Below are 72,089 nucleotides of genomic sequence, written 5' to 3'. Positions count from 1 at the left end.
TTCATATATTTCTGGGGTGGGAATTCCTTGTACATGAGCAGCATTTGGATTAGTGATTGCACTTTCTTCTTCAACTGTGTTGGTAACAGCAGAAGAGCTTGGTCCTTGATCTCTTGCCTTTGAAGCATTGTTCGATGAAGATGTGGTGCCATCATCATCTCCTTCTGCTGACTTGAAAACTTGCCGCAGGGTGAAGGAAGCACACGAATGCTCGCTCTTCGGGCCGGTTGACATCAACCGCATGAGTGGTAGTTTTGGCTTGTTAAGCTCATCAAGGTTGCCTTCCCAATGCTGGTTTAACCAATCACATATGACTGGAATCGGTATGCCAAACTGCATAGGGTGTTCTTTCTTCCAAGAGGAGGACGATGACGATGAAGTTGAAGGTGATTTGGTATTTGGTGATGTGGCTAACTTCATAGGATCACATATCATGAAAGCAAGATTTCCATGCACATCAAAACCTGCTGAACCTGGACTCCATTGAATTCCATCAGTTGATAATTTGATGAGATTGTCAGTGGCTATGACCACCTTTCCTTCACCAACAGTGAGGTCCTGTTTTTCTGTGTAGCCTAAAAGGTAAACCACACTTCCCAGATCTAGATTGGCTTTGCAACTGGTCTTCAAGTAGTGAGGGTATTGACCCTGTGCATTTGAGTCCCCATCGGCATCATCTAAACCCACAATGGTTAGATCTAATACAGAACTTGTAATGAAAAACCTGAAAGCAAGTGAAAAAATCAATGCACTACTGGTTTACAAATAATCACTCTAAGGACTACTATAGGATAAGAAAATTCATTGCCAAAGACAACAAGATATGTCTTCTAAAAGTAGAAGTCTCCTAACTCTTTTGAATATCCATCAAAGGAACTTTTTTAAGGGAGTGTCCTATTCACATCATCTTGATGTAGTGCAGTGAGGCAATCATAATTTAATATAAATCACATAAGCAATTAAAAGCATTAAAGAATAAGACAACAATGTAAGTTTCATCATAAAACACAAAGTTGAATGGAAAGCAGATAAAGATAAATGATGCTGCTCTTCAAAACAAAAAGTCATATGTATTCACTTGCTGAAAAAAAGTACTGGGAGAAGCTTCAAACATGCTACTTGAAAGTGTTGACTCAAGTTTCAGAATGCAGAGTCCGAATGGAGACGCTAAAATATTGGATATATAATGCTAGAAACAAAGTACTCAAACCAAAGCAAACTTCCATGGCAAATACCACCATAATTCTACATTCTGACACATTCTCTTTTCATGAGAGTTAATTACTGTGTAACTATGTTTTGTTTTGCATTATGAATTTAGCTAAAAGGTTAAAATTAAACAGAGAATTACTAAAACTAAAATCAGCCGAATTTTGTTTGAAGGGGGAAGAAGTAAATAGAGGTTACTCAAGCATTAGAATAAGATGTCAATAACTTCATAGAATTCTCAGATTAAGCGTGCCCGATTAAAAGTTAGAAGGCCTCTTGAAATGTATGACAGTATTGAAAAATATGAAGAGAGGAAATATAACAAATATTATTAAAATGTAATTATGAATGTGATTACAGAGTTCTCTATTAATAGAGATCACAATGAGCTAAGTAACAACTATATAGCTGACTATACAGCTGTCATTGACAACTATCAGAGCATAGAGACAAAAACTTGAGTGAAACCAAAACCAGTGAGGGTTTTAGTGAGCCTTTCGCACAATGCACAGGGGTTTTTAAGACCATAAATTCCTCTATTCAGCTTGCGTACTAGATTAAGATTGTCAGATTTGAAGCCATCTGGTTGCTGTATACAAATATCCTAAACTAAGTAGCCTTGAATGAAGGCATGGTTAACATCTAATTGTTGTATAGGCCAGTGATTTGAAAGACCAAACTCAATGATACGACTTGTGACCAGTTTAAAACCGAAGAAAAAGTTTCAGAGAAGTCACAACCTGGAGTTTGGTGGAAACTCTAAGCAAGAAGACTCTCTTTATACGTATTGATAGCATCATCATGATTTTCTTTTATTCAAAACACCCCCTTACCAGCCAATAGCTGTTCTTCCAGGTGGCAGAGGAACAAGAGACCAAGTCTTGTTAGCAATTAAAGCATAAAACTCATCTTCTATAGCTAATTTCCATTGTGAAGAAGATAAAGCTTTCTGAACAATGAGAGCTCAAAAGTAGTGAGCAATAAAGTGAGGCACGGCCTGAGTTTAACTATACCGGACTTTGAAGTCGTCTGCATGATATGGACAGATTTGACAGGAATAGGGGTTAGAAGTTTGACAAGTTCAGGTATAGGACTAGATGAAGAATGAAAAGAAGTACTTTCGGGTGAGAATAATGGATTATACACAGAAGTAGGAGGTAGATTATTGGTGGGTGTTGAGGAAAAAACTGAAGGTAATGACACCAAGAAAGAGTCATTTGGATGTAACTTCTGATGTAGGTAAGACAGGCCCAGAAGAAGTAAAGGGAAATTTGGCATCATTAAAAACAACATCCTTAGAAATAAACAGTTACCATAACAAAACTAAGCATTTGTAGTCCTTGTCATGAGGTTTTTGGGAAGTCCTACATCATCTGTCTCTCAATTCTTAGATTGCATCTTATATATCTATTAGACAACTTCACTTAATGTAAATTGACTTTAAGATGAAATATGACATGATAACACTAATTGATTACAACTGCATAACTAACTATATACAGTTGCATTCACAGCTATAACAAATATCACACTCTATACTCTATCAAACAGTTATGACAAATATCACAATTTAATAAATGTGCCAAAACACCTTCCAAGGAAAAGTGTGTATATCTCTACTTTTCTTTTGGAACATTACCAAATTCTTAAGAATTAGAATATGAATTTTAGAAAAATGCTAAAACATCAAAACTGTTTTTTTTTTTACTTTGAATTTGTTTAGGTTGTTTTGATTTTATGCCATGTATCACGGATTTTTCATTTCTTAAACATTATCCATAAAATTAGATTATTGACACCAATACACACCACACAAGCCACTATTTACAGTAATTTTTAATAACAAGTCTGGCTTGCTATGCCTAGAAATAGCTACTTCTGACCATAAATTAAATCACTTCAAAGTTTCAAAATAAATATATAGGGCATACAGTACAGAAAACTAAATAGTTGAGCTTATAAATATGTGAATATGCAAAAACAATATAAATACATAACCTAATGGAAATTGAATCACATGATACTGGTACACAGGTGTAAAGTTTATCTCTCAAAAGTACTAAACTAAATCAACATCCACTATTAATATTCTACATGAATGTCCTTGATAAAGTGAAGTAATGTTAGCTACAACTGCTAACAAACAACCATAAAAGATTTTCAAACTTCACTGAATTGCAGGTACACACAAAGTCAACAAAGGAAGACCAAATAAATCACCAATGAACATAAAATAGAGACAAGAAGAATCTGCTGTGTTGTACAGTAATTAAAACTAGCGAGAAGTATATTGTGAACAAGCAAATAGTTCAAAAACAAAGATGTGCTAATAGAAGCTTTTGCTACCAGTGAATCTACCCGATCCAACTTGAATGAGTAAAGCCAGAAGTAGCTTTCCAACCCCAAGATCTCTTACCAAAAACACAGAACTCTTTCAAATTCTAACAAAAAACGTGTTTCCAACCTTTAGAACTGAAATCCAATCCAACTTTACCACATTAACTGCATTGGTTACAAATATCAGAAACAAATCTTAACACAAAAGCCAACCACCTTACACCTCAACACTGTTTAACCCTCCACTGGCCTACTTATCTCCCTCTCTTACCTAACAACTACACAAAAACTTAACCACTCCCCAAAAAAACTTTTCGAAAAATAAAAGATAATGACACGTTGGCTACATTTTCTTCCAAGTTTGACATCAACTTGAGCAAGAAAAATGAAATCACAGCACTATCGTCAAATAGGGGTACCTCTGAGGCACAAGAGTTGCAGCCACGCCATTGTGCAGCCGGATCTCGGCACTGTCGGCGGCCACCACCGAGGGAAGATTGGTGTGAGTAGTCAAAAGAAGATTCCGGTGGATTAAAAATCCGGTACCGGAAACCCCATTTGGAGAAATGCCGGTGATAGTAGCCATACCTTGACCCTTCCCTGTAAAGATTGCAGCTTTCATTTTCTCAGACTTACTCACCCCTTTGCAGAAACACCACGATTCCCTCAAACTCACACCCCCCATGACTCTGTGAGTAATGGGTATCTTCAAAGACTTCAACTTGAGATCTAATATCACTCAATGAAGCATCTCAGTTCCAAGATCATGGGTAGGGCAGTAACAAATGCAAGAAGAAGAAGAAGAAAAGAAGAAGAAAATAATGTCATGAAAACAAAAATAACAACAGATTGGTTCCCTCTCTCCCTCCCCACTTCTTATCCCAGGACTTTGTCTTTGGATGTTGTAAAAATGGTGTGTTGTGGATTAATGTCATGACCCAAAGTACATTGTTGCAGCTCAAATGGAACAACACATTAGCTTTATTAAAGCTTCATAATAAAGAGGGGAAAAAATCAGAAGGGATGACAAATCCAAAAGCTGCACAAAAAATTATTATTAAAAAAAATGAAAAATACATCAGCAATTTCATAAAACATATGTTCATCAGAAAATATGTTTTTTTCTATTTAATTGACAGCCTATAAACGTTTTCAGTGACAAAACACGGTTATCAAACTCTAAACTTTTCACTACATGACGTTGGTTTGCATTTTAATAGAAAAATTTGAATATTTAAAAAAGTTAAGTTACATTCTTTTTCATGATGATACCTAGGTTCAGTCAATTCACTCAGGTTGAAGTGAACTGTTCATGATTGATAATAATTGGGTTATTGATAAAGCTTTTAACTTGAAGATTTAATTATGAAATTTAAAATATTTTTTTTACTTTTTTTATAACATTCACATTGATAATTTAGTTATATTTTATTCAAATCAAATAATTTTAGAAAAGTTTTTCAACATACTTCATGATTCACCTCACGCTTTATTAGAAGATTATTTGGGAGATACTTTTTTTAGGATGTGATTACAAAATTCAAAGGACCCATTAAAGGTAAAAAAAAAAGATGGAGTTATTATTCCCTTATTCATTGCCGACAAAAATTATTATGCAACAACCTTCTGAACTTGCAGATCAAAGAGCAAGTCCCGTGGATGAGTTGTTGAGTATATGATTTTTTGGGAAGAAAATGAAAACAAAAAAAAAAAGTGAAAATAAAGTTAATCTCTTTATAATAAGGCTTAACTACCTTTTTGTCCTCATTTTCGTAGTGTTTGTTGTGAATGGTTTTCATTTTCACAGAATGTTTAAAATGGTCTTCATTTTTACCGAATGTTTAGAATGGTCCTCATTTTCGTAATTCGTGTTTTATTTGGTCCTTTTCTGTAACGCCGTTTAAATCATTAACGAAGCATTGTACATGTGGCACGATTTGTATTAGAGTGTATTACGTGTACTGTACAGGTGGCTTAATTAGATATTTGGGGATAAATAAGTGAGCTAGGGTTTTGGTAGGGAATGTTTGGGCAGTTAGTGAGTTTTGACAATCTTGTTCCTCCATTCCCAATTGGTATTGCTGCAATCTTCTTCTTCCTGCAATTCCATTATATAGGTATGTTACAGTCCCAATCTTCTTCCTTTACCTCTGGTTGTAATCGTTGGAAGCAACTGTGTTGTATCACTTCGTGCACTATTGGTGGTTCAACGAGAAACGAATTAACCCCGATTTGTAGTTGCGGAGATATGGCTGCTTTGAGGATGGCAAGAACTCCAAAGAATATTGGTAGAAAATTTTGGGTACAATCTATTTTTATTTTTGTGTTAATAATAAATTGGTTTTAATTTTTGGTTTATTGATTTACAGAGTGGTGGTTCCAATAATGTGGGCTGCAACTTTTTCAAATGGTGGTGTTGATGAAAAGGATGTCATCATCATGACACAAATGAGGCAGATTAATGATTTGGAGGAGTCATTGAAGGTTGCTGAGAAGAGGCTGCAATTAGTAATAGGGTTCACTTGAGTTGTTATTGTATTATTCGTACTATTATTGTGTGTAATCTTTTAAAGTCCAATCTGTTTTCTACTATTGTTAAATGAAGAAATGAATTAGTTCGATTATCTTGATATTAGTCCCAACATGTTCAAAATGACATCTTAATCTGAGCATTGAAGTAAGTGAAATTGATTTAAGTTTGGGAAAAATTAAATTGATATAAGTCTGGAAGAAGTTAAATTCATAACATTAATTCATCCTCATCAAAATGCATTACATCAATGTTTGGCAAAAGTGGAACTGAACGAAGTTTAAGGAAAGTTAAAATGCAGTACATCAATAGTGAATTCTACATCAGAAATTCTAAAAAATAACTAAGACGTTTGTAGCTGCTATCATGGCCTCCTCCTAATCTGTAATTTCATCCTAAACTGCTGAGATGGTTCTTCTGGTGTTGGTAGTGGTGTTGCTTGACTCTCCGCTTCATTCATTAGTGGTTGAGTTGTTTGAGTTTCAGCAGTTGGTGCATTCTCAGCAGTTTGGGCATCTGGTGCAGTCTCAGCAGGTGTTACAGTCTGCTCATCCACAGGCTTACCTGGACAATTGTTCCTGTTATGTCCAATCTGATGGCATATGCTACATTTTTTTCTATGACCTCCTTTGCTGATTTGTGTGTTATCCTTTCTCAACTCCCACTCTTCCAACCTTCTTTTTTTCTTGGGTCTTCCTGGTAAGATCCTCTTATGTGGTGGATGGACGTCAGGGTAGGGAGTTCTTTCCCATAAGACTTCACCATTGATTGGAAAGATGATGGATTGATATATTTCTTCATAGGTGGATCTCCTGAAACAGATTGGTATGAAGTCCTCAGCATTGACATTGATGAAATTCATTGCTACAATAGCATGGCAGCAAGGGATAGCAGTCAGAAGCCATTTCCTACAGCTGTAATGTTGAGCATCCACATTCACTGTGTACTTATCTCCAACCATGGATATGTGCCTCACTTCAAATATCTTTTCTCCTGACCAACTGCAAATATCATTACACATATTAGTACACGAATAAGTTGATTGTGTTAAAAAAGACAAAAACCTAACCTTGGGATCCAATATTTGGTTAACTCCTTTTCCTTATGTAGTCTGTCAAGGACCTTTGGGTAAATGTTTCCTTCAAAAGTTGTAACCTTTTTTCTCTTGGTGACCCACCTTTCCATTAAATAAACTCTGATTTCCTCGAGCATGGTGATTATGGGTTTGCCTCTTGCATCCACTATGACACTATTAAAAGCTTCACTCATATTGTTGACAATTGTGTCGCATATGGCTCGACCACTAAATCTAGACTTGGACCAGAACCTGCATAAATAATAGCGTCAGTATTGATATCAGGTATTTGTATAGAAATCAGGTATTTGTACAGAAATCAAGTATTTGTATAGAAATCAGGTATTTGTACAGTAGAGATACCTTGGAGGTATAACAATAAGGTATCTGTAAGCATCAATATTTAACTCTTTAATTGTTAACATCATTCTTTCCCAAGATGCTGGGTGTGTGCTCCTAGCAGCCTTCTACATGAGTATCTTTAATTTTTGGCCAGAGAATCTTTTTCTGAAATTTGCATACAGATGCCTCATGCAAAACCTGTGTTCCGCAGTGGGTAATAGGTCCTGAATGGCATGCACTAATCCATGTGCAATGATAAGATTATTAGTACTTACAACATTAAACAAAAATTAATAAATTGAACATATATTAAACATACCTTTTGTTGGTCAGACATAAAGGTCATTGTTCTACACACGTCAATACCTCCAAGATCACCAATAAGCAATTCCAAGAACCATGTCCAAGTTTCTTTATTTTCAACTTCCACAACAGCATACGCTAAATTTCTTACCTTGTTGATGATGATTAACTGGAAAATTGAAATGAAGAGTGCAACTGCAATCCAATGATGAAATGGAAAGTATTAGCTGCTTCCTCTGCAAATCTGAACTCAAAAAAGACGAAGATAAAGGAATTTCCCTAATTGCAAAATTTTCCCTAAATTAAAAAATTAACGTTAATTAGCCACCTGTACAGTACACGTAACACACCCTAATACAAACCGTGCCACCTGTACAATGTTTCGTTAATGATTTAAACGGCGTTACAAAAAAGGACCAAATAAAACACGAATTGCGAAAATGAGGACCATTCTAAACATTCGGTAAAAATGAGGACCATTTTAAACATTCTGTGAAAATGATGACCATCGGCAACAAACACTACGAAAATGAGGACCAAAAAGGTATTTAAGCCTTATAATAATAATCTTGTTATTTCTTCTTGCAATCAAAAGAGTTTGATTCCTCAAATAGACTGTAATTATCGGCACGAAAGGTTAAGATTTTTGAAAATTTTCACAAATTCATAAATGTACGATGAATCAAATGTAGGTAGATAAAAAATTATACTTAACAACAATATAGTTTTCTTTAGTAGAGTAACATTATAAGGATCATTAAATATAATTTCAACAGATACTCATGCTTAAAAGACGTTTTTGGAAATTCCTTTTGTAAATTTTGTTTCTTGTATATCAATAATAATGTGAAAATTTGAGAGTTGATAGACATTTACATCTGTTTTCATATTAGTTTGTCAAAAAAACTCATATTACAACCAATTTTTAATTAACTTTCATTAACAAGCTAAGGTGGTGAGATATAAGCCAAACATTCTTTAACTTAATCACTTCTGAATGTTATTTGGATCCAATCACTTTTGGTTAAATACAAAGTATTATTTGGAATATAGTCACTCTTAGCTAAAACAGATGTTCCTACATGGTCGAACAGTCTCTTTGAACTCAAAGATCTTCGGGATTGTCCTTTTCGTCCAAGCTGGAGAATTCTCGATCTGATGGGGTTGTACCTGCTATGCTCAAGTGAGTTTCAATTTTTAGTGAGTTGTAATAATTGTTAGTATATCAAAACAATAAATGTCTTACCTGGGTCACCTATTTATACTTTTTCTAATGGGCTTTTACCTTTTTGCAGACTTTCAGGATCCAATTGTTTAACACTCATCATTACCCGAGTTAACTAGATTTAATGGCGTATTTAGGGAGTTATATGAGTTGTCAGTCATAGTGTTTGGCCTTGGACATTCTACTAGTTTGGACGAGCATATGCTTGACCGAATAAAAGAGTTAGTGTTGTTTGTCTTGAGTATTGATATTTGTCCATATCTGAAAACATCATTATGTACATTGGTAGCCTGAGCCATAACGTTGGACAAAAATGAACATTCAGGACCAACAACACTAACATATATTTTTTTAATTACAATCACTCTTAGTTAAACAACTGATTAATATTTGGATCTAGTCACTTCTACCTAAGTACAAAAAACACATAATCACTCACGACTAAGACTTGGATATGCTTTGGACCCAATCACTCTTAATTAACCAATTTTGTTTGAGTGAAAGTGTGATTAAACGATTGCATATTTCACTCACTAAAATAGGATAACATCCTAAGATAGATAAAATATGATAAACACTCTTTTCTGTTACCAACAAACACAACAATGTTCTTACTCACATATTGAGGTTTGAGGGTTACTAGGGGTTATAGGAGCTTTAACGTTTTCATTATGATTGTTATTGCTGACAACCTTTATTCTTTCTAAGATTTTCTTTATAAAAATATTGAGAAGAAAAGGATTATTGTAAAGTCTTTCACGAAGCTTCATTATCTTGTGTCTATTTGTGTTCAAGCATGCAAATTCACTAAATGATCTTCATGTAGCATTAAGCATATGTAGCTTATTTACACAACATTTTTTACACACACATAACTTATCAAGCCTAAGTTAAGTAGCTTCTCACAAACTTAAGTAAAGCAAAGAGTTTGATGTAGATGATTATCTTTACAAGACTAGCATTCTAACTTTTATAAAATTTATTCGCATGGAATAACTTTAAGCACATTATTCAAGATATCTTAACCTAAACACTTAAATGTGAGATTCTCTCATAAAAAATAAAGAGCTAAACATTCTTTGTAAGTACTAAATAAACATTTATAAATATTCGTTATATATCATGAAATGCTTCAAATTATATGTATTTATTGTCTATTCAAGAAAAAGATTATCAAATGAAGAATAAATACAAATTATATAAAGTAAAAGGGTATCAGACGAAGTATAAATGCTTGCATTTGCTTAAACAAAAGCTTATCAAACGAAGTATAAACAAATGTGTTTGTCCAAGTAAAAACTTATTAGACAATTTTTTTTTAGACTATAGATATATTGAAAATATTTTATTTTTTATCTACCATACAATTTTATATTTTAAAACTATATTTATTTTATATTTATTTTAATTTTTTGAACTAATAATTTATCATTTTCATAATTAGATTACACTAGAAACAAAGTGAGATAAATTTATCGTAATCTTTATGTGTTGTATTTATATAATTTTATTATATAAAATTATTATTCTCTATTTTGTTAATATTATGGATTAACATTAATTAATAAATTATATTATTTGTTAGTATCAATTATATTACATATTATTATTAATTTTATGGATAATACATAATTTTAGGTTTCTAATGAATGGTTTGTGATGGGTTGGACTATTCAATGAATGGTATGTGATGAATTTGACTGTTCAATTACTTGTTGAGAGGTCATTGGTCTCTGCACTTAAAGATATAAAACGGATATCCCATTAATTAGATTTAAATAGAGAAATAAGACAAATGGTCAGATACGTTCTTTGTTTGAGCATTCAGTCTTTCAGTACACAATTCTTTCTAAGCACATACTTGAATATACTGTATTTTTTATCCAACAATTGGTATCAGAGCCTAATTAAGGTACAAATTATAGTTGTTCAAATTTTATCTAGAATGTGTATCCTAAAATTCATAATTGTTCACTGCCTATGCATGTAGAAATGGGGATATTAAATTTCTCGTTTGGATTCAAAGATTGATAGATGAGTATTTGATTCTAAATGTAATAGAATTGTACTGTCCATTTTTTAATACAAATTGTTCTACATTTCAAACAAATTTCGATATGTTTTCCTCCCCATTTGGATCCATCGTTGTCGAAATTGGTTTATGGCTTTTGACCATCACATCACAACAGGGATTTTGTGGCCGAAAAACTAAGCTATTCCAATATGTATAGCACCAAAATCGAATCGAGGTGAAAACGGGTCTGGGTCGCGGTTTTCCTGACTTGTCTTCATAAAGGAGATGATGAACAGTGCGTGTTGTACATGCCCACTAGTAGGACTAGGTGTGTGGGACGTGTGAGGCAGCATTTCTTAGGAATCTTTTTTTAAAGTAATGAAATTTCTAGTAATTTGGTATATTTTTTATAATTTTTGGATATCTATAGGTATTTAAATTTAATTATTTCATGCATAATATAATTTTATTATATTTTGTTAAGCATAAGTAATATAATTTTATATGATTGTGATCTCTCCATTGCGAGTACGGTTGTATGAAATTTTGTGTGAATGAAATAATTTAATTTTAATTATTTCATGAATAAAACTTAATTTTATATATGGTAATTTAATGTGTTTTTCATGCATAATATAATTTTAGTATATTTTGTCAAGCATGATTAATATAATTTTATACGATTGTGAACTCACCTATTGTGGGTACAATTGTATGAAGTTTTATGTGAATGAGATAATTTAATTATTTCGTTAATTAATTTTATATTACATTAATGTCAATCATACCCTATCAGTATTTTGTTGTTAATGTATTTTATTTTATTTCTTTATATTATGTACTTTGAATTTCATCTTATGTCAATTATTTATCATATACCCTATCGGTATTAGATTTCTTTATGACATGAGTTGTGTATTGTATTTTATTTTTTACTTATAATAATTTGGGACCCTTAGGTGGGATCATAATGAATGGGAAATTCGGTATTATAGACATGTTTGGTTGTGTTCAAAACATTCATTTTTTATTGCACAATAATTGTACATATTAAATGTTTTTTTATTGTTTTGATATCGACTTCTTTGCCTATGCCACTTTGGTCAAAAATTTGAATGAGAAAAATTTTGAGGACGAGAAAGAATCTCTGGACCCATAGTTGGCAATTACGAATATGGACTTTTCTTTGAGAGAGGAAGAGCCCTCAACTCTTACTCCTAAGTCCACTACTGTTCAGATAGCTTCTCGTGAGAAATGGGAACACTCAAACAAAGTGTGTTTGATGGTGTTGAAATACACCACGAGGAAGTGTACATGGTTCAACCTAATGGCTTTGCTAAAAAAGGAAAAAAGCATTTGTAGGTTGAAGAAGTCTAATTATGGGCTGAGACAAGCTTCTAAACAAGGTATTTGAAATTTGGCCAGGTGGTCCCTTCTTTTGGCTTCAAGGAAAATGTCTCAGACCAATGCATTTACTTGAAGACTAGTGAGAGTCATTTCATCATTCTTGTCTTATATGTTGATGATATTTTTCTTGCTACTTTCAAAGCAGACCCATCCTTTTCTATCATACCTTTATCTTCACTATTGGTTTTCTCTTTGTACCATAATATCCCACACTTCAGACACTTTTTCAATCCTTCATATTCTTTTCTATATAATATGCAACATTAGGACATGCATGTATCATTTTATACTTCATACCCATCGGACAAAGAATTTTCTTGCCATCATAATTGTGAGTGGGTAGTGTATTTCCATCTTGAAGCATTTCATTCAACAACACCAGCAATTATGTGAAACTCTTATCAATCCACCCATTGGTCGTCTTCAAATTCATGAGTCTTAAAACCACTAACAACCTTGTGAAGTTAGTTGAACTGGCAAACAACGAAGTCTCCACATCAATAGACATTGTCTCATACACATGCACTTGGACAAAAGCTTTAGTGCCAACATCACGGATCATGTCCTCAGTTTGCCTTTTTCACGTCGATCTTCCATGTTGGAATCCATAACATTTTCTGTTCGGAGACAGTTGGTAAATGTATTAATTCATCGTACCATGTCTATATTTTATAACTTTGAAGGAAACCATTACAGATAAGGTGTTCCCTAATTTCAGTTACATTCAACTTTCTCGTGTTCAAATAGTTGACACAAGGACATATAAACTTCACATCATCATCACTTATACCCTCATTACGTTGCACAAATTGTATAAATTCTTCTACTCTTTTCTCATACTCAACATTGATGCATGGTGAATTAATCCAGTCTCGATCCATGCGTATATATATTGAAATTGTGTGAACAATTTCAGTATTCTTTAATATAATGATCACCTCGCTTTTGTATTCAAAGTGTGACCCTATCCATTCAAGAATATTCACTTTTCTTAGTTTATTTGGTACATATTAATTTTAAAACACATATCTAAAATTTCACGAAATTTTGTCAACATTTTTGCATTGGTTTTCAACTTACATGAAGTGAAAGTTATTATCAATCACAATCAAATATACACTCAAAGATCAATACAAAGTAATATTGGCAAATATTCATGAGATTTAAGACATGTATATTTAAATATATATATATATATATATATATATATATATATATATATATAATAAACTATGAAACAATGATTAATCTTCTTAAATTGTCCAATCGGACAATTCAAGATTCAATACTTATAAATTATTAATGCCTCCTCTTAAATATATTTTAAAAAATATATATAATTTATTCAAATATTTTGGAGACAATAAATAATTTTTGTATTGAATCTTAAACGGAAAACTAAGACTAACTCAATGCAATAATAATTTCAAATAGAAAAAATAAAATCAATATATTTAAGCATTAATATAAACTTTTCCGTAAACTAATAATTCAATATAATTAATCACTTATCAAACATACAAAAAATAATTATAGAATCATTCCAAATAAATTTTGAAGATAAAAATAAGAACCTGGGAGGACTTTGAAAAATTGCACAATCTCAACCAATGCAATCTTAGTCAATGCAATCTCAACCAATGCAACAATACCTGGATATCAATGCAACAACATCGATATCAATGGCAGCAAAAAGACCCAAATCAATCGCAAAAATAAATTAATTCTCACATTGACTGAAATCCTAACAACAAGGGAACATAAGCAACTCATCCAATATCAAAATATGCAAAAAACAAAAAACCACCAACCAATGGGGGTTTTGACGTGTAGTCTACAACCTCCCTCGTCCTTCAATAATAGCAGCGGCGGTAGCAACAGCGGATGCGTGATACAGCTATGGGAACGACAACGGGAGTAGATAGAGGCAACAACGGCACACATAGAGGATAGGGAGGCTGGCTCGACAAAAAAGAAGAAGAAACACAAAGAAGAAGATCTATCCCAATTTTAAGCCCTAAAATAAAGTTTTTGCCTCGGTTCAATTGAAAACTAAGGCATAAAACACCCTTATGCCTCGGGTCTGCAAACAATTGAGGCATAAAAACACCTTCTGCTTCGGTCCAATTGACCTGAGACATAAACCCCATTATGCCCCAGGTATATTTCCAACCGAGGCATAAACCTCCATAAATTTAACTAAAAATGTTTTTAGTTTTTTGAAATAAATTACCTTATATGTCTCAGGTGACTAGAAATCAAAACCATAAGTACTTTATGCCTCGGGTATTTGGAAACCGAGGCATAATCTACAACATTCAGATTTAAAACGTTAAAATAATAGAAAGTTTGAAATTTTTTACAAGCTTTATACTTGGGTTGGTATTGAACCGAGGCGTATAACATTTTTTTTATGATTATTAATCGAATCGAAACATAAATTTTGCTTAAATTTTAAAAATGTCACCGTTGATATGTTTCACAGGAATTGAAACATAATGACTGAGTTAAAAATGTCAGAAATGTAATGTGCTTCGAACTAATTGTATAAAATTATTTGATTAGCTTGATTGTACACGTTTGTGTCTTATGGAATGCTCCATTTCCTTTTTTATTGTTGTTACATAAACATGGAAACAATGAGCAAATATAATATTAATATTATATTTATATTTTTTTTGTATCACGTGACAGGCATTCTCATTTGATTAGTGTCAATTCTTTCTATATATTATGTAAGAAGTCGTTTCAAGGAATCATTCAAATTTCATTACAAAGAAAGATAATCCGATTGACATTATGAATGACAAATTAAAACAAGTAATATGTTTACCATTTTGGATTGATTAATATATATATATATATATATATATATATATATATATATATATGTATATGTATAGGTAAATCATGTTGGTCAACTAATTTCTTTATTAGCATTATAAACATTGTAAGTAGGTTATGTATTTATTAGACCATCCCGGCCTTAATAATAAAATGTTTTGAGTAATTCCATCACCAACTCAACACCAAACATAGAGTAACATCCATAAACAAATATTCAAACAGAGGCGCATAACAAAATAATTACGAATGAGCTTAAGAACAAGGTTGAACAAGCCAAAAAGTTTGAGTACAAAAAGTTCCAAATATTTAAGTAATTAAGTTAACATTTTAACTAGGCTATATTAAGTAATTAAATTAGATAAATTATCTCACCTAAGTTATTAAGTATTTAAGTCAGATAGATATTTATGACTAAGCTATATTGGGTTAAATAAACAATTCCGACTAAAATTATTAAATCAGATAAATTATTTTGACTAAATTATTAAGGCAAATAATAGAGTTGTCAAAATGGGTTGCGCGAGCTAACCCGGCTCACCACGGGTTCGGGCCGGGTTGGGTTGAAATTTTTTTACAAATTTTAATACGGGTTGATTTTTGACTCGGCTCATTTAGAACTCGGCTCATTCGGGTTGAACCCGTGGTGAGCCGGGTTGGCTCACCAACCCGCAAATAAAAGGATCACACAAGTGTTTTTATTTTTTTTATTAAGTTGGGCTTTACATTTGGGTCATGTTAGGTTGTTTTTTTATCGAACACATCAATAATTTGTAATTTTTTTTTATTTTGGTTTGTATTTGGATTGTATTAAAATTTATTTAGATTTTAATTAGAATTACAATTTAGTTTTGACTGAAAAAAATAAAAAAAAAATAATATTTTTTTTTTAATTAAGTGAACTCGTGAGTCAACCTGTTTAACCCGCCAACCCGTGGTGGGTCGGGTCAGGTTCAAATTTTTTTGGCTCGCTGAAAAGTGAGCCGGATTGGGTTGGGTCACTAAATCATCAATCCGTGGTGGGTCGAGCCGGGTCGGGCCGGGTTACCCGTTTTGACAGCTCTAGCAAATAAATCATTTTGACCAAGCTATCGAGTAATTAGGTCACATAATTATTATTTTTTTGATTAATTGAGTTATGTAAGTCAAATAAATAATATTTTAGCTAAAATTATTAAGATATTAATTAGTTGGATATGTTATTTAAATCTACTTGGAGATTTAATATGTGAAAGATACACAACTCAAAAAGATTCAAAATATGTTTTTATGTAATTGTTCATTCTTCATGTGGAGAGGTATTGGTCAACAAGTTCTCCATCTATTACATATTTACTTAAACTAAAGAGAGTCATGTTTAGCTCAAGAATCTTCTTTCTTGGAGTTAACTTTGGGGGACTTTGAGGTGTTGGTGTGTGACGGATCTAAAGAATTAGGTTAATATTAGGACTTGACATTGTGGTTAGAGCGAAGATTGACAAAAAGAAGCTTAAGAATCTTTTTGTTCTAGAAAATGGAAGGATTTCTGGAACTCTTCATTTGACTCCTTCAAGACATCTAAAATATACAATCAACTTCAACAAATGACTCATGATGAATGAAACTTTTCCTTTCGTTTCCCTTTAAGGATACTGTTTTTTTAGGGTTTATACTTAGTCTTGCTTGATTAGTACCCTCTTGATCTAAAATCTTCTTTTCACCCATTTTAAACTTGAATCGTAGGAATGAAATATTTAACCATTGTCACCCGAAAATAAGATAAAACAATTATGTTTAGAACATATACATAATAGAAACTTTGTCATAAACCCTATATGAAGCTGGTTCACCTACTTAAATACTTATCATATTTTTACTTTGTAGATTTGTTTACCTATCCAATTCCAAACTTTTCATAGCAAAAGTTCACTCTAATTGTTACAAACATCAAAACCGAATACAATACAAAAACACCTCAATCATTTAATCAAACAAAGTGATAAGTAAAACTTATTTTATTTTTTACTTCATTTACAAATGTTCAAATTTCTACCATTATACTTTAGAAAATATTGTTACTGTTACTATTATTTTTTGCTGTTGGTGTTGGAAAAGGCCTCCATTAACATGAGAACTCATATACCATAAGTTGTCAAGAAAAATTCTTTCTTTGCACAAATCTGGTCGTAGCGTTTCGGTAAGAACAATACACAATACGAGACTCGTGTTTTAAGGAGACTTTGTTTGTACGATGCAATAGGGCAGGAGGCAAAGGTGATTTGAACCATTAGATTAGATGATGAAAAGTTGAAGAAGTTGAAAAAGATAAAAAATTTGGTTAAATCGGAGAGAGAAAAGGAGCCCATCGAGAACACGTGCTGCGTTCACTAGTCCACTGTCGCTTCCCATCTCTATCTCTTTGACAACGTCGTTCATTTCAACACCACTTCTTGCGCTTTCCTTCTTCCCCTCTTCTTCGTCTTTTCAAATAATAAAAAAATGTTGAAGCTTTCGTGCAATGGTCTGGACCGGGTTCACTCCCTCGCCCAATGCGGGTTTTCCGCCCGCCCCGCCTGCGTGGGCCCTCGCCGGAGGAGGAGTGGTATCGCCGGGTTCCGGTCACCCGGCATCAGGGCATTTCCTGTGGTGGCGGTCGTGTCGGACAGGGACGGCGCGGTGGCGAGCCGGGTGGAAGCGGAGGCTGGGACGCTGGCGGACCGGTTGAGGCTGGGGAGCTTGACGGAGGATGGGTTGTCTTATAAGGAGAAGTTCATTGTGAGGAGCTATGAAGTTGGGATCAACAAGACTGCCACTGTGGAAACCATTGCTAATCTATTGCAGGTTTTTTATTTTGATCTGTTTGGTCAATTGGGTGATTTGATTTGATTGCTTCAGCTTGGTTGATTGGGATTTTGAGCATCTTGGTGTTTCTGGTTCATGTGTTTTTGTGCACGTTTTAGATTGGGAAATAGTTTTTTTTTTTTTTTCTATTTCTAAGTGAAAAAGGAATATTTTTTGCAATTGGGGTTGTTTTTTATTCTTTATTATTGATGTTCTGAAGTTCAACTTGAAGATTTGTGGCATTTTTAGGTTGTTTGGTTTATGTTTTATAGTGTTTAGTCTTGCTTTTTTGTGCCGATTTGGATGGCGCTGTATTCTATGCACGGAGTATTGGAGTATAAGATTTTGGAAAACTGTGCTTTGTTTGTTTTTGTTCTTCCTGATTCTTTTTATAGATCACTATTTTGTTTCCTTGAATAATTGTCATGAAATGAAAAGTACTCTCGTTTCTGATCTTGGTCTTGTGCATAATGTTTGCTCACTGTAACACCATCATTGCGTCTCAGGATGGAGACAAGGCAGTTCCTTTACTCATCCAAACTTAAAGACAATAATCATTTGGAAAAATTGATTGATTTTTGAAGGTATCAAATACATTTGGATGACATCTAGAGGCTGCTTAATTAAATAAAAGGAAGACAGATCTAACCTTGGGAGCTGTATTATCTGATATATAGAACATGTCCAATTGTATTCATTGCTCGAAATCTGAAACATCTGGTGATTGTGTTGCAGGAGGTTGGATGCAATCATGCTCAGAGTGTTGGATATTCTACTGATGGTTTTGCAACCACCCCTACGATGAGAAAATTGCGTCTCATATGGGTTACTGCTCGCATGCACATTGAAATATACAAATACCCTGCTTGGTGGGTTCTTGTTTTTTATAAAAGCTTAATTTATATACTCTAATTTGAAAAGTCTAACATAGATGATTTCAACAGGAGTGATGTTGTTGAGATAGAGACATGGTGTCAAGGAGAAGGAAGGGTTGGAACAAGGCGTGATTTTATAATGAAAGACTTTGCGACCGATCAAGTTATTGGAAGGGCAACAAGGTGAACATTTACCTTCCAACTGGATGTTGTGAATTGTGACGCTTTTATATATTTTGCTACTTTAGTTTAATCACTTTGATGATAAATATTACTTATGCACTGTATTCTACTGAGTTTTTATGGCATGACTGCTTTCGGTTCATGAATGGCAGGTAAATTGTTAACAAGCAGTAGGATAGGCCTTCATCCTGTAGGATGATATCTCACAATTCTTTGATTTCTGGGCAACCTTGTACAGGACCCATCACATGCTTTTCCTACTTGTCACTTTTGTTCATGTATTGTAAAATCTCTTTCCTCATTTGAATTTACAATAGTTTATTTGGTACCAACCATCAATTATTAGCCTATATAATATATCCATGCTATTGAAGCAAAAGGATGAAAAACTCAACTACCGGTTATTAAACTTCATCCCTAGTCACAGGGATGCTAGGGATTTTATAAGCGCATAAAACTCAGAAACAATACTGTCCAAAGATCTATGTGATGGAAAATTATCCATGGCCGCAAATCATGATACATTTAAATTTAATGTTTCAGCAAATGGGTAATGATGAATCAGGACACCAGACGACTCCAAAAGGTTTCTGATGATGTTCGTGAGGAGGTCTTGGTTTATTGTCCTCGAGAGCCCAGGTAGCCATTTTTCTTTCTCATATGCTGCTAATGCATTACAAGATACACAAAATTTGCCCCATGATTTCTTTTATTTAGGTGCTCTTAAGTCTTGTTCATTGAAGTAATAACTAGACTTGATAAGCAGAAGATATATAATATTGATAAAGCCCTGATGGCATGAGTTAATTTGTTACATGCGCATACAGATTCACATTTCAAGAAACATTATTTGTTGATTTGTAGTTAAACATTTTCCTGAGCAAGTTTCACCAATAGCAATGAGTTAAAATGAAGGAATACAAGTCTGAAAACTAGCCTGTTGATGTTATCTGAATTTACCTCACTAAAACACTTCGGAAAATATGGAGAAGTTCTATATCTAAGGATCATCCTGCATAAATCTATAACTGATTGGACTCTTTCTGAACTCAATGACCTTTTAGCTCTTTACCGACTTCTCTTGATGGTGGACTCATAGTGGTGAAAATAACTGTTTCATCACTTTCATAATTAAGGATCAACTATTGCTAATGTATAGATTTCTTAATTGACAAATAAAGGATATTTATCATAACAATCATCAATATTATGAATATCTGGTTCTGAATTTGATACCGTTTCTATCAACACAACAAACTTGGATTCTATTACTTTCAGCGGCTTCTGCACTTCCCATCTTTAGGAAAAGATGTGAGGAAGTTTCATAGTGGTTTCTGATAAAGTCGTGGGGAGCTTTACTTCACATGCTATCTTCCATTATTTTGAAAAAAATTAATCTTCCTATAAAAGATCCATCTTTTTTATTTCGTAATTTCTAATTAGTACAAAAATTGAATTTTGAACAATTTATTTATGACTTAGTTAGCATGTTACAAGTAGCTTGGTTTGAGTATGGCCCAATGATCATTCTTCATTGGTTGTCTTGCTAGTGTTCGTGATTGATGAGTTTCAATTTTCAATACCCTTTCTGGCTTACTGCTTAACCTGTGGTTAATTTTGTTTTCTTTCTCCAATTTCTCTTCTGTGGTTTTAGATTAGCAATTCCTGAGGAGGACAGTAATTGCCTGAAGAAAATTCCAAAATTGGAAGACCCTGCTCAGTATTCCAAAGTTGGACTTGTGGTATGATTATTTGGCTCAGAGAATCTTTTTCTGTTAGTTTCTTTTTTCTTTTTGACTGTCGCAAAAGAAGGAATTTCATTGGTGATAAAATAGTTGGCAAATCCAGCATATTTTAATAATGTTCAAGAACCTGCCTTCTCACCCTGCCTTTTCAAATTTGCAGCCAAGAAGAGCAGATCTGGACATGAATCAGCATGTTAACAATGTTGCCTATATTGGATGGGTGCTTGAGGTTGTTAGACTTTCTTTTAAATTTATGTCTCACAAAATGAACTTTTGGATAAGCAGTTTATATCTTAGTTCTGATTTATCTTTATATCTCAAGGTGGAGTGTTTTCAAAATTAAGAAAATATCAATACTTGATTGCGTACTTACTATGTTCAATTTTTCCGACATTTAGCATCTTAGATCAAAACCACAAGTATTGATTATTCAATGGTTAGACTGACAAAATTTATATTAGATATTCTCACTCGATATGTTTCATAGATACTTATATGCTTCTTATCCTTATTTTCAATGTTTTTGGATACTTGTGTGTTATTTCTTCAAAATGACTGTGACTGGGGACTTACATTTCATAATTCACTACTAATAATGACCTGTATACTGTTCTTAATTCACTACTAGAATATTTACAATTTCTTAGATATGCCAGTGTTGCTTTGAATTTGTTATTTACAACTTTTCTTCCATGTTTAAAACCCTGAAAGTAAAAAGAAGAAACATGGTTTTAACCCATTTCTAGAATCAAAATTGGCTTTTGCAAACAAGTAATAAAAGTATTTTTTTTATTCTGCTCTAGATCATGATGAAAAAGAAAATAGAGGGGCAATCTGTTTAACATATAAGTTGATAATTTAAGCAGTTTAAACACTGTTTTCGAAACAACCAAATGAAATTTTGCTTCATGAAGGGGTCTGTCTATCTTTTGACAAAATGTATGATCAAGAATATATTCGGTAGACTACTGAAAACTAACTTACCTCTCAGACACTTCATTTGATTTGGAATTCTTTTCTTTCTCTTCTGGTATGTTGCCTATTATATTCTATTGTTACCCTTGTCATAACAAATTCACGTACAATGTTATGTTAATATATACAAAAAAGGGTGTCGTATATCATTGATGTCACTAACTAACTTATGGACTTGTTATGTCAGAGCATGCCTCAGGAAATCATTGATAGCCATGAGTTGCAGAGTATCACCTTGGATTATAGACGAGAATGCGGACAACGTGACGTAGTTGATTCCCTCACTGGTGTGGAAATGATCCAGGGTGATGCTGAGGCAGTTCCAGAACTGAAAGCAACAAATGGATCTGCCATTTCAAAGGAAGCCAAGCAGCAGTTTCTGCATCTACTTCGGTTGTCTACTAATGGACTTGAGATAAACCGGGGACGAACAGAATGGAGAAAGAAAGCTCCAAGATGAAATCCATCAAGTGTGCTTTTTATCTTCCTTGTGTTGTTTCCTTATGCAGGTTGTCTTATCAATTTTCCCACAATATTTTGCTTAGAAGTTATTGCACTTGATATAGGGAGTGGAGTGCTAGAAATTTGTTACTGTTATCTTGTCATGTTCACACAAATATAAATTGTTGCCCAAATCCTGTTCTTAGGATGAATAGATTGACTTCAATCTCTGATTCATTGGCATCAATTTCCATGAATGTCATTGAACCTTGGAAGAATATAATTCCAAGGATATTTATTGTTTTTGGATCTGCTATCTACTGCATGACTCCAACTATGTGTTGTTTAAGTAATCATTTGATGATTATTCAATTATCAAATTATCCCGTTTCATCTTTAAAAGTACGATTTTAAATGTTAATGTCCTTACTCATCCTGCTCTCTGTTGTTTTCTTATGCGGCAAAATCAAGTATTACTATTCAAAACTAATCTATGCTTATCAGAACAGTTTAGTATCTGTGATAGGAGTTATGCTTGTCGATGCTGTAGAATGAAGTACAAGTTATCATTTAAATTGGGAAAGGATCTAGTGGAGTGACACTACAACTGCAGTGGATCTTAACAGTTGACTAAATTTTATTAGTCGGATAACTTTTTCATAAAATGAAAATTGAAAAATTCAGTAGTTAGAATAATTACTGTCTTGAGTCATGTATTTTTTTTTTTTCATAAGAGAGGGTCTGCTCGGATTTAAATTATTTAGGATCTTTAATTACAAGCTGTGTTGTTCTTGATCAAGTCTTGCTTTCCTGGAATAAACTTTAAAATGTGTCTTTTTTCCACTTTATTTTTTGAATGTGGTGACACTTTGTTCTATACATATCATTAATAATGCATTACCAATAGCAAAATAATATACCGATCTTTCTACTCTTGGCCGAAATCAAATAGAGTCGAATTCACTTTTGATTAAGTCAAGGTAGGTCTAGTTAATGCTAAATAAGGCGATTTCAACTCTAGTTGAGTCATGTTTGGTTAAGTCTGGTCTAGTCCACTGTTGATCAAGTTGAGTTAGGTTCACTTCATGTTAAGTCAAGTTGGGTTCACACTTGGTTAATTCATGTTGGATCCACCTTAGACTAAGTCAAGTTAAGCTTATCTTTGGTTGAGTGAGCCTGACCTATCCCAAACCGAGTTAAGTAGGGCCCACTTTCGACCTAGTTGGGCCAGGTCCATGTTAGATCGAGTATAATTGTGTCAATGCTAGGTCAGATAGAGTTGGGCTACATCAAATCAAGTTGCTTAGACCAATGTTAGGTCGAGTCTAGTTAGGTTAAAATAAAACCAACTTGATTCGGTCCACCGAGCCAAGTTGAGTGAGATCCATCTTTAGTTGAATCAAGTCAAATTGACCTTTGACTATGTCAAGTTGGGCTCACATCGAGTCAAGTCGATGTTGAGTTGAGTTGGACTAACGTCAAGGCAATGTCGAGCAAAGTTCATATTCATGCCATGCTAATTGAACTTGAGACAATGTCGACCAAGTTTGAACCCACATCAGACATTGGGATTGGCTGAACCCAAGTTGGGTTGGTTTGGCCTAGTTTGGCAAGTTGGGTTGGTTTGGCTCAGTCTGACAAGTTGGGTTGGGTCTTAACTTTCCGTTTAAGTTGCAAATGGTAAATATTAAGTAAGAACCAATTTATAATGAAATGTAAAATATTTGGAGTTCAATTTGCAATTTAAAATATTTTAGATATGAAATTTTCATAAGTCCCCAACTCATATGGGATGCGTTTATTTGAGGAGAAAATAGATTGATGAAATAAAAACTTTAAATTGAATTCAAATATTAAATCGGTTATATATATAACCTATGTAATAAGTTTGTGACATTCTACATCGATGACATCTACATCGGATCTATAATTGATATAATAACTTAAAAATAATCGATGTAAAATATGTATTTTGTAGTAGTGGATGAAAATGTTTTGAGATTCCATGTGGACTTGGTGTGGGAATTTCATGGAGAGATCCCTTTTGATGATAAAATAGTATGTGTAATGACTTAAAGATTCAAGTAAGGCTGCATCCTCACACTCTAATGAATCAGTCAGACTAACATAGAGTAGACTGGTGGTTCATGTGGTGAGAGTAACATGAGTTATAGTCTCTGGCAGGATAATGACCTTAGAATGATCATGGACTAACCTTGTGTGTGGTAGGGTGAATCCCATTGGCAATGGCTCTGTAGAGAAGTAGAGGTCACCAGAAGTGCAAACAACTAGTGAATTCAATTTCATTACATGTATCCAGATAATCGAGATAGAGAGTCATTTTATTGGTTGGCATCACCTGTTGTTTATGCTTAATAACTTGCTTGTTCATAATCTACTTATTTATCTATTAAAATTATTTTCACTAGCTTACCCTTCTTTCTTTTTGTGTTTGGTTCCTTATTGTGTTTACCTTTTTGCAATGATTAACAAATGTTGGTGTAAGCAGATGTTGAGACTCCTGGTGACCATCAAAATGGTGGAGATGCTGTTGTGTAGTTTAGGTGCATTTGTTATTGCTCTTTCAAACACCTTTTGTTTGAAACTGCTTTTTGTAATTCTTTGTTATGTGAGCAAATTTTTGCTAAACTGTTTTACATTTTTAAGACATGCTTATGACATTCTTGCCCTTCATATTTCTTGTCAAGTATATTTTAGATAACTATAATGATTAATTCTCATATAGTTTATGTGGCTTTTCAATATAACTTGTGTTGTGATGTTTAATTTATTAGAATTTTATATTAAAAGAAATGTCACACTTATCTTCCATCTTAGTCATAACATGTCAATTAACAAATTAATAACAAATATTCAAGCTATAAGATTAATTCATTTATGTGTAAGAAAAAAAGATCATAAATGCAATCCTAAAAGATATGGATGTATATACATAAAAAATATAAAAAATATGTTAAAGTAATGTTTTTTACACAGAACAATGCCGATGATTGAGAATAAAAAAGACGATTAAAGAATCTTTACATTATTTGATAAATTGTTTAAAGTAAAATTATTGGTTTTGATGTAAATTAACATCAGATATTAAAACTTTTCTCATCATTCATTTCCATTTTTATCTTTTGTAAACCTTTCCTTATATCCAGGTTAAAATAGTAAATATGAACTCTCATGCACAGATATAATAATTTAGATTAGAAAATAAATATAAGAATATCTTACAATAAAAACTGTACAAAATGAATAAAATAGTAAATCCAGTATCCTTATCTTACATCTACTTTTGATTTCGACCATACTATTGGATTGACTTTGTACTTTAATTATGAAATTACATAAATGAATGAACTAATTAATATATATATATATATATATATATATATTAATTATTCCGTGGATTTCAAGTATTTATATATGGTGAAAAGTATTTACTTGTAAGAGGTGAATTGAGGAGAAGTCATATTTACCTAACAAATGCAACTGCTGGAAAATAATAAAAAACTCATGTAGGGACACTTTTAGTGAGTGTTTTCCAAAACTTGAGAATGAGAGAATATTCTGCACAAATTCAATATTTCAATACAAAAGTGTTAATACTACCCAAATGGAAACACTAAAATTGGAATTGCTAAATAAATACATTTTCAATATGTAAGAAGTTAATAAATGAAGTCTATATTTACTTATTTATTTTATTTTATTTTAATTATGTTTTAAATTTTTGTATATTTAGTTTTTAATATTTTTTTGTGTATTAAATATTTAAAATTTGTATATTTTTTAATTAAGTTTTTGTAATTTAACTTTTTGATTAATTAGATGGTGTGATTTATTATTTTGTGTTAATATATTCTTTGTAACATGATAAATAATTTTTTTAATATCATATTTCTTAACCCATAAGATAATTAACTAATATAACAAGACAAAATTATTGAATTAACAATAAAATTGTAGGGATTTTATAAAAAAGTATAAAAATTAAGCATCCAACATAAAAAAAAAAAAACTAATAGAGGTTAAGTTGAAGATATCAAAATTATGAAAGATTTAAATTGAATTGATTTTTTATTTATTTTTAGTTATTATCTGTTAATACTACTCAAAGAAAGTCACTACATACTTACATAAAAAAATGTTTTTCACCTTTTATAGAAATTAGAAATTAAGGAAAATTTTAGACAAATTTTAACTTTTAAAGAAAAGATAAAAATAGCAATTTTTGTATAAAGAAATTACATAAAGGAATTTTTAAATCATGTATCAATTATATAACATAGTCAACTGGGTCCACTAGTCCATTTAGTGAGGTGGACCGAGAAACATTCCCACGTGTTTATATACTTCTCACACACATGCCAAAACAATTCCAATTATGAAATTCGAAGGCGCCTAATATTTCCCCGCCATTGCAAATTTTCATTTTCATTTCAAAAAGTTCAAACACAACCTGTGTTCTTTCTGAATCTTCTCCTCTTCAAAATTCCCAATTATCCTCATGATTCATCATTTTTCACACAACAAACCCCAAACCCTTTCTTCTTCAAGGTTACAATGAGAGAACAAAGCGTTGATTCCTTCTACGCCAAGCTTCGTGATTCTGCTTTATCTTCTTCCTCTTCGCCGGTTCTCATTTTCCCTTCAACCTCCGACGTTGATTCTCTCTGCGCTCTCAAGATCATCTTCCATATTCTCGAATCCGATTCCATTCAATACGCCTGCTACCCTGTCTCCTCCTTCCACGAGATCCATAAGTATGTATCTTCTTCTGCCTTAGACGACGACCCTCTCTCCATTGTTTTGGTCAATTGGGGCAACCACCGGGACCTCCGCAAAAGCCTCAGTCTTGGCCCCAATGTTCGCGTCTTTGTTGTCGACAGCCACAGGCCCATCCATCTCCGTAACCTCAGTGACCAAAACGACGCCGTTGTTGTCCTCTTCACCAAATACGACGAGCAGCAGTCTGATCTTGCCTATGACTTCGACCTCACCACACTTGCCAACGCCACTGCGGCTGATGGTGATGAATCTGAACCTGAATCTGAATCTGAATCGGAGTCTGACGACGACGAAACCGGATCTAGAAAGAGGAGAAAAAAGAACGAGGATGACGAGGAGGATCCGATTACACTGTACCGGAAGATGAAGAAGGACTACTACCGTTTGGGGACTTTCCATGGGAAGCCGTCCGGGTGTTTGATGTACGAGCTCGCGGATTCTCTCAGGAAGAACACCAATGAGTTGCTCTGGTTGGCCTGCGTTTCGCTCACGGATCAGTTTGTGCATGAGAGGTTGAGTGATGAGAGGTACCTGGATGGGGTTATGGAGCTTGAGCAGCATATAAACAGTTCTGGGAATTTGGATGTGGTTACTTCGGTTACACTGAAGGATGGGACGAAAATTCGTGCCCCGAATTCTTCGCGGATTACTTATGAGGACCAGCCAAGGCTTATGCTGTTGCAGGAGTGGAGCTTGTTTGACTCCATGATGTGCTCTTCGTACATTGCCACTAAGTTGAAGACGTGGAGTGAGAATGGGGTGAAGAAGTTGAACCTTCTGTTTGGGAGGATGGGGTTTGCTCTTACCGATTGCCATCAGAAGTTTCAGCACATGAATGTGGAGGTGAAGCGCAAGATGAAGGAGGAGTTTGAGCGGTTTTTGCCTGAGTATGGACTTACTGATTTCTACTACAGGAGTTTCCAGAGGACTCTTAAGTATAGTTCTAAGGTTTCTGCCGCGGATGTAGTGTATGGCGTGACTGCTTTGCTCGAGTCTTTCGTGAAATCGGATGGTTCTAGTGCTTCTAAGCAATTTGGTGTGGCATACGATGCGCTTTCTTTGAACAATATTGACAGCTTGAGAACCGGGATGCAACATGCTATTAAGATTCAGAGGGCCATTTTAAGGCAAGGGAGTGCTGCAATTACTAAGAATGGGTGCATTAGGAGTGGGAGGAGTTTCCGGTGGTTGAAATTGGAGGATTCAAGTGATGCTAAGTTGTTGGGGTACCCACAGGCATTGACTAAGTTTTGTTATTTTCTTATGGATGCTTTGAGGGAGAGGGGGGCGACAATGAAACCTTTGCTTTGTGCTTGTGTATCACAAGAGCCTGGGAAGGTGCTGATTGTAGGGGTTTGTGGGAGGCCACGTTTGGCTGGGGCTCGTGGGAATGCATTTGGGATTGCATTTAGGACGGCTGCAGAGGAGATTGGAACTGAGTTCTTCCATGAGTTATTTGAATCATCATGGATTGTTCTGGATGCTTCAGCTGTGAATTCTTTCATGGTTAGGTTGATTGAGAAGCTGTGATGCTGCTGGATTTCTTATTAGAATTAGTTCTTTGAGGAAGTGCCTTCTCTAACTGCTGTGCCTGGGACTGAGATTAGCAATAAGTGATGTGCAGTGGTTGATATTGCACCAAGACATGACTCTTTTTTTAGTTAATTGTATTGTGATTTATAGCATATTCATTTGACTTTTCTTACCTGTTTCCCCAAAAATGTTACCTTGACATTTTCATGTAACTACTGTTCTATTCCAAACTAGATGTACCATTGCAATATTGAATTGAAAGTACGAGATCGGACGAAGTTTACATATCTAGTGCCGCATTTTAAATTTGTGTTGAAGTATTTTCAGTGCCTTCTACCTGAAGTTGAACTTGTTTAACGAAGGCACAAACTATGTAATGTTAATTTTATACAAAAAATGGTGTTGCATGTTATTGATGCCACCAACTAACTTACAGGCTTGTTATGTCAAAGCATGCCACAGGAAATCATTGGTAGCCATGAGTTGCAGAGTATTACCTTGGATTACAGATGAGAGTGCAGACAATATGACGTAGTTGATTCCTCGCTGGTGTGAAAATGATCCAGGGTGATGCTGAGGCAGTTTCAGAACTGAAAGGAACCAATGGATCTGCCATTGCAAAGGAAGCCAATCCCCAGTTTCTGCATCTACTTAGGTTGTCTACTGCTGGACTTGAGATAAACCGGGGACAAACTGAATGGAGAAAGAAAGCTACAAGATAAGAACTATCAAGTGTGCCGTCACCTATGCCTTCATTCATTATTCTGTTTTTATCTTTCCTGTGTTGTTTCCTTATGCAGGGTTGTTTGTTTTATCAATTTTCCCTCGATATTTTGGTTAGAGTTATTGCACTTGATATACGGAATGGAGAGCTAGAAATTGGTTACTGTTTTCTTGTCATGCTCACAAATATAAATTGTTGTCCGAGTCCTGTACTTAGGCTGAATAGATTGACTTTCAATCTCTGATGCATTGGCATCAGTTTCCATGAATGCCATTGTACCTTCCTCATGGTAGAATATAAATCCCGGAAATTGTTATGGATCTGCTATCCACTGCATGAATCCAACGTGTTGTTAAAGTAATCATTTGAAAACTATTCAATTTGCCAATTATCCCGTTTCATATTTAAAAGTATGGTTTCAATATGGTTTTAATTTTAATGTTCTTACTCGTCTTGCTCTCTGCTGTTTTCTTAAGTGGTAAAAGTAAATATTACAATTCAAAAAAAGTAATCTATGCTTATCAGAAAAATTTAGTATCTGTCATACTTTCCGTTGCTATTAGATAGTTATAGAATACAAATTTACAAATTTTAATTTAAATTGGGAATGTATCTTGTGCCAGTGACATTACCACTGAAGTGGATCTAACCTTTTGATTACATTTTATCAATTTAATAGCTTTTTTTATAAAATCAAAATTGAAAAATTCAATGGTTAGATTAATTACTGTATTGAATTATGTCATTTTGTTTCATCGGAGAGGATCTGCTCCCATTAAAGTATTAGAATCTTTAATTACAAGTTGTGTTGTTCTTGAGCAAGTGTTTTTTTCATGAAATAAACTGTAAAATGTGTCCTTTTCGCACTGTATTTTTCAGAGGTGGTACTTTCTTCTATGTATATCAGGGCGTACAGTGTACAGCCTGACCAGAATAGTACAATAGATATACCCAAGTCATAACGTATTTTGTTTCGTTTGTTGTATGGTATTAGATGCATTGTGCAACCAGTTTGAAGGAAAGGAGAAGAAAATTATCAAAGAGGTGGGGAGCTTATTGAGGAAAGGAAGAAGGATGGCTTATTTTTACTTTTAGATGGGATAAAATGTTGCTTGATTTTTGGCATCTTTAATTAATTTATAACTTCACAGCAAATCACATGGAGAATAGGCAGTGGCACAGGTTAACTAGGAACGTGCATTGCCTAACGAGATGCATTACTTACATTTTAAATTTGTGTTGAAGTATTTCAGTACCTGAAGTTGAACTTGTTTAACGAAGGAAGTTAGTACGGAAGTGCAAATAGCTGGAAAATTAATGTTTCGGAATGAGCATTATGGCTACTAATGAAAACTCTAATTAAGTATCTTGAACTATAGTTTCAGGAAAGAGGACAAAAACATAGATTTCTTGTTTTGAAGGTTTGAAGACAAAAGTCCACATCCCTCCAGGCCTTTTGTGATTTTGCAGTGATATTTCTTAGGCTAGGTCTCTTGTTTCAAATGAAACTTTTGCTTTGCGGACTATTTTGTTATGATTCTTGTTCTGGCCCTGGGTAGATTTTAGGTCTCTTGCCAATAGTCGTTGATGATTTCCAACTTAAGGGTTTGATCACATGGAACTGCCTGCAAGGTTTGTCTTTTCTGGTCATTAGAGTATATTTAGCCATTGGTTGCAGTTCAATTTGCTCTAATTTTGTAAGGAACTCAAGTGCAAAGGAAGTGGATAGAAGCGAAGGACTAATCAGCAAAAGACAAGAATTAGTGTTAGTTGGAGAAAAAAAGACACTGTGTAGGATCAGAGAGTAGTGGGTACCGTAGGAGTGAGAGAGAAAAGATTCCCATTAGACAATCGAGTGACTAAAGACTAATCCTTTTCAATCATAGGTTTCTACTAAAGCGTTGGAAATGGAGTATGGGCTCTCATTATGTGAATGCCCTTATTCTATTTCGTTTAAACTGTCACAATCTAGATCTGTGAGTGAATTCTATCATTCCTTCACAATTTCATCAAATAGAGTTACTGGATTGTCAGCTGATGCACTGGTAGATTGCTTTTTTGAGTGTTTTAAAACCAGAAATTCGAAGAGATGTGATTGCTCAGGGTCTTGATTATGTCCCTAAGGCTGTCTCTAGCAAGACTGTATGAGGAAAATTATACCAACAAAAGTTCTTGCCAATAGGTTTCATTCAAATCTACTGTTCTATTGAAACCGAAATACCAACTTTCCTCCACTTCTTCCTACACCAAACACCAAACCTTTATCTCAATCGGGGGGTCCTATCAATGTTAAGAGAATGACTCCAGCATAAATGCAGATTAGAAGAAGAAAGAATTTATGTTACACTTGTGATGAGAAGTTCACCTCCAACCATAGAAGCCCCAATAAACTCATGATTATATGCAAGTACATGAATTTGAGAAAGAAACAATAGATCCTGACCCTCCTGTTATAGAACCTCTATTGGAAACCGAGCACCATCTATCTTACAATGCTCTAATTGAGCCAATGGCTTAGGGACCTTGAAATTCAAAGGACAACGTTATGGTGTAGATCCTCTTGGACAGTGGCAACAATGATAATTTTATTCAACCTCGATTGCTCATTTTTGAAGTTACCAATTGAATCTTCTCCTTAGTTCAAGGTATTGTTAGGGAATGTACAATGACTACTGAGGGGTGTTAGGAACCTACAGGTGAAAATACATTGTCATGGTTATATTTAACCACTTTAATGTTAACTATTTAGTACTGGGAGCTTCTTGATTGGCAACTTGGGGATCACATGTTGCAGGTTTCAGTGCTTTCTTATTGAAGTTCGACGTGGATGGAGATTTTGTCACCTTATAGGGTCAAAAACCTAATAATTTTGTACAAGCTAAGTTTCATCAATTGAAAAGGTTGCAAAACACTCATGTATTGTATAGTCCTTCATGCGGAAATGTCAACCTACTGACTGTGTTAGGCACGAAAATAATGAGAGGAAGTGGAGAGGGGGAAAGGGTGTGGTGTGTTGACACTCTCTTGCCTCTGGTTTCTCTCTCTATATCCCTCCTTCTCTTTTCTTAAATTCTGTTTTTGTGTTGCTGTATGTGTCATGACTCAGTCTCATACTGAGTCATGACCTGCCCTTTCATTGTAAACAAAATCTATTGAGTAAATAATAGAGTGCAGCAACTTCCTTCTTCTATTATTTTTCTGCTATTCACTATCTCCTTTCAAATTTCTATTTCATTCCTAATCACATGGACATTGATACTTTGGGACAAGCTCAAACACTATTTGAGTTGAGGATGAAAACTATGGTGATGACCAAGAACTTGAAGCAGACATCTTGGTTTGTCTTGTCAATAATCCCAAGAACCAATGCTTTATTTTTATGACAATCTCCCAAGCAAAATTCAAGTAGTCTTGCTATTTTACCATCTCATTGAATTCTCTTACATTTTGGTTGTCTTGCTTTATTTAATGAACACTTTCCATTTCTGATGGCTATATATTGTTCATTTTATGTGAATAGGCTTGGCTTGATTCTCTGAATATCCCATCAGGGAGGTCATCTGTATGACATTTGAAGAGAGTCTTTAAAATTTCTGCTTCAGGTATGAAGCTAATGTCTCATACTATTATTTGATGTCCATGTAATTTGTGTTATAGTTATACTTGTGCATTGAGATAAATTGTATTACCTTTGAACTGCTGTGTTTTTGCATCAACTTATATGGGAGGAGTATTTCACTAGATGTCATTTAGTTTCGTGAGCCCTTTCATTAAATGTCTTCTCCAGGGATCAGCATGTGAATATTTTACTACTGATATTAGATTGAAAAGCTGAAATGCTTCGGAGTTTCTGGTTAGAATTGTCTTCTCTAACTACAGTCTGTGCCCGAGACCAAGATTGCCCAGTGTGCAGTGGTGAAGTTGCACCAAAACGTGACTATTTTCTTAGTCCGTCATATTGTGATTCATAGCATCTTCATTTGGCTTTTCTTGTTTGTTCCACCGAATATGTTAGCTTATACTTTCATGTAAACAAATGCTTTATTCCAATTTGATGTAACGTTGAACTGAAATTGGCAGATTTTCATGGATATAATTCACATTTCAAGTGGTAAATTTTCTTTATTTCTTACACTAGAATATTTTTCGTTTCGAGTCTTGCTATGCTCTCTACCCCAAATTGAACCTGTTAACAAGCTTTGACTTTGGTGGTTATAATGAGAGACATAGACCTGCTGGAACTGGGGTTTGGTTTACTCATTGTCGTAATCTTTGCTGAGAGTCATGAGAGATCATTTATATAAATTTATATTTTGTTTTATGAATGTTTTCTTGTTTCGGGAAGTTTGTGCTCTGGAAGAAAAGCAGCTGTTCTTAGTTGCCTAGAGGTTCTTTAGATTACATATTGTAATTACTTGTTCGTTATGTTCTGTATTTTAATTTGCAGAATTGGAATTATTCATTTAGTATGTTTTTGAATTTATACATTTTAGATATGTATCTTACATTATCATATCTTATGTTTTCTTAAAATGAATTTTGTATTGGATATCTATCATATTTGCATGAGCTAGAACTATAACATTTTGTCGTCCTTTCTGTTACTGCTTTGCAGACGCACCTCACATTGTTATTATTTTTGATTTTGAAGATTTATTAAGTTATTTTAATTAACATATACTAATACATTAAGTGAAGTTGTCTAACTAATAAGCTGCATTTTAAAAACTGAGGCAAACAAACAATGTAATACTTCCAATACCTCCTCTATATATGCCCACCGGAACATGCGAACTTATCAGAATAGAAAATCATTAAGATGAGTTATAGGATTTGATATCATATCAAATTCATCTTAAAATCTTTTGGCATTAAGTTAAGTTGCTTAACAGATGTTAGGTTGTACTCAGAACTAAAAATTGTTCTTTGTAATTGGTGTGATACCGGGAAAGTAGATAAGCTCGAGTTTCAGACAAGCGTGGGATTGCTCTGAGAATTACCAGATAACAATATTTCTTAAATGTATCCATTAGTCTTCTATCCTTAAATTTGATGCCTCTAATGTTCTTTCTCATTTTCAGCAGATGAAACTTTCTCCATCTGCTGGCTTACTGTACAGTTGAAAGCAACGTGTGGCCTGAGTTTGAGATCATCATTGAAGATGAAAGTGAAAATAGTAGACATATGATATAAGCATTAATACCCAAGCTTATTATATGATCTCAAGCAACAGGACTGATGTCATATTGATTCACTTTTGGATAACTTTCAGGTATTATAGTTCTTTTCTTGTTGATGATGACAAAAGCAGATTTGGAGTGCTTAACTGTGGACAAATTGTTTACCATTCTGAATGGAAGAAAATGTTTGCCTAATGGATCAATCTTGCATTGGGATATCAGGAAACGAATAGAATTATTCATTGCATGATGTATAATCACGTATTTTAGAGATATCAACCTTTTTGTAATGTTTTATTGTGTTGATGTTATGCATAATCTAATGCCAATTAATGTTGATTTAGTGGTACGAAGTTGGAATTCGGATAATACATCTTAATTTCCTTCAAAGTCGCATTATACAAGGTGCATTGCTTGAGTGTGATTGTGATGAGATAAAAAAATAAATAAAACCCAGTATAACTTGGTTGATGTTATTGATTTATCAATATAATGTGTTTGGTTTAAGTTTCGTGTGAAAACAGAGATTACAGATATACTAATGCTAAGCCAATATGGCTGGTAAAATTCAGCATGGTAAGAGCACTTAGTAAAGCGGGCATCTTGATTACGGGCTTATTTTAATCAATGTTCGAAATTGGCTCGTTTAGGTTGAGAATCGTGTTAATGAGAACATCGACAATAAGCCTAGATGGCCACTGGGAAGAGTGTAAGAAATAAACTAGTTCGGTTATTAACTTGGGTCCTTATATACAAAAGCCTTAGTCTGTAAAAACATTATATTATATTTTTATCTTTCTAGTACTTACCTAAAGATTAAAAGTAGTATATATAAGAATTGAAATAGGATTTTTTTTTTTATCAAAATAGTATTAATTTGAATGGAACCTTACTCAAATTATTGGATTCAAGTTATGTAGAGAAAGACTAAGTGAGAAAGTTTCACTATAAGTGTTCTGTCGGATTTATCCATAAAAATTAATCATATAACAAGATTAGTGATTTTAATATCAATGTCAAGGTGATCTTTCTCCCAAAAAATAGAAAACTTTAATGTATAGATACTAAAAGGTAAAGTTTTTGTAACTATAAGAAAAAATAATAATTAAAAGAAAAATGTTACACTTTGTCATCGGAAATGAAGGAAATCCTGCAGAACTTACACACAAACCGAGCTTATTCATTAAATGAATTGACATATAGTCTAGCATTAACAAAGATGTAAAGAACCATGGCAGGTGAGCATAAAGGTCAACAATTGACAATTTCATACATAACACGAACTCATTTTAGAACCTACATAACTTGCAAAAAGACCAAGAAATCTATTTCTGGAAGTTTGTTATTGAATATGATCAATTTCTGTTATGCTGCAGATGATCAACACAATAGGACTAAAATCACAAGCAATTAATTCATTGTAAAAGAATTGTATAATAAATCTTGTATATCCCACCTAAATACAGAAAATTGAATTATAAAGCGTGGAAGTTACATAACATAAGATTAAAAGGGACAAGTCATAATCTTGCACTCAGTGTCTTTACTGACCAAAACAAAGACAGAAAGAAGACACAGATTTAAGACAAACATACGTCTACAATGTTTCCTGGGAAGAGAGCGCCTTGAATATTTACAAGTGCAAGACACACCTTATGTCCATTCACAGCCCATTTTCTCTTCAGATTATAATTTATACTTTCACATAAATCATTTTTTCCCCCAGCAAAAGCAGCAACTCTGAAGAAGCAAGGATAAAAACAGAGAGAAGCAATGAGATATGAGTAAGATGAAAACTCCAAAGATACAGAAACAGGTTTTACAGGCATACCTGAGCTTTCTCATCAGCAGGCTGATTCCGCACACCATATTGTCTAGCATTAGGTGTGCCTGGCACATGTCCAGCCCCCACCTGTTTCTCCTCCCGCACTCTGTTGAAAATATGAGTGTAGCCATCAGCTGATGCAGGGTTGGTCTCATCCCACTCACCAAATTTTGGAACAGCAGCACCTTTATCAGGCTGCCAGAAAAGAATGCCACAGATTATAAGTTACTTTCCAAGGAATCCTAAATCAAACCTTAGAGATTTGCAATATTCATGATTTTTACATTTCTTGCCACACATGGTCATCAAACAGGAGAATGGAAAACTTACAGTTTCATCCCCTCGGTTAGATGGTCTTAACCGGGACCTTCCAGGGGTACCGTGGCTGGAGTCATGTGAATTCTTTACTTCCCAAGAAGGACTATCTCTGCCAGGGGTTTTTGCCTGTCGGTGAAGGGGTGAACGGTCAATGTTGTGTTCAGATCCAATGGTTTGTCTTGAAGGTTTTCTACTGTTGTCAGCAGAACCTACTCCCTGGCCTCGATGGGCAGAATCAGTGCCACTCACATGGCTGCCATTGTCATGGCGAGCTGGAGACTCAGTGAAATGTTTGGCATCACCATCGTCCCTGCTCTTTTGTAACTCATATGTGGATCTCACTGACCCCTTTCCAAATGGATCCTCTGAGTGAACTCTTGGTTTTGAATGGGCTAGGTCAGCAGAAGAAACTGGATTTGAATTTTCCTCGGGCTCATTTGGATGTATCATCTTTGAACCAGGTTGACCCTTCTGGGTTTTGTCAGAATAAGCTGTATCTGAGACATTTTCTTCATTTTCCAGATTGCCAAACTTTGGTTCATGAGAATTTTGCTGTCAAATAGAAATATTAAAAAGGATGTCATTCCATTATCACAATAAGAGTTATCAATGGAGAAATAGCAGAGAAGGGAGATAATAATATGACTCCTTTTACTTTTCTTTGTAATGAGGATCATCTTTTGGAATTTCAGGATTGAACATGTTACAAGATTATTTCTATAGCAAAGTGCTGTTGCTATGATAATGGCTGCATTCTGCAGTATATATACGATATGGTATGGGATCTATTTCACTTTGAATGTAAAATGATAGAACAGATAGCAGAGGATGATACCATCAAACTCAATTTAAGTCTAAGACTTCTGATTAGAATGCGTATATACATAAAGAAAGAAACAAATGAAAGCACCTCGGTGAAGCACACAAGACTAAGTGCATGTTTGGAAATCCATTCCAAACACTATGAAAGTACCTTTTACTCAAAAGATACACTTCACTTCTGATAGGATTGGTAATTGCTGGACTTAGCTAACAACCTGTTTTATTGAATATGGGTATATCTCCCACTGTAGTGACAGGGAGAAAATCCCAAGAACTTGATTCTTACACACACTTTGCACCAAACTCTGAGAGACCCTCTCTCAGCCCTTCCCACAATTCTGTAAACAGAAAACAGACTTAAAAAAACACCTAGACCCTTAACAGACCTATATAGGTCTGTTACAGTTTACATTCCTAACTGTTTCTAACTGTTTCAACTGTCTGTTTGGCCCTCCTTTTGTACACAATACCATATCTATCATTACCCCCTCCATGGAGTTTCACCTTGTCCTCAAGGTGAAATTCGGGGAACTCCCTAGAAATGCACTCAGCTAATTCCCAACTGTTGTCTGAGGGTGAAAGATCCTTCCACTGAATTAAGACTTCGAGATCTCCCTGGGGCGTACGCCTAACGTCCAACAAGTGCTCAAGACCAACTTCCAACACATAGTCGTCAGCCAAAACTGGAGGCAAGGATTGAGGCACTGCAGGTGGTGTTCATGCAGACCAAACGGGGATTCATGCAGATCCTTAATAATAAGAGGGATGCGGGAATAAAGCTTTGGTAACACCAATTTCCCTTGATAAAACAATCTGTTTTTCGTCCATTCATATCCAGGGTGAGCCTTCGAATTTACCATAAGATCCTGGATTAAGGAGGTAAGTTTAGAATCTTGGTGAACTTCCTTTTCCCAGGCTTCCCACTCATCAATATGAAAGCTGGATAAAGCGAGGAAATGCCCCTTTCTTGATAACGCATCCGCCACTGTATTTTCCTTTCCTGGTCTGTAAGTGATTTCGAAATCAAACCCAATTCATTTCGAGGCCCATTTGAACTGTTCCTCCGTTAATAGCCGCTGGTCATTGAGAAATCGCAAGCTTTTTTGATCTGTAACTACTATGAAGTGACTTCCCATCAAATAATGCTTCCATTTATGTATGGCTTGAACCACCGCCATAAGTTCCCTTTCATATACAGATTTGTTCTGGCTTCTTTCAGACAGAGCTTGGCTCCAAAAGGCCAGGGGTTTCCCTCCTGTAACAAGACAGCGCCCAAGCCTTTACTAGAGGCGTCTGTTTCAATAGTAAAAACCTTGGAAAAATCTGGAACTGTTAAGATAGGCAGTTGAGTGACAGCCTGTTTTAGTGTCTCAAAAGCTTGTTGAGCTTCTGCTGTCCAAAGAAACCCTTCCTTGGTTAATAATTTGGTTAGAGGTTTAGCAATGCTCCCATATCCTTGCACAAAACGCCGATAGTACCCTGTGAGACCCAAGAATCCCCTCAAAGACGTAGGATTCTTAGGGACAGGCCACGTTTGCATAGCCTCAACCTTTTGAGGATCTGCTGCTACCCCTTTACTAGAAATAATATGGCCCAAATATTCCAAACTAGCTTGCCTAAAACTGCATTTTTTCTTATTCAATCGCAATTGATGACGTTGCAGCACCTGCAAAACTTCTGTCAAATGAGTTGCATGCTGCTCTAAGGTGGGGCTGTAAACCAAAATATCATCAAAGAAAACCAGCACTGATTTCCGTAGATAGGGCTTGAGAATGTCATTCATTAGGGATTGGAATGTAGCTGGTGCATTAGTCAACCCAAAGGGCATGACTAGGAATTCGTAATGGCCTTCATGAGTTCGGAAGGCAGTCTTCTCAACATCACATTTCCTCATCAAATTTTGGTGATACCCGGATTTCAAATCTAATTTCGAAAAGAGCACAGCCCCAGCCAATTCATCCAATAATTCCTCAATTACAGGGATTGGGAATTTATTAGGGATGGTAATTTTGTTCAAAGCCCGATAGTCGACACAAAAGCCCGATAGAGTCTTCAAGGAAGACTGCGATTTTGATAAAGTTGGATCTCCTGTGATAAGCCTCTCTATATCACCCTTCCTGATGGTTAATTTTAACTGACAAAAATCTGCCTTGACCTCCCCAAGGCTAGCCAGCCATTCCAGCCCCAACACAATGTCTGCCCCACTCAAATCAAAGACGAAAAATTGTTGTTGAACCTAGAACCCCTGTAAATCCAATAAAAATCCTTGGCATTTACCTTGGCACCGTACCTTGTGGCCATCACCAACTTCCACCACGAATGGAGGTGTGTCTTCCTGTTGCAGCCCACATCTAGAAATAAGGCTGGAGGAAATAAAGTTGTGGGATGCACCACAATCCAGCAACACCACTACTCGTTCAGACCCAATACTACCCCATAACTTCCAGGACTTCTTTGTAGTGATCCCAGCCATGGTGCACAAGGAGAGTTGCAAAACTTGCCCCTTTGCAGCCCCCATTTCATCATTGGCCTCAGGTTTGTCTAGAACACTCTCTAATCCCGTCATTTCTTCCTCTGTTAACAACATGTGGAGCTGTTTGTTTTTGCAAATGTGGTTAGGGCCATACTTCTCATCACACCGAAAACAAAGGCCTCTCTTGATCTTGTCTTGTAACTCAGCCTCAAACAATTTCCTAAAGGGTGCCCCTCTAAGACGTTGCCCTCCCAATGTGTTGCTGGCAATACTAGTAGTCTCCCCCGATTTCCCTTTTCCGTCATTGAAATTGACAAAACTTCCTGAGGTTGTTGGCTCCCTGGAAAAACTTCTTGTCACTATATAAGGTTTGGAGGTAGTGGTAGACCTATTCAGAGATGAATAACCTGCCTTCTAATGCACGCGAATCTTCTCCTCCACCATTTGGGCTTTAAGCATTAAATCTGCCAGCGTAGCAAGGTCATACAATTTGACTTCTGCCTTAATGTCATCTTTCAGACCATTCAAGAAGATCCCCACCAAGTATTCTTGCTCAATTCCCTTCAAGAATCCTGCATACATCTCAAACTGCTCAATATACTCATCAACTGTTCCATTCTGACTTAAGCCTATCAAGATTTCAAAAGGGTTCTGTAACATGGTTGGCTGGAACCTTCTAACCACTGCTACTTTAAACTCTTCCCAACCACTGAAACCAGTTGAGAGCTTTCCCTTCCAACGCTACCATTACCGCCTGCATTTTTTCCTCCTCCGTCACAGCCTTCAATCGAAAATATCGTTCTAAACGATTTGTCCAGCCATAGGCCTCCTCCCCCACAAAAACTGGAATATCCAGTTTCCTCCAGCGCGACGGACACAACCCCAGATCTGTTTCCTCCTTCTGACGATCATGAGGACGAAAATGCCCTGTTGAGGATGACTGCCCTATTGGCTCTCCCAAAGATATCTTCTCCACCAGCCCTGAAACCCCTAGCAGCAAGTCTTCAATGCGTCGAAAGCGATCATGATTCTCATTATCAGTTTTATCACGATCTTGCGCCATTTCTTGGAGCAACTTTTCCAATCCATCCAATCTTGCCTCCATTCTTGTATTCACCATACCCAGGTGGCGCTGCGACCACAGTGCCAAGATCCCAGCTCTAGACACCAATTGATAGGATTGGTAATTGCTGGACTTAGCTAACAACCTGTTTTATTGAATATGGGTATATCTCCCACTGCAGTGAAAGGGAGAAAATCCCAAAAACTTGATTCTTACACACACTTTGCACCAAACTCTGAGAGACCCTCTCTCAGCCCTTCCCACAATTCTGTAAACAGAAAACAGACTTAAAAAAACACCTAGACCCTTAACAGACTTATATAGGTCTGTTACAGTTTACATTCCTAACTGTTTCAACTGTCTGTTTGGCCCTCCTTTTGTACACAATACCATATCTATCAACTTCCTTTGACCAACATACTTTTGCCACCCCACCACTGGATCCCCAAACATATCTTAAACTTTCCCAAAGCAAATGTAATAGTAAACATGAACTACAAAATTGTAGCATTTCTGTAAGCACGGTAAAATACTACAAGCAGTGCACACCCAGAAACAAAATTTCTCCATCTAACTCGGTTCCCATCCATTATTGTCCATCAAAACAAATCCCCACAGAACTCTCAAATGGTAGAAGGTTTGTGCAGAGAAAAACTCCAAATAGCCTTTTACAAAGTGTCATGATGCAACTTAACAACGCAAAATATACAAGAACACATAATCAAAAGCAGAAACCTACAATTCCATATTTTAGGATAAGATGCTTTACCAATCCCCACTCTTATAAGTCGCAAAATATTATTCATAACCTAGGTTAAAAACAATAAAGCATCACCTAGGAAGTACCGTAAGAGAGGTATATTTTATGTATGTATGAGATTCTACGTTTTCTTTTATCAGAGACTAGTCAAACCCACCAACCAACAGTAGGTATTAAGAGCTGGGAAGGGACCATGTAAGCTTAGACTCGTCAAATCAGAACTTGCATGCAGGTCCCTGACCATGCTTACAGAACCAAAGCTGGAGAATTGTCCAAAACTAAATGGTATACTTATTAACAATTATACCTGCATTTTGAAGTCCAACTTGCATCTCACCTGTCATAATCTTCATTCTTCTTGTTTTGTCTTCAATCTCTCTTTCCCCCTCAGGTATGGTCTCTATCAACACTTTCTATATGACATTTTGGTAGTTTTTACCCACTTACTTATAATCATTTACCATATTAATAAAAAAAAAAAGCAATTTACTACAAGCATTTTTTTCACCATTTCTTGCAATTTACTGTAAGCATTTTTTCCACACTTTACAACAGAGTAGAATGTTCACATATCACTCTAATAAACTACAGTGACTAACAGTCAATAAAGTCCATGTTTTTCTCCACTCCCTGGGAGCCACAAAATAGAGAAAAAAAACTTTAGTGTTGAAACTAACTGGCTCATTAAAGACTTCAATTACAATTCGCTTGTGCCATCTTATAAATTCAGATATTCGGAATACTCTTGCAGACTGAATAATTTCCAGAAATTTCCTTTGATCTTGAGGAAAAGGCTACAGATTAACTAAATCTGTAAGGCTTGAGAGAAAATTTCTAACAACCAGGTTCCAAAGAAGCAAAGCTATTATCATTCTATGTTAGTACTATGAGAAATGAGGAGTTAGTTAGGAAAGTTAGAATAGTGATGTTAGTTAGTTAGAGGGGTTGTTGATCATGTATCAATAGGGAAAGAAGAATAGAGGGAGAGATTTAGATTTGTTGTCATTGTAAATTGAACCTTAGCACCATCAGTGAAAGGGAAACTCTTGGAGGGATGTTTCTCTTCTATTCAATAAAATATTTCTTTTCTTTCTCATTCCGATTCTTGGTTCCTAGCATTATTTAATTACATTATATAACCACCTAGTATCTTTCAGAAGGCATGATATGAGTCAAAATACAAGTTTTAGTGCTGTTGTTATATGAAATCAAGAATGATTTTGTAGATCTAAAATCTTTCAAAAAGTCACTTTCATCCTACAAGGCTGATTCATGACAATTTCTTTGTTGAAAAAAGTTTTAGAGCTAATGTTAGTAAAATCTTCAAATCATTCTTTAGGACTAATATTTTAGTAAGTCTCTTAACTTCAACCTACAAGGCTGAGACACGACAATTTTCTTGTTGAATGAACAGTTGAGGATAGTCCATTTACATTTTCATCAAGTTCAATTTAGATTTCTCACTTCCAGTTTCAAAAGGCTAGAGAATGTTCAAACTAACATAGCATAGTTTAGTTTACAAACCCTAGATTAATCTACAAACCTAACAATTTCATATCAACAGATACACATTTGCAAAAATCAGTACAACTTAAATCACAAAAAGCATTATTCATTTTCACTCTCATCTCTTCCATCAGACCATCCATTATGTATTAAGAAATTGTTGCATACCCTCATACCACTGAAAGTTATCCACTAATTAAAAGTCAAAGTCATATGAAGCAGTAAATTCCCCATAAAATTTACTATGTTGTCAGGTGATGTTACACAAAAGTCACCGTTATTTGGAAAAAACTGAAAAGATATTGGTAATTTCTTAGGAAAGAAAAGCACAATGGTGCCTCTTTGTTTCAAAGGCCAGATGCATTTGAGATACAGCCGACAGTAGATTTATCAGGATCTGCAAATGTGGGTACTAAACAAAAAGGGTAACTTGGTGCTACAAAGTTCCAGCCATGGTGGGGTCCAGGGAACCGCTTTGACCCATTAAGGGAACTAAAGAAATATGGTTATGTTGGATGGAGTTACTTGGGAGGTAGGATCTAATGATGCAGTTTCAATATTAAATTAGTCTATTAAAAAAAAAACATGAATAGAGGATTCAATTTCCCTTATCGCCTCAGTGTCCTTACCATGTTGTATCCATCATGTTGGACCACTCCAAAAGTAGAGATCTTTAACCTTCCTTTTCTGGCTTTTCATCTTTGCAAGCCAACTATGAGAACAAAAAAATTATCTAATTATATAAAGTTCATGTTTTCTTAGTTATGCCTCCGGATCATCAGAACCTAGCTCCAAAATAATTTTATCCAAAATATTCATCTTATAGTTGACACTTTGGTTGTCTTTTTTGTTTACCTGAACAAAGTTGTAGAAACAACAGCGTTTCAAAGTTGCTCAAACATCTCTAGCAAATATATAAAGCCCGCTAAAGTCATTAATTTTTGTAACAAATAAAAAAAAATAGTATTCTTAAGCTTCTGAATTAACCAAAATTTGCTAATTGCCTCCTTTAAAACTTGATATATAAGTATATGGATACAAAATAAACATGAAATAAAATATGTAAATTATATCACAATAGATAAAAGCAAATTTTGATGGAAAGTGAAAAAAGCAACCATTCAGGGGGACATGCCTTCCCCCTTTATATATAGAATATTATAATATCTATAGAACCAATTAAATAAAGAACTTTTTGTTATGGATGCTAATTTTTAATCTGGATCCCTAAAATATGCAGAAACTAAAATCCAAATCATCATGATATAGCTCCATCCACTCAATACATAGCACTATTCTACATTAACAACTTTAACTTTATATAATGTTGTTAAATTTTTAGTTTTTGCTATTCCAAACACTTACATGGGGTAGACTATGCTAAGGGTGTTTGTGACTCAGTTTAATTTGGTTTGGTTTTGCATTAAATAGTCACCTGAATCAAATATAAAAATTAAAGCAGTTCAATTTGGTTTGGTTTCAATTTAATGTAAAATCTGAACTAAACCAAACCAATGTTTTGCGGTTTGTTTTAGATTGGTTTTGTCACTATAAAATAGTTCAAACATTTTTCACAAGAAAATTGTTAAACATTTTATAATGAAAATTGTCAGACATTGAGACGTTGTGAATTATTTTTGTATGACGGTTGTTACATTCATAATGTCAACTTTCTTTCATATTTACAAATTACATAATTTTATAGTTAAAAATTACAATACAAATTTGTTATCTTGTTTTTATAAATATAAATATATTGCAAATAAAATACAATCAAACCATAAAACAATCATAAAGAGACATACTCATGTATGTTTGTCTGTTGCTAATTAACTCTAAACATATATAATTGTATTTAAATATAATAAGCATCCTTATTTGGTTTGGTTCTTGAATTTTGATTCGTAATTTAAACCAAACAGTTTGGTTTAGAAAAAAAAAAAAAAAAGTAGATCCAAAAAATGGAAAGAAAATTTGGTTTTGTTTTTTCAATCTACAAATAGCAGACCTAGTTGTTTTGTCTATGCTAATTCAACCAAAAACCACACTTAAGAGTAAGAATTTTTGTTTTCCCAATAACACTAGTATTAATGCACATACAAGTATGCATACCTAACATATTTAGAAAAGAATTCATTTCATATGGCTACGCTAAAATTTTAATAAACCTGATTCATGAAGCTAGTTTCCACCATAAACTAAAATCATTTGTTAACATGAACTGTCCCATGATTCCAAACAGCAGAAAACAAAGGGATGGCAAACCAGAAAAATAAAATCAAAATTTTAGCCAACTTCATCAAAGCTTCAGAACATGAAGGTATGCACTGTACAACAATAAGAAGGAACTGCACTTGAACAAGAGATTACAACATAATGCAAGAGATTGAAACTCTGATTCCCTACCCTTTTCCTCAAATTTTGTCAGGGTCAAGGAACACACACAATACAAGGAAAAGTGAAAGAGCAAAGAGAAGGTGGAGGAACTCACAGCCATCTCCTACTTTACTGAGTTTGGGAAAAACAAGCACTACCCAGAAGTGGTAGAGATGAATTGCTGAAGAAAGTTGAGATTTTTCTTTGGATCAGAGCCTGGGAAAGTGAAAGTTGATTGAACCCAACAAGTTTCTTTCTCCACAGTATGAAAAGACCAAGAAAGAGAGAGAAAGAAGGAAGCTTAGTGAGAAAGCTTTATGAACCACACTGACCGGCATCACCGGTCAAGAAAAAAAAAATGAATAAAAAAAGATGGGGGAAACTCATTATTTAAATTGAGTTAAAAAATTAAGAAAATAATGAAAAGTTGATCATTGATTTAGTTAATATGAGAGGATAAAAGAATTAAGCTGATAAGGTAGTCATAAACTAAAATAATTTTTGTGTTAATTTAATTAAAATGAATGTAAATTAAAATTAAAACATAAAATAACATTAAAAAATATTTGAAACGTGAAATTTAATTTGTTAAATTATTAGTTAGGTGTATTGCACTTCTACTTGTTTTATTAATTGTTGTGTAATCAAAATTTTGTGATCTACATTAACGTTTAATACAATCATTTATTGCATTACAACTATAATTCTGATTAAACTTATGGATTTGGACTTAACTTTTGTTGAAATAAAAAAATGTGGGTCCTTTGTATGTGGTGTTCACTGGGAGTGAAGTTAATGATGAGACGTTTAAGTATTATATAAAAAGTAATTGATTTTAATTTCAATAAATCAGTGTTAAGAATTATAAATACTATGTTGTTGTTATGTTGTTTGGTACCCTGATTTGGAATATAAACATGAAAGTTTACTAGTTAATCCAAATGCATAACTTCTTTTTATTTTGTATATTATTTAGGCTTCGGCAAGTGTTTTTTCATCCTTATGTCCTAATTAACAAAATCATTTTAGTATTTTATGTGTTGAAATCCATTCCTTGGGTTATAAATATAATTACTTGCTTGAATAGTTTTAATGGTTTTGTTAACCAATGTCCTAAGGACATTGTTTAAAGATAATTAATATACATTAGATCTTACAAAAGTGCGTAGATAAATATGGTATTAAATAAAATCTGACTTAATAATAATTAACGTACCTTTATTTTATTTAAAAGACAAAAATATCCATAAATATTGTAGAAGTGTGTTTAATATTTTTTTAATATTCACAAATAAAATTTAAAAAACAATTAAATAATAAAATAACTATATTTTAATGTTGCTAAAAATTAAATATAATTAAACATAAAAAGAATTAAATTAACAGAAAAAACCAAAAAAAAAATAGTGTTAAACATCAGAAAATTTTACAAAAAAAAAAACAACAATTTAAAGTAACATAAAAACCAACATAACAAGTAGTGTTAAATATCTAAAAATTTTACAAAAAAAAAAAAACAATTAAAAGTGTTAATTTGAGATTTCATTGATTATTTTTTTTGCTTTTTAGTAGAGATCTTAAAAATTTTAAAGTCTTTGTTTTGGATCAGAAAATTATTGTCTAAAAATCTAAAAGGATATCTTTTTTCTTTATAAAATTTGTTATGTACATTTATACTATTTTAATTACTGTACTTAATTATTTCAGCTTTCAATGTAGAAATGATGATACCAATGCACATTAATTATTCCTTAACCAGTGTCTTTAGGGCACTGGTTAGCATTCTCATAGTTTTAATTATGATTTTGCTAAACAGAATCTTAAGAGCACTAATTAAGGATAATTAATATATCTTAAATTTTATAAAAGTGCATAGTTAATTATAATATTAAGTGAAATTTAACTTAATGATGATAAATACAATTCTAATTTATTTAAAGGACAAAAAAACCCATAAACGATATAAAGCTCTAATTAATCATTTATTTAATGCACATCTATAAAAAAGTTAAAAAATAATTACATAATAAAATAATTATATTTTAATATTTCTAAAAATTAAATTATAATTAAACGTAAAAAAATAAAATTAATTTGAAAGAGTGACAAAATATATTATAAAAAAGGAGAAATTTTTTAACATGAAAGTGCAATATTTTCATTACAAATAATTTGAAAAATACTATAAATTTCAAAGAGATTTTATTTTTACAAAACTAATTGTGTCTTTCAAACGTTTCAAACTTTTACTAAATAGACTTTTAAGTATCAGGGAGATGTTTTTTCTTGCATTTTAGTAGTAGTCTTAGAAATTCTAAAGTGTTTATTTTGTGTGAGAGACATTATTTAGAAAGTCTAAAAGATATTTTTGTCTTTATAAAATATGTTATATAAATTTATATTGTTTTAATTAATGAAATTAATTATTTCAATTTTTAATATAAAAATGGTAAAATCAAAGATCATTAATTATACTTTAATTAGTACTAGGGAACTAGTTAGCTTTTTCCTTTAACTTGAGTATGAATACATGGTACAATTAGTTGGAGAACAAAATTATAATTTAGTTAGTGTATTTTACATAAATACATGGTACAATTACTAAATAGACAATTTTTTAAATATTAACCACACGTTATAGAATGTAGATATCAAATTAAAATATGTTCCACAATTTGCAATTTTTTCTAATTATAAAACAAATTGCTACTAATACATATATCTAAAATGTAAAATGATCACAATCTATAAACTACTTAAATTCAAGCATTTCCATTGATATACACATGAATTAAAAAATAATAAAATGCTACTAATGAATTATATATTTTATATAATTAATTGTGTAGGAGTAATATTAAATAAATCAATCTGACTGGTTTTTACTTTTATTGTTATGCTAAAGATGGAATAATATACTATCAAAGTCTTAACTTCTCCTATTAATTATTTTTTTATAATTCTTTTAATATATATTAAAAACAGTTTTAATCATAAAATATTTATAAATCTTATTTATAATATTTATAAGTGTTAATAATAAGTTACAATTTTATCATCTAAATAATATAATATAACAATTTAAGTGCTCTATTTGTTAGAGAATACGACATTGTGTAGTCTTTAATTTACGCATGATAAAGCATGAATACGTTCAAATGATAAGCGCATAAATTTAAGCTAATCTCGTACTACACAGCTATTGGGATGTTATGTATAAAAGAAGAAAAAAACATTCAATACTTCATGCAATTGGTCTCTTTCGTGATGAAGGTGGTCTTTAATTTGCCCCTTGAGTCATCGAAATTTGACTATACCTTGAGTAAGAGTCAAGGAAATTCAGCACATTATGGTTGGTTATTCTATCCATCAACCGATCAATGCTTGGTAAATGATAGGCATCCTTGAGGCACACCTTGTTTAGATCTGTAATTTACGTACATCAGTCACTTGTCATTGACTTTCTTTACTAGCACAACATTCGTCAACCATGTTGTGTACCACACTTTCTTAACAAAGCCTGCCTTTAACAACTTATCGGCCTCGACCTTAGTAGTCATCCTTCTTTCTTCACCTAACTTTCACTTTTTCTGTGAGACTGACTTGGCCTCACTAAAGATAGATAGTCTATGGGAGGCTATCCTTGGTTCAACACCTGGGAGGTCAACAATTGTTTAAGCAAAGTGGTTTTAATATCAACACTTCACCTATAACTTTTTCACCTTCTTCACCGATGGTAACCCTCAAATGCCTTTTTCTCACTAATGACGATGATCCTCCTTCTTCGAAGCGTTGAGATATAGCACTAACGGTCCCCCTGAGCGGGGGTCTACCATCAAGGTGACTCTCCTCCTACTAAGTAGGTTTTTCCTTCCTATCTTCCTCCTCACCTTTGTCCCTCTGACCCTCTCTTTGATAATCTGTTCTTTAGTACCCAGACCTTGTATATCCCTTGTCTTTGCGCCTTACGAACCGCCTGAGGTGTTTGACCTTTATAACCTCCTCTACCTCATCCTTGAGTGTCGATTGGTCATGATGAACCTCATTTATCCTGACTAGTCATTACAAAATTAATCAAAATCTTTATAAAATATGATAAAAACCGAGTTTCATGAATTTGAAAGAGTTTTCATTTTATTTTATTTTATTGAGATGTGCTATATTTTTATGTGATGTTTGTCTCACTTCCCTATTTTATGATTGTGTATAGAAAAAAAAAATCTTATAATCTCATTGTAGATGGTTGTCCCTAACATGCCTGACTCATTCCTTGCCAATATAGTAATAGTCTTCCTAGGAAACGCATGATAGACAAATACGGTAAATAATTCAGTAACATTTCAAGGAACGAGAAATTCTACCATTACATTTCTAAATGCTCCAAATGCACCAATTATCCTTGAAGGACATATTGGAGTCACTTTTTATTTACCCCCAATAGTCTAAGTGAATCATATCCATAACCTTTTTTCTACACATTGAAGTCTAATATACGAGGGGGAAACATTAAATCAATAATGTTTTTTCCTCTTATAGTATAGAAAATATAATATGTACCAACTTATGTAAATATAAGATGTATACGATACTATAAAATATATAAATATATGTATATATGAATATTTTAAGTATGTTATATGTTATGGTAAAATTATGTGTTAAAACTTTATAAGTATAATATAGAAAATAATAGAAAAAAAATTTGGTCGTCACATTAGTTGGTATCAAAGCATTGTTTCATGCGAGATTTGTGAAATGCTTTCATCATAAGATTTTTTTTACTAACTCATACAACTCCAGATGGCGAACTATAGGAGAAATAATGAGTTGATTGAAGCAGTACAAGCTATTAGAGACATGGCTACAACTCTATTAAGAAATCAAAGACCTAAATGGACCCCTGAATCGCAAGGTTTAACTAAATTTAGGAGAAACAAACCCCCACAATTTTCTAGAGGATATGATCCAGAAAAGGATGAATTATGGATCACAGAGATGGAGAAAATATTTTGAGTTATGAATTGTGCTGACAACCAAAAGGTGAATTATGTTGTATTCATGCTAATAGGAGAACCTAAATATTGGTGGGATAGTACTAGGAGATTACTTGAAGGAGGGAGAATAATTATTACCTGGGAAGTATTTAGAACAAGGTTTTTAGAAAAATATTTCCCAAATGTGAGAAGAACAAAAGAAATAGAGTTTATGCAATTGAAACAAGGAAGTATGACCATAGGGGAGTATGCTTCCAAGTTTGAAGAATTAGGAAAATACTCTACTTTCTTTTATCACCCAGAGGAAAGAATGAAGTGTATAAAAATTGAAAATGGACTTAGGCTTGAATTAAGGAAAGTAGTAGGAATACTGGAAATTTTTTATTTTCCTACGCTTATTCACAAGTGTAGATTTTTGGAAGATTTTGAGAACAACCAAAACAATAAACCAAAATATTTTGGACCCCAGACAAATAAAAATAAACGCAAAGAGGAAAAACCTTATAATTGCCCCCAATGGAGGTCCCAATCCAGTCAATCTGCATCAGGAAATTGTAGTGGACCTATATATAATCATATCAGATGCTTCAAATGCAGACAAGGTCATCATTCTAAAGATTGTCATCTTAAGGGACCAATCTGTTTCATGTGTAGGAAACCTGATCACCTATTCTCTGAGTGTGGACAACAGAAGCCACATTTCAATCCTACTACAACCAAGGCAAGACCTACCACAACAGGTATGTGCTTTATTAAAGGTAAAACTTTAAATGTACTGTATAACTCAGGTGCAACTCATCCATTTCCAATTATTGTGTTCAACACCTTGATCTATTATTCATTGAGAATAGAAAATTCTTTGTTTAAATTTAGTATGTCTACCTTTATCTCAATTAGATTTAATATTAGGTATGAACTGATTATCTTCCAATCAAGTCCTTTTGAATTGTGTTGAGAAATCATAATATTTCTAAACTTTGAGAATCTTTTGAAATCACCTACTAACTCAAAAAAAAAAATGAGCCTTTAATGAATGAAATTCAAGGGTACCTGTTATTATCTTCTATGGAAATAAAAGAGGAAGTTGAGTTGAAAAGTATAGTAGTTGTTCAAAATTTTCCTGAAGTCTTTCCCAATGATATTCCTGGTTTGCCACCCAACAAAGAAATTGAATTTTCAGTAAATTTGATGCCTAGAATTGGACCAATATATATAGCACCATATAGAATGTCAACCTCTAAGTTAGCATAACTGAAGAAATAATTAGAAGAGTTACTTTAAAAACAATTCATTCATCCTAGTGTGTCACCTTGGGAAGCTCTAGTTTTACTAGTTAAGAAGAAAGATGAAAGTTTTAGGTTGTATGTAGATTACCGTCAATTAAATAAATTTACCATAAAAAATAAATACCTTTTTTCTAGAATAGATCACTTGATGGACCAATTGAGAGGAGCCTCTATGTTTTCTAAAATAGATTTGAGGTCATGATATCATCAAATTAGAGTGAAAATAGAAGACATATAAAAAATAGCTTTCAGAACTAGATATGGTCATTATGAGTATCAATTGATGGCTTTTGGTGTAACCAATGCTCCTGTAATATTTATGGATTATATGAATATAATTTTCAATCCCTTTTTAGATCACTTTGTAGTTATTTTTATAGATGACATTCTTATTTATTCTAAGACTCTTGAGGAGCATGAGAAGCACCTTCAGACTGTCTTACAAACCTTGAAAGAAAAGAAATTGTATGCCAAATTATCTAAGTGTGACTTCTGGTTAAAGGAAGTGAAATTCTTAGGTAATGTGATTTCTAAAGAGGGAAGGTCAGTGGATCCAACCAAAGTAGAAGCAGTTTTACAATAGGAACCACCAAAAATAGTGACTGAGATTCACCGTTTTCTCGGTTCGGTAGGATATTATAGAAGATTCATTGAGGGATTTTCTAAAATTGTTATGCCTTTAACCCAACTCACCAAAAAGGGTGAAGCTTTTGTATGGACAGAAAAATGTGAGAATAATTTTCAAGAACTCAAGAAAAGATTAACCACTTCTCTTGTTTTAGCATTACCTGATCCTACCGGACACTTTGTAATATTTTGTGATGCTTCCAAAATGGGATTAGGTTGTGTTCTTATGCAAGATATAAGAGTAGTGGCATGTGCCTCTAGACAACTAAGAACACATGAGAAGAATCACCCAACCCATGATCTAGAACTAGTTGTCATTGTTTTTGCACTTAAGATATGGAGACATTATGTTTATGGTAGTAAGTTTGAAGTTTTTAGTGATCATAAGAGTCTCAAATACTTGTTTGACCAAAAATAATTAAATATGATACAAGGAGATGGATGAAATTTCTGAAAGATTATAATTTTGAATTACATTGCCATCCGAGAAAGGCAAATGTAGTAGCAGATGCTTAAGTAGAAAATCTTTACATATCTCCTCATTAATGATTCATGAAATGAATTTGTTAGAACAATTTAGAGATATGAATTTGCGGTCACCCTAAGCCATGATAAAATGAAATTAAACTCCATTCAAATCACTAGCAATTTACAAGAAAAAATCCATGAGGCACAAGGAAGTGATGAGTTCATTCTAAAGAAAAAGAAATTGATAGGTCAAGGGGATGGAGAGAATTTTGGCATAGACATAGGACATGAACTTTGAGATTTAAGGATAGGATGTGTGTACCTAACAATGAAGAAATAAAGAAAATGATTCTAGAGGAAGCACATCAAAGCAAATTAAGCACACATTCAAGCACAACGAAAATGTATCAAGATCTCAAGAAAATGTTTTGGTGGCCCAAAATGAAAAGGGAAGTGGCACGATATGTAGAAAAATGCCTAGTTTGTCAAAAAGCTAAGATAGAACACCAAAAGCCAGCAGGAATGCTGCAATCCTTAGATATATCTAAATGGAAATTGGATAGTATAACAATGGATTTCGTAGTTGGCCTGCCAAGAACCATTCAAAAATTTGATTCCATATGGGTTATCGTGGATAGGTTAACAAAGTCTGCTCACTTCTTACCCATTAACACTAGGTATTCATTAGAAAAATTGACTAAATTATACATAAGAGAAATTATGAGGTTGCATGGAATTCCAACAAGTATTGTATTTGATAGGGATCCTAGATTTACTTTTAAGTTCTGGGGAAATTTACATCAGGCCTTGGGGACTAAACTCCATCTCAACTCAACTTTATCATTCCCAAACTAATGGACAATCAGAGAGAACCATCAAATCTTTGGAAGATTTGCTGAGAGCTTGTGTGTTAGAAGATTTTGATAGATAGGATCGATGCTTACTTTGATTGAGTTCACCTATAACAATAGCTTCCATTGTAGCACAGGTATGGCACCATATGAGGCATTGTATGGGAGAAAATGTAGAACATCTTTACGTTGGTTTGAGACCGGTGAAAATTTAGTATTAGGTCCTAACATGATTCAACATACAACTGGGAAAATCAAAATGATTAGGGAAAAATTGAGAACGACTCAAAGTAGACAGAAAAGTTATGCTGACAAGAAACAACAACATTTTGAATTTCAAGAAGGTGGTCATGTATTCTTGAAAGCTACACCAACAACGGAAATTGGTAGAGTGGGGAAATCAAAGAAGCTCACCCCTCGATTCATTGGTCATTATCAAATTATTGGAAAAATAGACCTTGTTGCTTATCAAATATGTTTATCTCTTTTCCTTTCCAACCTTCATAATGTCTTTCATGTGTCTCAATTAAGAAAATATATTTCTGATCCATCTCATGTGATAAGGCCTAATACAGTACAATTAAAGAATAACCTTACATTTGACGCAATGCCTGTACAGATTTTGGACAAAAAGGTTAGGGAACTAAGAGGCAGACAAATCCCTCTAATAAAAGTCATTTGGAATGAATATAAGAGAAAATAGGAAACATTTACCCTTCATTTATTTTAATCAATAAAAATTTGGAGGACAAACTTTCTGTATTTAGGAGAGAAAATGTAACATCTCAAAATTTAGACCACAATATTTTTAGTACATTAACACCATTTTTATACATTACTTTTTATGTATATTATGTCTAATATAAATTAAGAACATGTAAATATATAAATATAAAAATTATGAATATTCAGGAAATCAAAATTAATCAAATGTTTACAATTAAAATGATTATAATAAAAATATTACCACAAAATAATATACTTCAGATAATAAAATAAATTATAATACTTTTATGTATAAACTACAATAAAATATTTTTTTCAGTTATATTAATATATATATATATATATATATATATATATACGAGTTTATCTATTATTATATATATATAAGTTTATCTATAACCATAAATACATATATTATCTAATTATATATACATATTTACGTAAACTTATATATATATATATATATATATATATATATATATATATATATATATATATATATATATATATATATATAATATGAAAAGAGGAGACACTCTTTATTATATAAAACGCAGAAGGAACCTACACCACAATTTTTACTTTACGTGCATGCATCAATAGGGATAGCATATGATAAGATGGACAATTAATGTCATGTTAGTTTTAATGCAATAGAAAAAAAAGATCTAGAGTCTAATCTTTAATTAACGAGACTAGTCCAGGAAACTCAAAGAAGAAAACAAATAGGCTTAAATATATATTCGGTCCCTATTTTTGTCAAAATTATTCAATTTGGTCCCTATTTTTGTTGTTTGGTCAATTTGGTCCTCATTTTTGTAAAATTGCATTCAATCGAGTCCTTTTGGTAAACAATATTAAAATTGTTAACAGAACATGACACGGTGGAACTGTATAGCTGACGTGGCTCGTTATGCATTTTTGTTGGCAAATTGTTTATTTAATTTTAACAATTCAGAAACAAAATAAGGCTATTATGTTAAGTTAAAAAGGTAAAAAAGTGGGTAAGCAACATTCAAGTAATTAAATGCAGCGAGGGTTACTTGTGTAGCGATAGAAAGGGGACAAATTAGGGTTCTTAGGCACAAAATCGAAATTAGGGTTCTTGAGAAAGGGGAAAAATATTTGCTGAAATCTTCTTCCGCTGCATCCTACTTCGATACATTCAACGAGGTTCGTGGGTCAAGTTCGTCTTGGAGCAGTTCGAAGGATTGGAGTGTCAACGAGGTTAGTTGATTGTCAATATTAGTTTAGTGTGTTGGCCACAATTTTGCTTGAAACCCTAATTTCTTCTCTAAATCAATTTCACTAACTTTTAAACCTACAACAGCCATAAAATTTCACTGTGCTAACGTCATTGCCAAAAATTTGACACGTAACCCAAACAGTTCCACCGTGTCATTGCTCTGTTAACAGTTTTAACATTGTTTGCCAAAAGGACTCGATTGAATGCAATTTTACAAAAATGAGGACCAAATTGACTAAACAACGAAAATAGGGACCAAATTGAATAATTTTGACAAAAATAGGGACCAAATGTATATTTAAGCCAAACAAATATAGTCCATTCTAACTAAATGCAATGATTAGAAATGCATTATAAATAGGGATGAATGAAAGGGAGGAGGAAAACAAACACAATAAGAAAAAAAAAAGAGTTTGTGCGAGTGTGAGAAGTGTGAGAAAAAGAAGAGGAGATTGATAGTGAGGAAAAAGAAGGAATAAGAAGGCAAAAACATTTAAGAAGTTATTTCATAGAGTAGCTACAAATTTTTGGGATATATCTTCCACAATAACTAAGGTAAGGGGAGGAGACATTTATCACCTTATTCTTTTACTTTTATTTTCTTTTCATCTATTCATTATTATGTTTATTTCTATATTTACCTTAAGTGAGGTGTTTCTAACCTGTTTTAATTTATATTTTAGTTCCCATTGTTATTTATTTATTTATATTCATCTCCAATTATGCACGGTCCTAGTTATTTAATTTATATTTACTGTCATTTATTTATTTATATTTATCTCTAATCATGTACTGATCCTTTTTATTTATTTTTAGTTATGCACTAATCCTATTTATTTATTTATACAATTATATGGTTTAATATCAAAATAAAAATTATGATAAATAAAGATTTGATTATTGTATTACTCAAGATGAGATATTCTTGGGTTACCATGCTAGCCATGATATTACTCAAAATCTTGATAAAATTTGATAAAAACCCAGTTTCATGAATTTGATAGAGTTTTTATTTTATTTTATTGAGATATACTATATTTTTATGTTATATCTGTCTCACTTCCCTATTTTATGATTGTGTATAAAAAAATCTTATAATCTCATGGTAGATGGTTTTCCCTAACGTTCCCAACCCATTCCTTGTCGATATAGTAGCAGTCTTCCCAAGAGACGCATGGCAGCCAAATGCATAAATAATTCGGTAACATTTCAAGGAACGAAAAGTTCTACCATTACATTCCTAAATGGTTCAAATGCACTAGTTATCCTTGAAAGACAGATTGGAGTCACTTTTTATTTACCCCCAATAGTCCAAGTGAATCCTATCCATAACTTTTTTCCTCCACATGTTTAAAGGCTAATATACGAGAGGAAAACTGTAAATAAATAATACTTTTTTCTCTTATAGTATAGAAAATATAATATTTACCAACTGATGTGAATATAAAATGTATCCAATACTGTAAAATATATAAATATATGTATATATGAATATTTTAAGTATATTATATGTTATGGTAAAATTATGTGTTAAAATTTTATAAATATAATATAAAAAATAATAGTAAAAAAAAAAGTGGTCGTCACAAGATATTTATATAACTCTTAAGAAGTCGGAAGTAAGTGAGTACTCTAATAAATGCAAAATCTCATAATTCTACTCAAAGATCGAGTCTAATACCTAATTTTATATAAAAAATCCATGAGGACCTTTGTGTGTGTGTGTGTTACAAATTATATTTTTGATGTTTCATTTGATAGTGATGTTTAAGTTTTTATAAGCTTTCTTTCCTTCTAAAATTTATTTATATTTAATTATTATTCGCTTACTATGAGATGATAATGCAGGATTCAGAGAAGAGCAACACTGAGACTGCAATGTAGGTGTCTAAATGAGTACAAATATTTTTGGTATTCTAGTATAGATGTGAATGATTATGTTATGTACTAGTTCTGTCTTTTCTTCTTTTCAAAATATTTTCCCTTTGAAACATTTTGTACATGGTGGACAGGAGAAGACACCTCAGAAGTAGAAGAAGACACCTCGGACCAAGGAGTATGTCTCAAACCAAAAAGTTGAATGTGCCACACACTATAAATAAAAGCCTAAGTATCCACTACCATAAAGGGGATAATAACACTCCATACAAGTACAACGACAGGTGGTTGGAAGTACATATCCTTGTTGGCAAAATTAATAGATTTAGACTAATAAATGTTAATTAGGAGGGTCCTAAAGCAAGTGGACACCACAAACCCTAGGCCCACGAAGTCAGGCCCATTCAGATAGTATATAAGACACTGCTCACGAGGTAAAACATATTGTTCATTATTACTACTATCACTACCTAGATCATATATCTAACTTGAGCGTCGGAGTGGCTTTGCAGGCTCCCCGCCCAGTTCACCCCACACATCTGGAGAGGACACTTCGGCAGTGGGCAACACAGAAGGCTCCTTGTCCAGATCCTCACACACACCTAGAGAGGACACTTCGGCAGTGGGCAACATAGAAGGCTCCCCGCCTAAATCATCCCACACACCTGGAGCGGACACTTCGGTAGTGGGCAACATAGAAGGCTCCTCGCCTAAATCATCCCACACAATTGGAGAGGACACTTCGGCAATGGACAACATAGAAGGCCTCCAGCCAGCGGAACTCTCCACCGGAAGGAGATACTCAAGCTCCTAGAAGGAGATACTCAGGCCCTTGGAAGGAGATACTCAGGCTCTTAGAAGGAGATACTTAGGCTCATGTACTTAGAAGCTGAAGCGAAGCAGGTGGACGTGTGCATTTAATAGGTTACTGGTCCCTACATAACTTGTGTTCGCGGGTACTTCGGTATTCGGTAGGAACATTTGGCGCCCACCGTGGGGCCGAGGCAAATTAGTGTACATGGTGTCCACAAGAAACATGACAAGTAACGACCCCGATGTACTAACAGCCAAGAACATCCAGGCAACAACAGGGAGCAGTCAGATGGCAGTTATTTTAGCCATACAACAAGAGATAGCTGAATTGCAAGAAGAGAATGTTAGAATTAAACGAAAGCTTGAAAATACAGAGGGTTAGGGTGATCAACAACATCCAAGCAAGACTCATGTTACTTCCCTGCCTACACATATGGAAACAACAGGAGAAAACGCACAAAACACTCATACCCCTAAGGAAGGCACAATAAATATCGTGGCACCACGGCGGGGCGCGCATAAGCACCCCTTTGTGGATGGCATAATCGAAACACCCTTGCCCTGAGGATGGAAGTCCTTGACCATGGATAGATATGATGGAACCACCGACCTAGATGAGCACATACATGTGTACTTAACCCAGATCAGACTCTACACATCTGATGATACAATTTTTTGCAAAGTCTTCCCAACATCCCTCAAGGGTGCATCCCTCAGTTGGTTCACTCGTCTTGCCCCATTCTCCGTAGATTATTTCGACACCTTATCATACCAGTTTGGAGTGCAATTCGCTACGTCAAAAACCACACGATCTCACCTCTCTAGCATTCATCAATATACGCCAAGAGGCAGGGAAATCGTTGAGAGCGTTCGTGGAGCGCCTCGGCAAGCTAGCCCTCAACATCAATAACTTAAGCCTAGAGATAGCCCTGCATCAGATGATTAACGCACTAAGAAACATACCTTTTGCCGATAGTCTGTGTAAAAGACCAGCAACTAGTATGGTTGAGTTAAGGCAAAGAGCGGCAAAATACATGCGAATGGAAGAGTTAAAGGAATCCAAGATGCAGCTGCAAAACAAAGCATGTCACGAAGATACAACTCTAAGGTCAAACCAAGGAAGTTCCACCTAGGTGACTTGGTTTGAAGAATGAATAGTGATGCAAGGCAAACAGACGGAAAGTTCTCCGCGAATTGGCAAGGCCCTTTCCGGATGCTTGCAGATGTTGGAAAAGGAGCATACAAGTTGGAATATATTTCCGGCGAGCCAGCTCCCAGGACATGGAACGTGACTCATTTAAAGTTTTATTACAGCTAAACTTTGCAACTAGAGGTACTCTTTCCTACTCCGATCTTTTAAAATACTTTGTCATCACTACATTTTTTATCTTAATATCTCCATATATACCCCTTCCCTGCAAAAGTCCCTGTTGATACAACCTATCAACCAAGGTCGGCTCAGGCTCAGGGTCTCTCCTAAGACCCCACATCTCACAAGTCCCTGTTGATACAACCTATCAACCAAGGTCGACTCAGGGTCTCTCCTAAGACCCCATATCTCACAAGTCCTTGTTGATACAACCTATCAACCAAGGTCGACTCATGGTCTCTCCTAAGACCCCATATCTCACAAGTCCTTGTTGATACAACCTATCAACCAAGGTCGGCTCAGGGTCTCTCCTAAGACCCCACATCTCACAAGTCCTTGTTGATACAACCTATCAACCAAGGTAGACTCAGGGTCTCTCCTAAGACCCCATATCTCACAAGTTCCTGTTGATACAACCTATGAACCACGGTCGACTCAGGGTCTCTCCTAAGACCCCATATCTCACAAGTTCCTGTTGATACAACCTATGAACCAAGGTCGACTCAGGGTCTCTCCTAAGACCCCATATCTCACAAGTTCCTGTTGATACAACCTATCAACCAAGGTCGACTTAGAGTCTCTCCTAAGACCCCATATCTCACAAGTTCTTGTTGATACAACCTATGAACCAAGGTCGACTCAGGGTCTCTCCTAAGACCCCATATCTCACAAGTTCTTATTGATACAACCTATCAACCAAGGTCGACTCAGGGTCTCTCCTAAGACCCCATAACTCACAAGTCCCTGTTGATACAATCTATCAACCCAGGTCGACTCAGGATCTCTCCTAAAACCCTATCTGTCACAAGTACTTGTTGATACAACCTGTCAACCAAGGTGGAATCTTTCAAAACCTTATTTCTTGATTAAGGAAAACTTATCAAGACTATTTGCCTAGAAGGACCCTAGTACAACACCTTTCCCACACAAAGTCAATTACACACACCACAACGTGTACGCGAACATAAATAATCGCTGACAATCTAAGATATTACGGTCCAACCACTATAGTACCAATACCAAAGAAATCAAGCAATATAAGTCGTACAATCAAGCGAAGTAAACAGACTCACGATAACAAAAAGGATACAAACTCTGCAAACTACAGCCATGAATAACAACCTCACTCTCTCATCAACGCATACTGCGCAAATACTAAGTAGGTGATACAAGCAATCAGCGGAGACGTCTCCGGCAATCCAATGATGTTTAACCAAGATAGGCCGGGTATACTTAACCACCCATAAGTTAAACCTAATCCTATACAAACACATTCCAAAAGCTACACACCATTCGGCCAAAAAGGGCTTACAAAGCCAGCGACAACACAAAAAACATTTGTCAAGCTAACAACCTAGTCTCTTCCCTCAGCTCCATCTGCATCAACACCCTCGTGATCTTCCCTAGAGGGAGTATCCTCGGCATGTTCAGGACAAGGGGGAATATCCTCAAGTCGAACCAAAGACTTTTGATACACGTCCTTACCAACATCAAAACGTTGATCATTTGCAGGCACGCTAAACAGAAGAGCAACTTGCCACAATGCCTTCTTGAAACCCAATTCATGTTCTTCAATCACGCTTTCTCGTAACTCCCACAACTCCTTATCCAGTTCAGCATTAGTAATCTTCAGCTCCTCCACCACACATTTGGATGCAGCAATCTCTTCGAGGGTCTTCTTCCCCTTTTCCTTGGTCTCCAGACAACGATTCTTCCAAGACTTCCTGTCATTGAGAGCTTGGCTCAGCTGGCTTCGCAAATTACTCACCTCAGACATTAGGTTTTCTTTCTCAACCTTCAGCGACGATACCTCCGTTTCAAGCTCTTCCACATGGCTTGATTTGTCTAGCTCGTGACCTATATGCCTTCCAATCACTAATGCTCGAGACTGATATTCAGCGAAGGCCTTCATCAAGATAGGCAAGGGAGATTGGGCAATAATATCAGCCTCCTGCTAGGAAATGGTAATACTCATGCCATCATAAATTTACATCTCAGTCCCCATCAAACGAGTATAAGCAACGACTTCCGATACTCGACTACGCTTAGGAGAGGAGTGTCGAGACGAGCTCTCACCTTTCTGGGAAGTCTTCTTCCTCTTCTTTTTTGCAGCAGGTGGAGGCCGAGGAGTACCCCCACCTGCATTATTCCTCCCAGCTGCACCCGAACTAGAGCCCACGAGAGCATCTTCATCCCTCTTGCGAGCATTCACTTTTTCGCGAAGTAGTTGAAAATGACTCTTTTGACATGCACCCACACCCTCATGCGAAGCCATCAAAGCTGGCAACAACAAACGCAAAGTAAGATAAGTTAACATTATAACATAAAGTAGGAAAAGTTGACACATACCCAACATATCCCGCGGGGACAAGGAGAATTCAATATAGCCATAATACACTTAGTAGGAAGCCGTCGAGGAAGGGAATCTAGCAAGTTAAGAATCTCACAATCCTCAACAGACAACATAGTCTGAGGCCACTCATCATAGTGCAGTAGATTACGTGTCCAATAGAAAGGAAATTTAGGAACATCACCGTCAAAGAAACAAGGTCGACCCGGAGGATTCACCACCACTCTAAAAAATGTATTTTTATAACTTTTAAAGGATGAAGAATAAGGGGCTAGGAGATCTATCCTAGGTTGCCCAAACAGAGATAACCATCCCACAAGCTCCTTAGGCCGAGTACTATAATAATGCAAAAATACCGGAGGAGAGGGCTTCAAGCCTAAGGCTCTACAAACTAACTTAAAGGCTTGCAAAGCGGCCCAAGCATTAGGCTGAAGTTGGGAAGGCGCCACGTTTAAGATGCGTAACACCCCGACAGTAAACTCATCGAAAGGTAGTCGAACATGCAGGCTTGTCAATAACACGAAATACATAAAAAAGAATTCATCAGAATACCCCCCTCGCCCATCACAGGCATTATTCGCACAACCAACTTGATCCAAAGACACTGCCTCATCCGGACTATCCTCATCCAAAATCGCGTATGCCGCGGCAAACTTGCGAATGGATGAGGACGATTGATACTTTGAAAAGTATTCACGCACACCCTTATCAACCCACTCGTATCCCGAATGCGATGGAGAACCTACCACTCCTTCCTCATCAGAAGAGGTTGTGCTACTACTAGTGGAGGGAAAGGCCAAAGATGCCCCAACACGATCCGAGTAGATTTTGGTAGCTGACCTATCAGACAAATAAGACGAAGACATACCTGCCTAAAATCACGATCTCAACGACTCAACTTCAAATATGACAACAAAGGGTCTCAGGAGGTCAAAGCTATTTATAGGAGAGGAAGAGTCAAAGCCAATCTCACCCCATCCACCAGATTAAGAAGATCCAATGGCTACACAGTGGCAACAGTCACACTTCCCTATGCAAGGTCACATCAAAGGGCCTAAGCCCACTTAAACTCCTCAAAGCCCTTCAACTCCCTCGTAGGATACTCGATTCAGAAGAACTATAAAAGGGTGAAACATCCCAAAAGCAGAAGCAGGGGAATTAATCGGCCTATTAATATATACCAAAACAAAGCATATCGAAACCAAAAAGCATCATTAAAAGCACATTTAGAGTCTCGACAATACAGTCTTCTATAGTACAGTCTTAACTCTAGGGGACTAGTGTACGTGGTGGACAGGAGAAGACACCTTAGAAGTAGGAGAAGACACCTCGGACCCCAGACCAAGGAGTATGTCTCAAACCAAAATGTTGAATGTGCCACACACTATAAATGAAGGCCTAAGTATCCACCACCATAAAGGGGATAATAACACTCCATACAAGTACAACGACAGGTGGTTGGAAGTACATATCCTTGTTGGCAAAATTAATAGATTTAGACTAATAAATGTTAATTAGGAGGGTCCTAAAGCAAGTGGACACCACAAACCCTAGGCCCACGAAGTCAGGCCCATTCAGGTAGTATATAAGACACTGCTCACGAGGTAAAACATATTGTTCATTATTACTACTATCACTGCCTAGATCATATATCTAACTTGAGCGTCGGAGTGGCTTTGCAGGCTCCCCGCCCAATTCACCCCACACATCTGGAGAGGACACTTCGGTAGTGGGCAACACAGAAGGCTCCTTGTCCAGATCCTCGCACACACCTGGAGAGGACACTTCGGCAGTGGGCAACATAGAAGGCTCCCCGCCTAAATCATCCCACACACCTGGAGAGGACACTTCGGTAGTGGGCAACATAGAAGGCTCCTCGCCTAAATCATCCCACACAATTGGAGAGGACACTTCGGCAGTGGACAACATAGAAGGCCTCCAGCCAGCGGAACTCTCCACCGGAAGGAGATACTCAAGCTCCTAGAAGGAGATACTCAGGCTCCTGGAAGGAGATACTCAGGCTCATGGAAGGAGATACTCAGGCCCCTGGAAGGAGATACTCAGGCTCTTAGAAGGAGATACTTAGGCTCCTGTACTTAGAAGCTGAAGCGAAGCAGGTGGACGTGTGCATTTAATAGGTTACTGGTCCCTACATAACTTGTGTTCGCGGGTACTTCGGTATTCGGTAGGAACACATTTCATATGAAAAATTGTACAAGATATAAGTTCCTATTATGAACCATATAACTTGATCTAAATATGTAGTAACCTATTTAATAACATTTACATGTTATCATTGGGTCGTTACACTTATAACTATAATTTTTAGCTCATCAATTAAATTATACTAATTGTATTTACATTTTTATAATTTTAAATTCAAATGTCTTTATGTAAAAGAATTAAAATATTTAAAATAAGAAGTCACATTATTTTTTTTAGTTACAATTATTTCATTTATAATTTTAAATATTATGAAAGGATAAAGTTATATTTTATATTTTTAATATAATTTTTAAATATTCACACCGTTAATGAAATATTGACTAGGTTGATTTATGAACATAATCGGAGTCAAGTATAATTAACAGAAAAAAAAAAGGTTATTTGTACGAAAGTTTGGCAATTTTATATTGTTATCTTAAAATCTTATTAAATTTTAGTTCATATTTTTATTTTTCTTCACAAAGTTTTAAACAATTGTTTATGATAAGGTTATAACATTTATAATTAAACCCCAATAGCCAATATTGTGTAATTTTATATATTAAATAAAATTAACTATGTGCATTGATGCAATTTACTTATGTTGTGATGTTGTTGTTTGATCGTTAAACTTTATTCATACAAACAATTAAATCGTGACCAAATATTTTAAAAAATTATTAATAAAGCAATTGAAATATTTATAATACAATAATATTAGTATTTTAAAATCATTAATTTATCGTAAATATTTTAATTTGGAAACATTGATAATATATGAAGGGAATTACTTACCAGACTATAAATGTTCTTGTAGTTTAATGTCTTGTAATTATTTACCAAACTATTAAAAAAACATATATAAAATACTAATTTAGAACTAATTTAAAAAAATTACAACATAAATTTATATATATATATATATATATATATATATATATATATATATATATATATATATATATATATATATATATATATATATATATACTTAACTTATGCAAAATATTTTACTTTTTTTAATCCCTAACACAAAAATAGTCTTCCATGTCATCTTATTTATGTATTATGTAAAGGCCATAGACATAAAAAAAAAAAAAAACAGACGATAAAATTTTAGTAATTGATTGTTCAATATTTATTTTGGACATGTGTACATTAGATGTAAAAGGGAGTTTTTTTACGTTTGACCCATCAGAACAGACATAAGATTATGTATGACCTGCTCATAACAGACGTACACAAAAAACCCTTTTACGTCTTATGTACACATGTCCGACATAAATTCACACTCAAGTGCCACTTTGAAATTAATCCCCACATGTAGACTGCGCCAGATGTAGTAATAATCTAAGAAACGAAAAGCACTAGAATCCAAACACTCAAAGCCACATAACAAAGTAAACCTAATTACATTGATTCAAACCCAAAATCCAAACAAAGTGTAAACGAGTTTCAAAATTACATAGAACATAACCAATGGAATTTGTCACAGCTGAAAAGTCTCACTGAAAATGGAAGAAAGGGTGACAAAGGATGGAATTCTCGCAGGAAGCGGCCTGATTTGGTTCAACACCGTTAACAAAAAAAATCTTGGACCTATTCAAGTTTTCTCGTCAATGAAACCATTGGCATAACTCCGACTTAAACATGATTGGTTGCGACTGTGGAAACTAGAGGGCTCGACAATTGGTTGAAGCTTGATGGATTGGTCCAAATCAGCAACTCTCTAATTAATGGAGTACACTAAGTGAAGGGACATTCAAAGAGGATCGACAAATATTGGAGGATGAATGAGTGATTGGTCCCATCGAAAGGCTTAATGACAATTGGGACAATCGCTAGTGGAGTACTATGATTGACGTGTATGCTTTGTGTTGGTGAAAAGGTGTCACTATAACAAAAATATTTAATAGCGTCAATAGTTTTCTGGCGGTTATAAAAACTGACTTTACTTAATTAAAAAAATTTAAATTTACATAAATATTTGTGGTCAGTTTCAAAATGACAGTAAGTTTATTTCTTTTTTTTTCTTACTTTATTTTTTTTCTCGCTCCATCTTTCCATCTTTCCCTTCAGCAACCCACTCTCTTCTTCCACATTTATTTTTCTTCCCGCTCCATCTTTCCATCTTTCCCTTCAGCGACCCACTCTCTTCTTCCACAACTGATACGCTTCTTTTTTACTGAATCCTGAGCTTCTTGCTGAACCAAAATGGAAATGCTACAGAGCCATCATCTCCCTGCTCATCCTCTCCACGCACGAACCATCGTCTCTTCTCACCGTTCAAATCATTTTCTCTTTTGTTAGAGCCATCATCTACACTCATTTCATCATGAAAATCCTTTTTGTAAGTGTTTCCCCCCTTTATAACAGTTATTTTTCTTTGTTTGTTTTTCTTCTCACTGCAAATTTCAGTTTCATCTTGTTATAACCCTAATTTCAATTCTCTTAACCCTAACTTGAAATTTTGTGTTTCGGTGATAATTAGTTGCTGATTAGAGTTGATTATTTGTTTTATGCTTTTTTAATATTTTAGATTGTGCCTATTTATGAAACTGATGGATCTGTGAAGTTATAAAGTCTACAAGGATTATTGACTTATAAAAATGTTTGTTGTGCCTTCCTTAAAAAATAGGGGAAAAATCTAGTTTCATAAACAGAGGTGTATAGGTTTTGTTTTTTTCACTCTGATAGATAATAGCTCCATCCCACGACAAAGAGCAAAGATTTGAGAGTTAATGCAATTGAAAAAGTTTTATTGAATTTTAGAAGTGTTTTTCTTTTTTGGCTCTTTGCAATTTATATTTTGCTAAAAGATAACTTTTTTAGCCTTTCATTATCATTATTTAGATTTAAAGATGAAATAATTTTTTAAAACGCACAATTTTATAACTTCATGCAAAGTTATATTCTCATCTTTAAAAGCCTCAAACATTAATACTTAAAAATTAATTAACTATGATAACAAGAGCCATAGAAAAATAGCAAATCATTCCTAGAAAACTTATTGTCGTACATTAAAACAATTCATTGTGATAAAAAAAAAGAGAAAGTTCAGTTATAGTATCATATTTATGCTAAATTATTATTATTTTTTCAAACAATTCCTAATATTAATGAGAGGTATTTCTATTTTTAAAATATATGTAGTAGTTTTTATTCATTTAATCTTATTTACTATTAATATATTTATTAGCTTTGCCTTAACATTGCATGAGAAGAGTCTAATAGCATAGATGGAACACGACAAGTATTAATCCATAGATCATGGTTAAAGAACACATTTAACGAATACACTTTAATTGGAAGAAAAGCAAAACTAGAGTAGAAATGGTTTGAGCAAAGATAATTATCTGGAACTTATCTTGTTATGGAAGTTGTGTGTGAACTCCACAGCAACACTGGCAGTGACACTGAAATTGACTCTATCCATCAAATTCTTTATTGAGATGTATAATGCATATACGAATCCAGACCAACATAACATTTCCGTATAAAGCTGTTTTATGTTGATCTTTACTTTTCCAGAAAATTTTAGTTTCTGATGGAATTACATTCATTTCATTTTTTCAATTTTTGAAGAGTATTTAGACTGTTTTCATTGTTGTATAATTTTGAAAAGTTGAACTGAGTCAAAATTTTCAAGACATGCTATTAAAATCACTTCATGGTTAGGGTTACATTATTCAATTGGTTTGTCTTATTCTGATGTAGACCCTGAAGAAAAGGAAGAGTTGTTTCTTAACTAAACTTTGAGGCTCATTAATGATTTCGAATAGACATTTGTGGAAGGTTTTATAGGTATCTTAACTAAGTTTTGACTTATTGGTGAGCCAATGGACATGCTAGGCTAAGATTACATGCTAGGCTAAGGTTTTATAGGTATCTCACTACAATAATGTAGATGCCAAAAATATTTTGACTTTTTTTGTTGCCTATTAAAAACTAATTATATGGTTTATATTATACTAGGTTTTGCTCTACTAGGTACGTTGGAACACGAATACAACACTAACCTATAGATTGAGGTAATGTATGATTTAAAGTTTTTTGTATAAGTAATTTAAATTGTTTTGCACCTATCTTATATCTCTTATTTCTATATTCACTTAATGATTACACGTGTTTATATTTAGAGATGGATAAATCTTGGATTAAGTTGCCGCGCAATACACCAGAGTATTTAGTGGGACTAAATAACTTTTTGGATTTTGCCTTTCAATATGGTGCCAGTGCGAATACGATAGTATGTCCATGTAGTAAATGTGGCTTTAGGAAGTGGAGAACTCGGGAAGAAGTATATGACCATTTGCTTTGTAAACCATTTCCTCAAGGTTACACATTTTCGTGTCGTCACGGGGAGTCAATATCGGGGGAGCCTATAATGGTAAATGGAGATGGCATGAGAAATACAGAATATGAAGATCCAATGCAAATAATGATAAATGATGCATTTCGATTGTCCAACACGTACACCAATGAAGAGTCATTTACACCATCATTTGAACATATAGATGATTGAAGGAGGTGTATTAGAACCACAACATGGAGGAAATATTATGGCTCAAGAGTTATTTGATTTACTTAAAGATGGGGAGCAACCACTCTACGATGGATGCACACAGTTTTCAAAATTGTCTTTCTTGGTGAAATTGTATCACATTAAAGTTTTGTGTCGAATTAGCAACAAAGCAATGGACATGATCCTTGAGTTGTTGCACGATGCCTTTAAACATGCAAACATTCCTTCATCTAATTACGATGCGAAGAAGCTCCTCAACAAGCTTGGTCTTCATTATACTAAGATTCATGCTTGTCCTAACGATTGTATGTTATATTGGGGAGAGGATGAAGGTAAAGAGGAATGTAAAACATGTAAGAGATCTAGATGGAAGCAAAAGGGTCATGAAACTACTAGTAAACACAATTTGATTAATGAGAAGCAGCAAAAAAATTGCCAGCAAAAGTTTTATGGTACTTTCCATTAATCCCACGGTTGAAAAGGATGTTTATGTCTTCAAAGATATCTAAGAGTATGGTTTGGCACACTGAGCATAATAACAATGATGGGTTGATGAGGCACCCGAGAGATTCAAAGGCTTGGAAGACTTTTGATCTAAAATATCTTGATTTTGCTTCGGATCCTCGAAATGTACGATTGGCTTTAGCAAGTGATGGTTTTAATCCATTTGGATCTTTAAGCAATAGTTATAGTATTTGGCCATTGGTTCTCATTCCATACAACACTCCTCCATGGATGTGTATGAAGCAAACGAACTTTATTCTCTCAAGCATAATTCCTGGAAAGCGAATGCCAGGTAATGACATTGATGTCTACATACAACCACTTATAGTAGAGTTGAAAGAGTTGTGGGAAAAAGGTGTTGAAACATATGATGTCTCAAAGAATGAAGTATTCATGATGCGAGCATGTCTTTTATGGACAATTAGCGACTTTCCCGATCTTGGAATGCTTTCAGGATGGAATACTTATACCGGCCTAGCTTGTCCATCTTGTAATTTTGATGCAACTTCACTTCGGCTTCCATTTAGTAATAAATGGTGTTTTATGACAAAGACAAAAGAAAAGATCATGTTGAGGCTCGAAAAGACTTGCAAGCAATGGGTATAAGAAGAGAACTTTGGCCACCAAATGATGGGAAAAAGTTTCCTGCAGCTTTGTTTACGCTACAAAAAGAAGAGATAGACATTTTGTTGTACACATTGAAAAATATTAAGGTGCCAGATGGATATTCAAGCAACATTTCTAGATGTGTTGATATAGATCAAAGAAAGATTTTTGGGTTGAAAAGCCATGATTGTCATATTTTAATGGAGCAGTTGTTGTCGTTGTTCATTAGAAATGTGTTGCCTGTCCAAGTTGCAACTATATTGGTTGATTTATGCAGTAAGTTATTATGTTCTAAAGTGCTAAGCCATGATGAACTAGACAAGCTTAAGGAAGAAATTATTCTTATAATGTGTCATTTGGAAATGTTATTTCCTCCATCATTCTTCACAGTTATGGTTCATCTAATGGTGCATCTAGTTGATGAAGCTAAATTTGGAGGGCCGGTACATTATAGATGGATGTATCCGATAGAAAGGTATTACGACTTATAAACTTTAACGTGTTCAAATCTTTATTTTGACATTTTTTTTTGAAGTTTCTAAATGTAATAAATTATTCCAAGTTGTAGATTTTTGGGGAAATTAAAGTCTTATGTGCATAATAGAGCACAACCTGAAGGCTCAATAGCTGAAGGTTGGCTTTCTGAAGAGATGCTAACTTTCTGCTCAAGGTACTTGGATAATGAAATCGAGACAAGATTCAACCGAGGAGGTCGTGTCGATGATGTTCCATTTGAGTCTTCATCAACTTTATTTCCTAATATAGGCAAACCTATTGGAGGTTCATCTTATTTCACTTTGACACCAGTTGAATTGCTTCAAGCACATTGACATGTGTTAATTAATTGTAAAGAAGTACAACACTTCATCGAGTAAGTCTTCCTTAAACAACTTATATATATATACACACACATTATAATGTAAGTAATATTTATACATATTACTAACATAATTCTATATATAGGGAATTTAGAATTATTATGAAAAGGAGGTTAAGAAATCGAACAAGGTTATCAAGTGTGATAGAAGAAGAAGTTCATCGAGGCATTCTTGAGTGGTTTCGATGTCACGTGAGTTAAGAAATATCATTTTTGTTATTTTTAAATAGTTAATATGAATTCCTTATGATTTTTGTTTTTGTATTTCAAATAGATAATGAACAATAACCCTGAAGCTTACTCTGATGAGATTCGTGCCTTTGCACAAGGTCCACTTCAACAAGCCAAAAGGTTTACTGCATATAATGTTAATGGGTATAAATTTCGAACACTACAACGTGAGCAAGGGATGAAAACTCAAAATAGTGGTGTGTTTTGTAGCTTTGGAACTAAAAGTTATGCAAGTACAAGTGATAATAGGCCAATAGAAGGCTTAGTGCCATATTATGGGAAGCTAGTTGACATTATTGAATTAAATTACGATGGTCGATTCATGGTGCATTTATTCAAATGCCAATGGAGTAACACTACAAATTCTAGATATATTAGAAAAGATGCATTGGGGTTCACATCAATCACTTTTTCTCATTTGATACATACGGGTGAAAGGGAGGATGATGAACCATACATTCAAGCTTCTCAAGCTCAACTTGTGTATTATGTGGAAGACAAGAAAGATGAAGGATGGTGTACACCAGTTCACTTAAAGCCTAGAGACTTATTTGACATGGGTGGAGATGCTACAATGACAATTTATGAAAGCGAGTCTTTGCAGCCACAGTTAGCCTCATTTTGTTCAGATGACAATTTTGAAACTCATTTGTCTAGGCCCGGTGTAAATGTAGAATTTGATTAGGTGGCTAGTCTTGAATAAAAGTCATAATAATTTCATTTTCTGCTTGTCTTTGATTAAATTTTACTATCCATATTTTTAAACTCAAATGCTTTTGGATGGATATTCATAAACATATTATTTCGTAAGTCAAGTTTGGCAATGAT

At 34.3% G+C, this 72,089-nt stretch overlaps 4 protein-coding genes across 6 annotated transcripts in view; 2 read left to right on the top strand and 2 right to left on the bottom strand.

Moving 5' to 3' along the window:
- LOC114186174 overlaps positions 1-4,712 on the bottom strand; it is a 5,672-nt gene extending 960 nt beyond the window's left edge. Inside the window, exons 1-2 of the mRNA XM_028074201.1 lie at positions 3,966-4,712; positions 1-724 (exon numbers count right to left, since the gene is read on the bottom strand). The exon at positions 1-724 is cut by the window's left edge and continues 960 nt beyond it. Of these exons, the coding sequence (XP_027930002.1) occupies positions 1-724; positions 3,966-4,231 (990 nt within the window). The 5' untranslated portion in view covers positions 4,232-4,712. The remainder of the gene's footprint in view (positions 725-3,965) is intronic.
- A 13,052-nt stretch (positions 4,713-17,764) lies between these two features.
- On the top strand, positions 17,765-22,727 carry LOC114185228 (oleoyl-acyl carrier protein thioesterase 1, chloroplastic). The gene is made up of 7 exons (XM_028072840.1): positions 17,765-18,106; positions 18,842-18,975; positions 19,051-19,164; positions 19,708-19,803; positions 20,819-20,906; positions 21,070-21,138; positions 22,072-22,727. The coding sequence occupies exons 1-7, from the start codon at positions 17,765-17,767 to the stop codon at positions 22,342-22,344; spliced, it is 1,116 nt and encodes a 371-aa protein (XP_027928641.1). The 3' UTR covers positions 22,345-22,727.
- Positions 22,728-26,772: 4,045 nt separating this feature from the next.
- LOC114185227 (cell division control protein 45 homolog) lies at positions 26,773-28,945 on the top strand. Its single transcript, XM_028072839.1, has one exon. It carries the CDS (start codon positions 26,901-26,903, stop codon positions 28,653-28,655), a length of 1,755 nt encoding a protein of 584 aa, XP_027928640.1. The 5' UTR covers positions 26,773-26,900; the 3' UTR covers positions 28,656-28,945.
- A 7,006-nt stretch (positions 28,946-35,951) lies between these two features.
- LOC114185044 (RPM1-interacting protein 4-like) lies at positions 35,952-46,036 on the bottom strand. 3 transcript variants are annotated; one of them, XM_028072538.1, is made up of 5 exons: positions 45,821-46,003; positions 43,959-44,041; positions 36,718-37,257; positions 36,394-36,582; positions 35,952-36,302 (listed from the first exon to the last, which is right to left on the bottom strand). In XM_028072538.1, exons 2-5 carry the CDS (start codon positions 43,959-43,961, stop codon positions 36,273-36,275), a joined length of 762 nt encoding a protein of 253 aa, XP_027928339.1. In that variant the 5' UTR covers positions 43,962-44,041; positions 45,821-46,003; the 3' UTR covers positions 35,952-36,272. The 3 variants fall into 3 exon arrangements, with proteins under 3 accessions (XP_027928339.1, XP_027928336.1, XP_027928337.1); XM_028072535.1 differs by lacking the exon at positions 43,959-44,041 and having other exon boundaries at positions 45,821-46,036; XM_028072536.1 differs by lacking the exons at positions 43,959-44,041; positions 45,821-46,003 and adding an exon at positions 42,131-42,230.
- Between the last annotated feature and the right edge of the window lie 26,053 nt (positions 46,037-72,089).

The sequence above is a fragment of the Vigna unguiculata genome, chromosome 5 (genome assembly GCF_004118075.2).
Source record: "Vigna unguiculata cultivar IT97K-499-35 chromosome 5, ASM411807v1, whole genome shotgun sequence".
NCBI lineage: Eukaryota > Viridiplantae > Streptophyta > Magnoliopsida > Fabales > Fabaceae > Vigna > Vigna unguiculata.
Note: the sequence above shows the minus strand (reverse complement) of the source record. Positions and strands in the feature narration are given on the sequence as shown.

What these genes read in the sequence shown, in the direction of transcription:
- LOC114185228 (XM_028072840.1), top strand. Translation starts at nt 17,765, where the DNA reads ATGTTGAAGCTTTCGTGCAATGGTCTGGACCGGGTTCACTCCCTCGCC. An exon ending in ATATACAAATACCCTGCTTG is followed by an intron (nt 18,976 to 19,050) that starts GTGGGTTCTTGT and finishes TGATTTCAACAG; the next exon opens with GAGTGATGTTGTTGAGATAG. An exon ending in GTTATTGGAAGGGCAACAAG is followed by an intron (nt 19,165 to 19,707) that starts GTGAACATTTAC and finishes TTAATGTTTCAG; the next exon opens with CAAATGGGTAATGATGAATC.
- LOC114185227 (XM_028072839.1), top strand. Translation starts at nt 26,901, where the DNA reads ATGAGAGAACAAAGCGTTGATTCCTTCTACGCCAAGCTTCGTGATTCT.
- LOC114185044 (XM_028072535.1), bottom strand. An exon ending in CTAACCGAGGGGATGAAACT is followed by an intron (nt 36,583 to 36,717) that starts GTAAGTTTTCCA and finishes CTTTTCTGGCAG; the next exon opens with CCTGATAAAGGTGCTGCTGT. An exon ending in CTGCTGATGAGAAAGCTCAG is followed by an intron (nt 36,303 to 36,393) that starts GTATGCCTGTAA and finishes TTGCTTCTTCAG; the next exon opens with AGTTGCTGCTTTTGCTGGGG.